Genomic DNA, 66813 nt, shown 5'->3' on the forward strand with positions numbered 1-66813 from the left:
AGATTTCTCCTCCCTCCCACCCAGTGCCCTTCCCCACAGCCCCACCACCACAACTAAACAATGCCCCACACAGACCCCCACTGCCCTGACACACACAGATCTCCCCCACTGCCCAGCACCCCCCAACAGGCCCCCACTGCCTAGCACCCCAAAACACACAAACCTCACCCAGTGCCCTCCACACCCTCACAGCCTAGCACCCCACCACAGACCTCCCAGACACTCACTCCATCATGCCCTGCCCCCTTCCCTGGCCTGCTGGGAGGTCTCTGGCTCCTAGGATCAGAGTGGCGAGGGAGGGGGGGTCTCCAGACTCTCCACATGCTGCGCCCACCACAAGCGCGAGCTCCGCGACTCCTATTGGCTGGGAAAAGCACCAATGGGAGCTGCCGGAGCTGCGGAGCAGGGCTTGCAGGCGTTGGCAGCGTGCAGAGACCCTAAGAGCCAGCAGGTCCGCCTGGCTCCTAGGGTCAGGTTGGGGGCGGGGGGGCGGTGACGGTGAGCGGTCCCCGATATCGGGAGAAAGGGCGTCCCGACCGAAGTGCAGTTGGGATGCGGACAAATGCGCACGCGGTGTTTCGCCATGTGCACGGGGTTTAGGATCTGTGTGCGCGCGCAAAAGCACACAGCTTAGAGGGAACGGGGGGGTGAGATAGATGTATGAGTGGTAAAAGGGCAGGGTGCCAGACTTGGACGGATGGGTGTATGTGTTGTGGGGGTTGGTGGCAGGCAGCATCATGCTGGGGAATGTGTGTGTGGTCGTGTCTAGGATGCCAGGTCATGGGCAGAGCAGAGTGCCAGGCCTAGGATGTGCATGTGTGGGGGAGAGGGCATCAGACTCAAGAGTGTGGGCAAGGTACCAAGCCCTGGGGTGTGTGTGGGGCAGAGAGCCAGGTCTGGTTGGGGAATGCTAAGCCTAGGGGGGAGTGTGTGTCTGGGGGGGAATAGGTGCAAGGCCTGGGGGGTGCACAAAACCTAGGAGGAGGGCCTGGGGGGGGAGTGCTAAACCTAGGGGAAAGTGTGGGGGGAGGTGTGTGTGTTTCTGTGGGAGGGAATAGGTGCAAGGCCTGGGGGGGTGCTAAACCTAGGGGGAAGGTGTGGGAGGGCAACTGTTAAACCTAGGGGGAGGTGTGTGTGTGTGGGAGGGTGTGTGCAAAGCCTAGGGGGAGGTGTTAGGGTTGCCACGCAAAACTGAACACCCTTGCCCCACCCCTCCTCTGAGGCCCCGCTTCTTACCCACTCTGCCCCCACTCACTCCATCTCCCCTCCCTCTGTTGCTTGCTCTCCCCACCCTCACTCACTTGCTTAGAGGGCTGGCTCAGGGGGTTGGGGTGCGGGATGGGATGAGGGCTCTGGCTGGGGTTGGGCCAGGGATGAGAGATTTGGGGTACAGGAGGGGGCTCCAGGCTTGGGGTGGAGCTGAGGGGTTTGAAGTATCGGAGAGGACTCCAGGCTGGGTCAGGGGGTTGGAGCACGCACGGGGGCAGGCACATCAGGGGTGCAGGCTCCGGGCGACGCTTACCTCAAGCATCTCCTGGAAGCAGCAGCATGTCCCCTCTCTGGCTCCTACGCGGAGGCGCAGCCAGGCCACTCTGCGCACTGCCCTGGCGGCAGGCGCTGCCCCCACAACTCCCATTGGCTGCAGTTTTCAGCCAATCAGAGCTGCAGAGCCGGCAGTTGGGGCGGGGGAGCGTGTGGCCCCCCTGGCTGCCCCTACACATGCCGCTGCTTCCGGGAGCTGTGTGGAGCCGTGGCAGGCACAGAGCCTGCCTTGGCCCCCCTGACCCGACCTTTAATGGCCTGGTCAGTGGTGCTGAGTGGAGCCGCCAGGGTCCTTCTTTGACAGGGCATACGGTACAAAACCGGACCCCTGGCAAGCCTAGCAGGTGTGTGGGGGGGGGGACACCCTAGGACGAGGGGTGTGTGGGGGGGTGGTAAAGTGCCAGGCGGGGGGATCCTAAACCCCGGAGAGGTGCCTCTGGGGGAGGCGCCTGTGGGGGAGGGAGCCTGCCTGGAGCACCGCGCCCCCCACACCTGACACGTGCTTGTCACATGTGAGCGGGAAGGTGGGAACCGGCTGCGCGCCGTATGACGTGGGCGCCGCTCATGACCAAGCGCACTGGCTGGCGGCAGGTCACATGATAAAGGTTCCGTCGCGGTCCGAGTCACCTGACCGCAGTGCTGGGCGCCCCGGAAGGGGGCGGTCGGTCGGTCACGTGACACGGGTGCCGCCGCGGGCGGGGCGGGGCGCAGCTCGGCCTCAGCCGGCCCCGCCCCCTCCTCCGCCCCGTGACCGGCCTGGCCCCGCCCCTCCCCGCGGAGCGGCTCCGGAAATGGTCGTGCTGGGCTGCGCTGCGGCTGCGTCGGGCCGCTCGGACTGAAGGAGACTGAAGGTAACGGGGGCCGGGGCGGGCTGGCCGGGCGGCGCCGCCTCCCTCGGCCATGCCGGGGCGGGAGCGGGGCCCGAGCAATCCGCCGCCATCCGCCCCCGGGGGAGCCTGGCCCCGCCGCCCCGGGCCCCGCGCCGCCGGCCCCGGCCCCGCGCCCGCCCGGCCACCACGTGGGGTGGGGGGTCGCGGCCCGGCCCGGCCGCATGGAGCCCCCGGCGCCCGCGCGCGGCTGGCGGGGGGGGGAGCGGCCCTGCGCGGGCCTCGGGCTCGGCCTAGGTGGGCAGAGACCGGGATCTCGCTCCTTCCGCCCCGGCCCCCCAGGGCCCGCTGTCTCCGGCTCTGCAGGGCCTGATCCGCCCTCCCGCCGCCCGGATGTCCTCCCCCCCCCCCCCGTACACCACATGGGGGGGCCTGACCTCTTCCCCCCGCCCTGTTTCCGTGGGGCCTGCGGGCCCCCGCCCCACCGTCCACACACACATTCCTCGGCCCTGGTTCGCCTGCCAAGCCCACATCTCCGCCGTCTGGGGGGGGGGGGCGAAATTCACCAGTGGGGGCCCCCCCAAGTTTCTGCACGGCCTGACTGATCTCCCGCTGTCTACAGCGCCTGATCCCTGCGGCCCTTTTCAAGGGCCCGTTGTCTATAGGGCCTGAACCGGTCCCCCCTCCCCCCATGGTGTGTCTAGGGTCTTAACGCACCTCGCCCGCGTTTCCCCCTCCCACCCCCGCTGCCTATAGGGCTTGAGTGCATCCATTTCCTTCCCGAATTCCTGCCGTCTATAGGCCCCGAGGGTAGCTCCTGCCTCCCTCTGGTACGTATATGCCCTTATGGTTTGCCACGTCTGTGCCCCCCCAATGCCTGGTGCGTATAATGGCCTGAGCCCCCAGCGCCCCCTCCCACACACACAATGCCCGGCGTCTCTATGCTATAGGGGCCTGAGCGCACCTCCGCCCCCCACCTGACCCCTCCCCTTAAATATCCGGCGTCTATAGGGGCCTGAATGGGCCTCTCTAGCCCCCTCCCCCATGCCTGGCCCCTCCCCCCAAGGCCTTTATCCAGTACCGAGCGGCAGCCCCCACGTGCTCTCGGCTCCCCCCGTCCGTAGGCCCAGCCCCGGCCTCTCCCAAGCCGGTGTCTAGGCCCGGCCCCCACGTGTCGCCGCTGCCGCCCGGCTTCCTTCCGTCGGGCCCGGGCACGGCCTGCGGCGCCGGCTCTGGCTGCCTCCCCCCGGCGGCCGTGGCGCGGAGGCGCCGGCTCCCGCTCGGGCCTCTCCCGGGAAGCCATGGCCGCCGCCGGGAGTGACACGTGTCCTTGGCAGAGGCCGCCGCCGGGCCCTTCCCTCGGCTCCGTGCGCCGCCGGCACCAGCCCCGGCCGGGAAAGGCGGGCCAGTGGGAGGGGGCGCCTGTTGGATGGTCCCCGGGGAGCGGGCTCTGGGGCCCCCCCGGGGAGCGGGCTCTGGGGCCCCCCCGGGGAGCGGGCTCTGGGGCCCCCCCGGGGAGCGGGCTCTGGGGCCCCCCCGGGGAGCGGGCTCTGGGGCCCCCCCGGGGAGCCTGTCCGGAGGGGGGGGGGTCCCCCACCTGCCTGTTACATATGGCGATGCAGGTTCTGGGGCCCCCCTGCCCTGGTGGTGGTGGGGGCTGGTGAGGTGCCCCACAGCTCATATCCCTGGGGCGTACGTGCTTGTGACGTCTCTTTGCGGGGTGCCGCATGTCGCGCCCACTGAGCGCTCGGGATCCATTTGCTGTGCGCTGCTCCCCGTAAGCCTCTGGACTGTGGCCAGGGGGAGTTCAAAGCCGGGCTACCCAGGGGGCTGTTTACCCTTCTCCTGTCTGTGTTTTGTTCCATAAACCCGGTTGTGTCTGAGACGTTTTCCTGGGCACGCGCGCTCTCCTGTATCAAAGCAGAGAGAAAAAAAACAGGGATTCTTGCTGCCTTGCTTTCCAAACCGTTGGTTCTGGCAGGGTGGGGTGGGGTGTGCATGTTTTCCAGGGAGGGGGCAGTGTCTGAAGTTGTGAGTGGGGGGTGTCCTCTGATCTGATCTCCGCAGCTATGTCTGTGGCAGCTATGTCTGTGGGTAGCGGGAGCTCATTTATTCTGTGACCTCTCGTGAGAGCAGTCTTGGGGCTGCTACAAACATCCTTGAAGGGGAGTTAATGTGAAACTGGCATTGAGGACTCCCTGTTTACCCTCTCCCTGACTCCAGGTCAAAAGGGCTCAGTTTACAAGTAAAGTCACTGCCCTGCAGCTTCTTCCTGGCATCTGAGAAGGGAACTAGATCCTTCAGACTGGGGCACAAGGTTGGCGTGTACCGCCTGCGGGCTGAGCTCTGCCCCCCATTAGCATCTGTGGAGCCCCATGCCACTTCTTGCATTTCAGTAACAGTTCTGGAATCCAATTCCCTCTCCTGCAGCTGGACTGGCCCTACAGGGCTTACAGGAGACAAAAGTACCAGAATAAAATTGGCCCCTAAAAGGGTCGTCTCTGACTCTGCTACACCCAGGGGATGGCGCTGTAGAGTAGGGAGGATCATTGTTCCATAGGCCTATTCCTGACTTGCTCTGCTTGGCTTGGGGCTGCAGGGAAGAACCAGGGTGAATGGTGCCTACACCCCTTCTCATCCAGAACACCTCCCCCCATCCCTGTTTAACCTCTTCTCTAAGATGGTGGCTGTGCCCTTCCTCCTCCGTTTCGCTCTGGTCCAATGGGCACAGCAATGCCAGGGATGTGCTACCTGCAGGAGCAGCCCAGGCACCATCCTCTGTGCCAGGAACAGAGAGAGGAGACGCACACTGCTTCCTCCTCCCTCCCCACCCCAGTACCAACAGCAGCTCCTGCTGCCTGGATCCTGCTTGTGGAGGAGCAGAGAGACACTGAGTTCATGCTAGTTTAGCTCTGCTGCTCTAGGAATTGGAGGGGCCCAGATGCTGCCATCCTCGCGCCCCCGCCCCCCCCCCGGAATAAGCACAGGAAGGATTATTCCCAAAAGCTCCGGGGGGGCTTGTGGTGGGTAATGTGTGATCAGCCTCTCCACAAAAGTACTGTGGGCCTCAGTTATTTCTGCTCAAAGTCAGCACCTCCAGCAGCCCCAGTGCCATGCTAATGTGCGGCCCTCCTCAGCCCCGGCTTTCCTTGGAGGTCTCCAGCCAGGCCTGACTCCGCTTGCTTTGGGATCTGATGCAACCCCAGCCCCTGTTGACTAGGTTAATACTCTGCCTCTCTTCCCTTATATTTCAGGCACTGGGGTCATATATTAGCCACTTCAAATAGCTGGGCTGTAAACTGGAGAGCAAGCTGTTTGCCTCCATACTAATTGCATATTGGGTGGTTGTTACAAAGGAGGTTAACGCCTTCCCTCTCATCCAAGCTGCAGCAGGGCTATTTTCAGGTGAACCTAGCAGGCAATTAAAATAGCTACCTAAGGAGCCGGATGTTTTTCTGCCTCCCATTAGGAAGCGAACGTCAAGCTAAGTGAGCTCCAGCTATTGATTCCACACAAGAGGTTGCTTTCTGAAATGTCTGGCTGACCTGGCTCAGGTTAGGGCAGGGGACTGGCTTAGTAAGAGCTGCTGGTGTGTTTGGCACTGTACGAAGCAGGGAATTCAGGCCTGGCCTCCAGGAGTTCCCAGGCTAAATGAGACCGAGTACGCCCTGTGGCCCTGATGTAGTGGGGAGCAGAGGGTGCTGCCATCTCAAGGTTGGAGCTAGCGGTGGGGTGGGTCTGAGCACCTGCTAGTGCTAGGCATTCCCTGGTCCAGGAGGAGGAATGCCTCGCTCCTCGCCCCTAGTGACTCCAGAGCAAGCAGGGGAATGCAGTGACACTTCGGTGTGGGGTGTCTGTGGATGAGATAGAAACCCTTTGTAATTCCTCATGACCCTGGCTCTCCTCTTGCCTCTCTGCAATCTGAGGCAGAGTCACTGGGGTGGTTTAAAGGTATTTTAGCACCTGGCTTAAATCTCAAACCTGAAAAAGGGCAGGAAGGTCCTGAGTAAGGGAGAACTTCTCCCGGCTCTGCCTGAGTGGGTGAGTCGGAACCCGGGAGCCCCCTAACCAGCAAAGATTTGGGAGGACTCTGAAGATGTGGACGCCCTGGGATCTAGCTAGTTTGTAAATATTTTGCTGTCTGTCCAATAGGGATGTAAAAGGTTAAGTGGTTAACCGGTAAGCGCTAGACTTGCTGTCAACCGACCTTAACCGTTAACCCTGGCGGCCACGTGCTGGCTGGGCCGCAACCCCAGCCCCCGCCGTGCCAGGCCAGCCGGAGCGACCTCGGTTAACCAGTTAAACAATATAATTTTACTTGGTTAACGGGTTAATTTTTAAAACTGATATTTACATCCCTACTGTCCAGTGCTCTGCCCAATGGGGCCCCGATCCTGCTGGAAACGTGAGGGGCACTAGAGTACAATGAACCCTAACGCTGCCACATCCCTGCTGCTTGGGCAAGTTCTGCCCAGGTCCAGCTGTTAATGAGCTGTTGCTGGGATGCTGATCAGGCAGGGTCAAAGGGAACATGTCCTTGGGGCTGTGTCAGCCTGAAGCTGGCGTGGCTCATTGTGCACGGCACTTCACAGGCAAAGAGGACGCTGTCCTTGCCCAGAGAAGCTTGCCTTGTAATAAAATCAAGGGCTGACAAACAGTCCCACACCCCAGGATGGAGGAGGAGAGCTCCACGGGTGGACACCAGCTCCCCAGGCTGCTGCTTACCCTGGGGCAGATTTTGAACCTCCATGTTGATGAGAGGGTGGTGTTTGTGCTCCTCAATGGAGGAGCCAGGGGGCCTGGCTGCTTGAGCTGACCAATGAGCCAGCCTATTCCCTATGCCACCTTGGTTCAGTCTCTGCAGTGCCCTTTATCTGCCCCTGTGGATGGGATTTTAACCTGCTAGACCCAGGGGTTCATGGCTCTGGGCCCTTGGCCCACCTTGGGGTAGGCGAGGACAAGCTGGCAGCGTTAGGGCTTGGGCTCCTGGCTCTTGTGGGCTGGTATCTGGACATAACCTTTGAGGTGTTTGTTTAACGTGGATGGCTGGTCTAATCACTGTTGGGCTGACAGAGACCTTGAGTGACTAAAGCTTTCGTGTGTGCATGAGCACCTGACGGGGAGGAGGGGGGAGCACCTCCCCCCCCCCCCCGAGTGATCAGGATGCCAGTCCCCTGAGCGCAATTCTGGTGTCTCCCTAGCATATGGCAGGGCCTGCTGCCTAGAGACCCCTACCCTGCTCCGTGAGCCTGCCTGCTATGGCCCGCAGCTTGGAGCTCTCACAGTTCTGCACCGGGTGGGGTCCCCAAGTGCAGAGCAGTGGGCATCCTCCTCCCAGTGCTCCAACTTGGCATTGGGAGTGGGCCCGCCAGGCTGGATTAGCAGGGCAGCAGCATTACACAATCTAGCATCACCAGCTGCCAGGAACAGCCACTTGGGGAAGGAGGGTGGCTGAGGATTGCAAGGTGGCTTCTGGCCTCAGGGACATGGTCCTCCACTGAATATGGGCTTTCAGGGTCCCAGGAGCCTCTCTGCTGCGGGGAAGGTGAGGTGACAGTGCTCCATGTTCCGTAAATACCCAAGCTGGGGTTTAGCAAGGCCAAGGAATTTGCACCCTGGTCTGTAGGGGAGGTGGGTGTGGTCTAGAGGCCTGTGTGTGGTCGCAGGGGGTGTCCAGGCTCTGTCTAGTCCTGTTTCCCCACCTGTGAAATGGGAGCAGGGCCAGAGGCATGTCAAGGCCTTTGCTACTGAAGGGTTAAGTGACCCTGCATCTGTGGGGAGGGGCCTGAGGTGGGGAGGGGGGGAATCTCCCTGGAACCATATGGAATGGGATGGTGCCCATCGGGAGGCCATGGCATACACAGCCCCTAAATTGCAGTGGGCTTTTTGCAACCGTGTCCCATGGCAAACTCCTCCCTGGTGTGCTGTGCCCTTCCCCCCACTCCGGCTCCCCAGCTGCCTGTCTCCCAGGTGGCGCTTTGGTGCAGTTTCCTGCCCCTCTGCACCATCCTCCCTCCTGGCTGCGGTTTGCAGCTCCCCCATTTAGTGCCACCTGTGCATTTCATTACCAGGCTGCCTTCCAGCTCCCAAGGGAGGAGGGTGATACTGCTGTGCTGCCCCCTGCTGCCCCTCCCTCTTCTCGGAGGGCAGAGGTGTGTGTGGGGGGGGGTCCTTGGTTTGCCAGAGCAGACTGCTGGGGCGGGGGGAGCCTGGGTGGAGCTCTGGTGGAATCGCACAGCGTCTGTCTGCCTCCAGCCTGCGTGAGTGCTATTGGCACAGGTGGGTGTCTGGTTGCTTTGCATGGCGAGGGGAGAGGCAGGGCAGGGAGCGCCTGGCGTGGGGCTCAGCTCCTCTCCTGCCTGCCGTGGAGCGTGTGCAGCACGAGTGACTCATGCATGGAGACGGGTTTCTCTGACTGGTTTGGGCAGTGCTGAGGCCGCATGGCTCTGCCTGTGGGTGGGGTTTCGGATGCTCCCTGGCTCATCAGGCTGGCTCTCCCTCTCGGTGTCTCTGCACTGCAGCAGACTCTGCGATCTGACCCTGGCAGGCATGTTCCCGTCCTCCCTGGGGTGGGGGCGGGGGGCTCTCCCCTGCCTTGCCCATGTTTGGCTCGCCTGGCCCTCCCCACCGCACGCGGGCAGGTTTGCAGGCTGATTTTCCTCTCTTGAAGTCAGTTGGATGAAAGATCTCTACAGACCCGCTCAGCTTGCCTAGCTTTTTCCCGGGGCAGGGGTGAGTATCCTTCTCTCTCCTGTCTGTGTGTGTCGGGGGGTGAGGCGGGTTCCCTACATGGCACTGTAATGATTGCTGTGTGTACGCCAGGCTGACCGGGTGTTCCGACTCTCCATGGGGAGTGCTCGGTGCTTGGTCTGGCTGCAGTGTGGATCAGAGCTGTGCTGGGGAGAGGCCTGCGAGACCTGGGCTCCCCCATTCCTGGGGGTGTCACTGCACAGTCAGGAACTTCTCAGCACTCCAAAGTCTCCCCCTCCCTCCCCCCCTTTTTTGAGTAACTTGCTGGTGTTATCCCAAAAGAATATTACAATTCCCCCAAGCTCGGTGTTCCCCCGGGAAGGGCTGAGAGCCTGGGTATGCACTCCAGGCACCCTGCCAGGCTGCAGGGGAGGGGCCTAGGGCAGAGAGCCACACCCTGGGCCCTTGGCTTCTGCCCTGGATAGGTGGAGGAGGGGAGTTAGTGAGTGCTGGTCGGTCCCATCCAGCACCCTCTTTCCTGAGGTCTTGGGTAGGATTGTTGCTGTGTCATGTTCTCCAGGGCTTTGTCCAGGCTGGGGTTGGCAGCTGCTGAGTTCTGGGCTCTGGGCACATCCACAGCTGCAGCCAAGCCACTCCTGGGCTGGGGTGGGCTGGTCAGCGCTGTGGGGTGCTGGGTCAGGGTGTATTCCAATGGCCGGGAGGCAGTCTCTGAAATGCCAGCCTTTGGTGGGGGCAGGGGTGCTGCCTGCACTGGGGGCGTTGGACCCAGCGCTGCATGCTATGGGGCTGAGAACGGCAGTGACCTCAGTGGGCACCTCTGCCCCTCGCAGATCCCCAACCCCAGGCCCCCCGGGGCGACCCCCAGCCCGCTCTGCAGACACACATCTCCAGCGGGTTCTGTCATGTGGGGTGCCCAGTGTTTACCATGCTGCACGGCAATGGGCATGCACGGTGCTTGGGCCTGCTCACCCGCCTGCTTCCGGCCATGCAGGCCCTGCTTTGCAGGGCTTTGGTGCGGACTCCTGGGGGAGGCTGGGCTCTTCCTAGCCCCTCTGCTCAGAGACAGGCAGCAAGGACCTGGTTGCTTTTAAAAGCCCCTGGACTGCAGCAGGTGAAAGGCTCCTGAAATGCGGTGGGACCCCAGGGGTCAGAGCTGAGGGCAGTGGGGAGGATGCAGGAAACGCAGGGCCCATGGACTGGGCCCGCAGCTCCTTTTCCCCCCTTATGTGACCCAGGCTGCTGTGGGATCCTGCCCCTGGCAGCTGGCGGTAACCTCTGGGGGGACTGGCCGTGATTCCCGGGGGTGCTAGGAGAGAGGGTCTGGCGGTGGTGAAGCTCCCCTGCACCGAGATGGCCGCCCCCTGATCTGCACTGGCTGTGCCTTCCCCATGCCTGGAATGCTGACTCTGAGCATCAGATTACAGCGGGAGCCGGGCTCTGTTTGTTTGGCTTGGATGGCTGGGGAGGGTTCCCTGGCAGGGCTGGCCTGGGCTGCCTCTGGCTGGCGCTTCCATACGGCGGTTCTGTGCTCCAGCGAGGTTCAGTGGGTTCAATGGTCTTCTCTCTACCCCCCGGGGAAGGCGGCTCGGCTTGGTCTCAGGCTCCCCATGCTCTGTCACTATGGCTTTTGCACTGTTACCAAGGGGGAGGGGAAGCAGCAGCAGCCAGGGAGTCTTCTCTGGGGCAAGGCCTGTCAGCATCGGAGATGGGTCTGGGCTCTCCCTGCTGCTCTCCGGATCCGGCACCCAGTGAGAACGGGGCAGGTAATCCCCCCCAGCAGTCCTCTCTCTGGCTGTGGGTGAGCACAGCCCTTGCTCGTGGTGCCAGTCCCAGCCTGGCACAGCAGGGAGCAGGGCAGGAACAGTGGCTGTGGGGCAGTTCCCAGCAGGAATCCCTGTGGGACTGTGAGGCTGCCGTGCCGTGGGGATCCAGTTCCCAGTGTGGCCTCCTTTCTCTAGAAACACGTTTGTCTGGCCTGTGGGAGCTGCAGGCCGATGGGACGGGTCATGAGCTAGTGAGGAGCTGAGCCGGGGTGCCTGGCCTGCCCCTATTGTGTAGATGGGCCCAGGCAGGTCCCTGTAGCAGGGTTCAAGCCTAGGTCAGTGGATTCTTCACTCTTGCTGAGCTGGGGAGGCCTGGGTCCATGGGGCTCCTGACTGTCTGTGGCTAGTGGTCTCTGGGAGGGAGGGGGTTGGCGGGCTGCATTCCCAAGAGAAGCTGCCACCCCCACGCCCTCTGCATGTCTGCGGGGAACCGACCCGGGCTTAGCTCTTGGGGTGTGATATGGAGGGGCCCCTGCAGTGTTTGGACTGCCCCCTGTAGTACCTGAGAACTAATAAGGGGGGGATTCACTGAGGTTCCAGGTCTGTGGGAGAGATGTCTCCCCCAGCTCCTAACGATCTTAAAGCTGGGAGAGTTCTCGGCTTCCCCTCCCTCTAACCAGTTATTGCGGCTGGGTCCATTCTTGGCTGTGGGGGGCACGGGCCGGTTTCCTGCTGCCTTGTGCCCTGTTTGGTCTCTTGACTTTATGGCACTTCCGACCTCCTGAAATGTTTGTCTGTTTGTATTGGGGAGGGGGTGGCAGGTGAGCCCGTACCTGGGGGTACAGGCTGCTTTGAGATAATCCCCCCATCCACTGTTGGTGTTACCTCAGTAGTGCACAGGGGTGAGGAGCTTTCCAGATATTGAGGGCACCCAGGACTTACTGTTGGTGGTGGGGTGTGGCCATGGGGAAGGGGAGACCGTAGAACATCAAGGAAACGAGGAATGGTTGAGGGAGAAGATACATGGGACCGGGGATGATCATTGGGGTGGGGCCCCTGGATTCTAGACCACCAGCGCCCCTGCTGAGTGGCATCCACTGAGCACTTCTGCGGGGATCAGTAGCAGGAGCTCGTGCAGTGTCTGCCCGTGCCTGGCTCTGGCTATTCGAGCTGCCCCTGGGACTGTGGTGGCCAATCTCTGCCTGAAACCCCGCTGCCGCGTTGGACTGTACTGGCTAGCTGCAGTCTGAGGCTCGTTTGTCCTGGCACGCAGACCCTCGGGCCCCAGGGGCCAGCCTGCTTGTGCTGCGGACTTGCGCGGACCCAGGCAGCAAAGTCATCAGCCAGCTCTTGCCGGAGCCGCCTGGGCTGAGGCCTCGTTTTAGCCTTTGGGGAACTCCCTGCCCTCGGCCCAGCTCCTCTCTCTGCCCTGCTCACCCCAGGCTCCTTGCCGCCTCCGCTGAGCGTGTCCTTTGTTTCTCTGTCCGCAGATAGCGAGGGGATCCTTATGCAGCACCACATGAAATGAACAAAGCTCCACAGCCCACAGGAGGAGCCCCGACAGCCCCACACCCTGCCCCTTCTCCTGGACTTCCACAGGTAGGGCCCCTCTGCACCCCCTCCCAGCCCTTGTCTGAGGCTGATGGAGCATCTCCCCTCAGAGCCCTGCGTGTGCCTGATCCGAGCCATACTGTCCTCCGCTGAGATACGAGGTGAGACTCCTGGTCTAGCACTCGGCTCCCTGCTGACCAGTCCTGGGGTCAGGATTGGGCTCGCCAGGTGAGGGAGGCGTGCTCAGAGCCTGGAGCCCAAGGGGTGCTGGGCGCTGCCCAGCAGGGGGCGCTGTGTACAGGGTTCCAGGGATGTGGCTTTGGGGAGCCCTGGTAGCTGCCGTGCCAACCTGCTCCTTCCTTGTCTCCCTGCAGTCGGCGTTTCCACCTGGTCAGACGGCACCCGTGGTTTTTAACCCGTCGCAAGCTACACAAATGAATACGCCTTCCCAGCCTCGACAGGTATGGGGGCACTGGGGCGGGGCTGCTGCTGGCTTCCTGGGGGCCACTGGGACTCCTGCTGCCTTATGGCCGTCAGGTTCTCTGACGGCCAGGGGTGGTTGCTGCCTCCCAGTTGTGTGGTTCTCTGGGTGGCTGCGCCTGGGGGCCTTTGATCCGCTGGCGAGCAGGTTTTGTGGTGCTGAGCTGGCCCCAGCTCTAAGTCAGGCTGGAGGGCTCCAGCGTGCCAGGCAGAGGGAGGGCAGAGCTACCCGGACTCTCCCCTGAGCGGGGCTCTGGCCCTGTGGTGCGCGCAGCCGTGTGTGTGGAGGAGGTGGGCCTGAATGAACATGTGCTCTTCACTCGGGAGGGGGAGAGGGGGTGACTGCAGGGGTGCTGTGAGGGGATGGATGTCGGTCGGTCTGTCTGTCTGCCCGCCCTCCCTCCCGGCCTGCGTCCCCTTCCTGCGTCCACAGCGCAGAGCTGCTGGTGTTTGCCCCCACCCCGTCCCAGGCCTCACAGTCTTGTCTGAACCTGACGTGACCTTGCTTCTTCTTTCCTCTCCCCTCGCTCTTTCCTGTCTTAGTTTCCAGCAGGGCCTCGTACTTTACACCAGCAGGTACTAACCAGCCCCTGCTCCCCGCATGCCGTACGGACCCCCGGGGGTGCAGCCACATGGTGTTTGTCTGGATGCTGCAAGGAAACGGCAGGGCTAGAGGAGTGGGAGGGTGTGGGCTGCTGCACTGGGCACCAGGGATGACTAGTCTGGGTTAACGCAAGGAGCAGGAAGGCTTGGCAAAGTCTCACGTGGTTCCTTGTGGCCCAGGACCCCTGCCACATTCTCAGGCCAGTGGTGGTCCCACCGTGGGGAGAGCGGGTGACTGGATGCGCAAAGACAGTGGGTCCCGAGCGCTGGTTGAATTGCACCAAACTCCGAGTGCACGTGAGCCAGGAGCCAGACTCTGGGGCTCTGCAGGGCCGGACAGACAACTGGAATGGGGAGCCGGGGGGTTTGACTGGCCCAGTGGGCTGCTGACACAAACAGCTCAGTGCGCTGGGATCTCTGCTGGCCGTGTGGGTGTCTCGGGGTGGGGGGGAAGGGGGAGAGAGGTGTCCGTGGGTAGGAGGCCATAGGAGTTTCACTGCAGCGTCTGTACCTTGACGTGATTCCTGCATGAAGCTTGGAGCATGTGGCTGCTTCTCTGCTACCAGCCCCACAACCCACTCTGCCCCACAAAGCTGCTTCTGCCTCTGCCTGACCCATGAGTGGTCTCGCCCTTGCTCCTCAGATGGACTAGTCCCCTGGCAGCGCCCAGGGCAGCACCCCAAGATGGCAGTCAGCCTGTCCCTTACTAAAATGGCTCCAATCTCACGCAGTGGCTGCAGGGTGAGGTGGGCCTCGTCCCTACTCTGCTGCCAAAGCAGAGGGGGCAGCTGGGATGGGCAGCTTGTTGGTAACTATGGTCCCTCCCCTGACTTTTTACCTCCCTCTGCACCCCCCAGCTGTGAAGTTGGCTCCACACCTTGTCTGGCACAGTGGGGTCACATGGCGGTTCACGGGCTGGGAAACACCCTGCAGTGGGGCCGAGCGTTTCTGTGGAGGGGAGGAGCTGCGGTGGCTGGTGGGGGACATGCGTCCGATTCACCTCTGGACGGTTGGTTGGAGTTGGTTGCTGGAAGAGGTGCACTGGCTCCCGAGGCCGGGCTGCGCATTGGCATTTCCTTCACACCAGCAGTGCCCTGGAGGTGGCAGCTCTGGGCTGTCTGTACTGATCAGACGCAGGCCGGAGAGGGGATTCCAGCACTGTAGCCGCTGCTTTGTCTTAGGTCAGGTCGAGGTCTGTTGTTAAGACCCGGCTTGGGCTCTGGCTGGCCTAGCAGGGCAGAGAGGCCCATTCACCACCTGCATAGTCCTGCCTCTTGGTGCGTGAGTGGAGTTTGCCAGAGGGGCACTCCGCAATCTGCAGATCGTCTCTGCTTGTCCTGCCCTTTGGGGCCTCGCTGCCCGGAGTCTGGCTGAAGACCAGGGTGGCTCGTGGAGATGGAGAAAGACATAGGGTCTGATGGGAGGAGGAGAGGGGAGTTGTCGCTCATGGTGGTGGGCCCTGGTGCTGCTGGGGTCCTGAAGCTGAGGCCCATCCCAGATCAGCTGGTGTCAGCAGCCCCCCTTTGTACTCAGGATGTGGGCCCTGAAAATGGGCAGTCCAGGCTGTGAAATGAGTCGCTCACCCTCACGCGCAGTGTCTGGAGGCACGTTCTGGGACTGAAGGGCAGAAAGTGCCCTGGCTCACGGCATCCTGGGGGAGGGAAGTTGAGGGGCTGCTGTGGTCTTTTTGCCCAGCTCTTGCATGTGGGGAGGGGTTAGGTCCCTGAGCCTCCTGCCAGCCCAGCGGGCCGTGGCCCTGAAGGTATCGCCTGGTGCCAGGGCTGCCTTCTCGTGCATTAGGGGTGCAGCATCTGTGCCCATGAGACACGCTTGCTTTACTGCTCTCCCGCCTGGCCCTCCCCTCTGACCTTCCCTTACAGCCGGGCGGCTCTTGTACCAAAAGCCCGCTTGAGCTCCGGCTCCCCCGACAGCAGTGTTCGCCTCTGGCCTAGCAGCGCTCGCCTGTCCTGGGGCCTGGGACCTTGTGAGGCTGTGGGGTAACTCCTGTCTCTCTTCTCTTCCTTCTCCCCTTGTGTGTGTGCTCGCTAACAGGGAGGATTCAGGTCTCTTCAGGTAACGCTTTTTCATTACCCCTGCTCAGGTGGTGCTCTCGGCTGGGGAGTGGGAGACAGGGCACGTGGTGCGTGTGTATGTGTGTGTGAACACGGTGCTACTATCTGCCATGCTTCACTCTGCTGGGGCTGTTGGTGGACTGCTGCTCTGGGGCTCAGGATTGGGATGCAATAATTTCCCTCCCAAGCCCAGGGGGCCTCTGATGTTACACTGGGGTCTGGAAAGGCTCAGGGCTGCTCCCACTTAAAAGGAGACCCCCTAGGAGAAAGATGCAGGGCTGGACTTGCCTGGTGCACCCCAGCACCCCCCACAGCAGCTGGTTAATGAGATGGTCCCTCCTTGTGCTCCCTATGTATGCAGAGCGATTCCACCCAGCTCCAGCTGATTGCTCAGCTCCATCTGTAGGGCAGCCCATGGAGATGACATGTCCCAGAATTCAGTGCTCTTGCAGTCCCAGCTGCCTGGCTGGCTCGGGCCTGTAGTCTCCACAGGCCACAGCATCTGTATTGAGGGTGCTGCGAGTGGCTGTGATCAGCTCTGTTAGGCTTGCAGCCTTTGGCTGGATGGAGCTTGAGCATTGTGCGTAAGGGGAATAGGGGGAGATAGATTGTCCCACTTCCTGTGGTTCCCTACAGGTGCCTTCCGTGAGTTGTAGTTTTCCATGGCTGTTCGAGGAATGATGGGAATTTTTGCTAGGGGAAGAGAGTAGGGCCCAGTCCATCCCCACTAGTGTCAATGGAGCTGAGCCAACCTGGGGCACTGCACACCTTGGGTCCTGCAGTGAGACACCCATGGCCCCAGGGGCGGGAGGAGCCAGCTGGGGATTGCAGCCATCTTGTGATGGGAACAGATGACAGCTATGAAATGGTCCTGCCACCCCATGAAGCTGGTCATGTGTGCTGCCAGGTGACCATCTCTTAGCGTCTGGGCACCATGTGTCAGAAGGGTCCCAGAGTTACCCCGCAAGCTGTGTGGGCATGCCATGCCATGCCTTGCTGTTGGTTCCTCACACCTCCTGCCCTAGGCTGACTTTCCTATCCCAGCTGGGGGGCGGAACATTAGCTGTCTGCTTGTGGTCCCAGCTCCGGGGGTAGTGATAGCTGCTGTCCAGCCCTCCGGATAAGGGATGCAGAGATGGGAAGCAGCTGCATTTGTGGGGCGTGGAGCTGGGCGGTCCTGGCACCCTGCTGGGACTAACTGAATGCCACCGTCCTTCTCTCCCAAAGCATTTCTACCAGAGCAGGGCCCAGCCTCCGACAAGTGCTTCCCGGGTGCAGAGTAACACGTCGGCCCGGCCCGGCCCACCTGCTCATGTCTATCCAGCTGCTTCCCAGGTGATGATGATCCCCTCCCAGATTTCCTACCCTGCATCGCAAGGAGCCTATTACATCCCAGGACAGGTGAGGGCTGCATCCGGACACTGGGTTCCTTGGGTTTCTGCTCCCTGCAGCATGAGGCTCAAACTGGCTTTGAAATGGGGGTGTGGTATCATCAGGACAGAATTGGCCACCAGATCATCTTATTCGGAGTGGGAGGGAAGGCTCTGGGGCTCCCCCATGTGAAGTCCTCTGGACCCTGACCCTCTTTCTCTGCTGCCCCATGCACGGGGCCCAGCCCCATGCCCTCTGGAAGCCCGTCGTGCTGCTGTTGGGATGGAAAGGCTGGTGCTGAGTGACACCATGTGTCACCTCTGCCCCAGGAAGCCTCGAGGGCCAAGTGTGGTATCGGGCCCTGCTCGCTGCTGGACTGGCAGGGACTGACTGCCTGCTCCGCTGAGCCATGTCCCGTGGGGCTGGCAGCCTGGTGCCAGAGCCCTCCTGCTCTGCAGCCTCGCCCATTCCCTAGGTCCTGCCCTCTGTGACCGTTGCTGGGAGAGTCTCCTCCGATCTCTGGCGTGAAGATGTGTGCTCCAGGGCCTGGCAGGCAGTAATCAGTGTGTTCTCTGCCCACCCAGGGTCGCTCCACGTATGTTGTTCCAACTCAGCAGTACCCAGTCCAGCCGGGCGCCCCCAGCTTTTACCCTGGAGCCAACCCCCCAGAATTCGGCACCTACGGTAAGGGCCCCCGGAGTCGCTCTTCCTCTTCCATTCAGTCTGGTGTGGGAGTTTGGGGCGCCTGAAACCACGGGGCTGATGCCACTGGTGACAACCAGACAGCGTGCGATTACTCCCATCGAGGCTCCGCTGTGCCCTGTGCAGCTCTGCTGATGCTCCTCAATCCTGACCTGCAGCCCCCTTTGCTGCTTGCTACTCCAGCCCTGGGCCCCACTGTGCCCCACACAGCTCTGCCGATGCCCTGGGCTTCCCACACTTTCAGCTCTCCTGATGCCCCTGAATCCCGGCTAGCCCTGCTGCCCCAGCTCTGGCCTCCATGCAGCCCCTTGCTATTCCCTATATAAAGGCTGTGGATCCTGCCATGTTCGTTTTGTGGGATGCGTGTCCCATCGGAAGGGGGTGTGAATTTCACCCCCTGCACTCCTCCCTTAGCGCCCCGGAGTTGGGGGGTGAGAGTTTTCCCTAGGAACGTCCCTTTCCTCGTTCCCGAACTGGTCCCTGCCAAAGGAGAGGGGTGGGGAGTGTTGTTCTGTGGGAGGAGGGCACTGCCAGAGGGTAAGAGAGATGTGAGCGTGGGGCTGAAATGAGCGGGCAGAACACTGAGGCTGGCCCACCCCATTAGGGCCCCCTGCCCGCCTACCCCCAGTGAGGGCAGCTTAATGTTTAACTGTCCTGGCAGAGAGGCCGGGCAGACTTTAGCCCCAGCCTGCCCTTTGGTCGCTGTGGAAGGAAACAGGCAGTAGCCCCAGAGTCAGCTGTTCCCTAAATAAACACGGGGCCAAGCCAAGGGCTCAAGGGGGAGTATGGAAGGGGGCTCCCATGTGCCCCCCCCACTTGCCATGGCTTCTCAGTCCCCCCCCTTCCCCAGGTTGCCCTTCCTTGGAGTGGAGCGGTGTGTTTGTGCAGCCAGCCGCCCCGCCCCTCCCCCACGCTGCGCTCACATGGCCAGCAGGGCTGTGACTATATTTAGTCTGGATCCATCCCGGGCGGGCGTCTCTGCAGACACAGCAATGTGAGCTGCCGGGGCCTGCGTCCCATCCCCATCAGCGGCCGCCTCTGGACACGGTACCAAAATGGGCTGGCCCTGAGACAGGTAGGTGCAGCCCCTGCTCCCCAGCTGGGATTCAGCATCTTGGAGAGAGCCGGACGCTGAGGCTTACTGGGCTGGGCTCCTCTAACCTCCAGGTTAGGCCTGTCTGTATCTCATCCTCAGCTTGGGGGTGGGGTAGCTGATAGGCCCCAGCATCTCTTGACCACATGCTCTTGTGTAACAGCAGCTAGTCAGCAGTGGTATCTGCAGCCTTGTGTGTGAGTCATGGCAGGCTGGCTGGGCTGCTGCGGCTGGCCAGAGCCCCTCGAAGGAGATACAGGGCAGGTGACTCATCCGTGCCTCATCTCCCTAAAGCAGCAGGCCAGTGGGAGTGGCAGCTTCCTGCTGGAGGCCCGGGAATGACGTGCAAAAGGATGTATGGGTCAGGGTTGAGGGGTGTGAGCAGGGCTGTGGAGGGAAGGGGTCTGGGCTGTGGGCGTTGGGCTGCAGGTATTGGCAGACTTGTGTGGTAGGGAGCTGCATCGCTCTGCCCCATGGCTGCTTCTCACCAGTGCACAAGGCATCCAAAGTCACTAGTAAATGTCCGTCCTGGGATGCTGCTGGCTGCATGGGTCAGAGGAGGGACCTGACACTCCGGCTTCCCAGCCCCTTGCTGCTTCTAGCTCCCTGTCAAAGCATCGTCATTCGGCGCTCTCGGCAGGTATTCCTCTTGGTGGTCACCGGCCATCAGAAGGGTCTTCTAAGGACCTGGCTTCTAGGAGCCTGTCCACAAATGCTGTGGGAGGCTGAGCTGAGGGAGGGTGGCTGGCTAAACTCTGTGTGGAAACTACACTTCCCAGCATCCTCTCTAGTTGGCAATTGTACCTCTTCCTCCATCTTGTTCTGAGCCTCCTGGTGTTGCATACCTGGGCTCCACCAGCAGCCAACCCTGGCAAAGATAAGGGTAGTCAGGTGTGGTTCCTGGGCAGTCTGGCTCCCAGACAGTGAGGCTGGGGGAAAGCTCCAAGGGGCCTGTAAGAAACAGGGCTGGCTTGAACCTGCAGCTTTGAGCTGGCGTCGGGTGCTTCAGATGGGAGGGGCTCTTGTTCCTTTGAGCCCCTGCAATCACTTGCTGAGGGCTCTGTCTGTACCTGGGGAAGGGCATCCTGGTGGCTCATCACAGGACCAGGAGTCAGGAGATCTGGGCTCTGTTCCCAGCACTGCCACTGACTCACCGGGTGACCTTGGGCAAGTCACTTCCCCTCTGTCAGTTTTCACCTTTGTACACAGGCCCTCGAGCCCTCGGGGACCACGTGTTCTTATGGATGGAGTAACTTTTCTGGGTTATTCCTCACCTCACCATCCCTCACCATCTCCACCCCCCGCCAGCTAGCAGGACCATTGCTGGCCAGCCTGTCTGAACTCCCCCACGCTTGGTTTGCCTCGTGGCTGCTTCCTGGCCTGAGCAGCGAGTGCGCTGCTGGGGTGTGTAGGTGGCCAGTGGGGTGGGACAGGCCCAAGCCCTTGGTGTGGAGATCTGGAGCCTCCATTAGTCCCCACTAATGCTGCTGCTGATGGTTTAAGGGTGTTAGGGGCCCAGGAAAGTGCTGGATTTGGGAAGAGGCCAGGCTCCCACCTGTTACTGTCTCTCCCTCCCCGTGCTGGCATCCATCTCGCGGTCGGCTGCCCTGCTGAGGGAGCGTGGGGGGCATCTGTCTGGCCCGTCGTTCAGGGAAGGCTGGCTGCTGTAAAGCTCAGGCCAGGGGCTGACACTCTTCTTCCTTGGACGCCCTCCTGTGCCCGGGTCATGCTCTTGTGTTCCCCGGACACCTTACCTATGGGCCTGGCTCTCCATTGGTGATCTGGGCAGAGTCAGGGTCTCTGCAGAGAGCTGATTCCCAGTCCTGGTTCTGAGACAGACCAGCTCTGACTTGCGCTGTCTGACTGCTTGTGTCCATCTATCAGTCACCCTGGATCTGAGCAGCCAGCCCGTGCTGCTGCTCCTTGCCCCGCATCACTGTTCCTGGGGCTCTTGGTTGCCCTGTTCTGTCCTGGTTTGGCTGAGACTGATCAGCATCTTCAGCTGGGGGTCATGGGACCTTGCAGCAGCCATGGAGTTGGGGGAGCCCAGGCATGTTGCCCTTGTTGTGACCCTGGCTCATGCTGGGGGGGGTCAGGCTACTACCTGGTGCTGTAGTCCAACTGTGTGGGGATGAAACATGGGTCTGGTGAAGGTCCTGAGCCCCAGCCATCGGGGTGAAGGGCTCTAGGGTGTGAGCAGAGTGAACTGACTGCTCTGTTTCTTACTCACTTCTCCTCGGAGCTGGGGCGGATGCAGCCTGGTGTGAGGGAGATAAGGCCGGGGAGCTGCTGCTGCAGCTGCGGGAGCAGACACCTGAACCCCAGTGCTTGCCTGGGACTTCCTGTCTCTCGGGATGGGACATGGACTCCACACACACACACACACACACACACACACACACACAGGCTTCCTTCTCTGCCCAGCTGATAGGTTTGGAAGGGGGCTGGGTGGGAGCTTGAGCTGTCCTGTAGCATTCTGGGAAGTGTAGCTGGGCCTGGAGTAGGGATTTCTTTCCAGCTGCCTTCTGCCAGCTGAGGCAACCTTGGTGGCAAGTTTAACTCCTGCCTGCCAGTGGGATGGCTTCCCTGTGCCTTGCCACTGGGTAGGGCTGGGCTTGGGGCTGGCTAGCCCTCCGCAGCAGGCAGCTGGACGTGGGGGCAGCTCGGGTACGCTCTGCATCATGGGGAAGGAATGCTCGGAAGTGCTGGTTGGTCCTGTTGTTCAGGTTTGGGACATTCCTGAGACTGCCGGGAGAGGATCCCGCCCCACTGAGCAGCCCATGGGCCTCCCGTGTTTATGGGCGCAGCAGCTCATTGGGTAGTGCTCTGGTGCTCTAGAGAGCTCTGGCCCCCAGCAACCCCGAGTGGCTCTGGGCAGGGAAGGCCAAGCAAGAGCTGCCTGGGCTGTGAGGGAGGAGCTGCTCTGCTGGGCCTGCCTGGCAAAACTCCCGGCCCGCGAGCAGTGGGGGTTCCTTGGGGGGAACTGCACTTGCTCAAGGGCCCACAGGTATTTGCCTCTGGCATGGTGTCTGGTGGCTCAAGGCTGTTAGTCCCGGCTGCTGCCCGGTGCCCTGACTCTCTCTCTCTCTCTCTCTCCTGTCCCAGCTGGTGCCTATTACCCTGCTCAGGGGGTGCAGCAGTTCCCAGCCGGGGTCCCCGCTGCCCAGGTCATGATGAACCAGCAGCCGCCCATCCCGACAAAGCGAGAGCGCAAGACGGTAAGGGGGGGTGGGGGGGGTTTCTCTGCTGCCTCCCATGGGAGCCCTGTGCTGGTGACTCCCCGCCAAAGGGTGGAGCTTCTTGTGGGGTGCCTGAGAATGGCTCACGGCTTGTTGGCCGCCGCTGCCCCCCCCCCAAGCTGAAAGTGCTGCCCCTGTGGGGAGTGAGGGGCCAGAGCCCAGCTCCGTGGGAGGCCGCCTGGCCAGGCCCCTCTCACCCATCTTGACGTGCACTAAGCAGGGAGCGGGCGGGACTGCGTCGTCCCCTCTGTGGGCGGGGGCGAGGGGGGCCGTGTGTGGCTGTGTGCAGGGGATGGGGGCAGCGGTGGTTAGGAGAGGGAGCCCGTGGCTGGGTCTCGATTGTGTCTGCACAGTCAGGCCCGACCTTCCCTGTCCTCCCTGGTGGGGAGAAAGTGCTGAGTCACGGCTGCTGCGACTGGGGGTGGGTGCTGCAGTTGCCAGCCGGTGCCTGCCGGAGCTGCAGTAATGCTGTTGCTCAGAGGCTTGGCACAGGATCTGTTTATAGCATTAAGCCGCCCTCGGTGAGTGCTGCAGCTTGGGTCTGCTAGGACCCCTTCCCCGGGGGGGGGGGGCGCAGATCCCCCCGGGCTCCACCCTGGCTCATGTAGGGACATGTTTCTCCGTGGCTTGTAATTCAAACCCTCTGCCACCTCGTTTCCCCTGGCCCTTGCTGCCTGGGCAGCTGAGCACCTGCACTGCTGTTGAGTCGGAGATATGCGGGGACCCTGCTTTCCTGGGAGCCCATCTGCCCAGGCTATGCATCTTGATGCTGTGGCAGCAGCAGGCCACCTCGGCAACCTGGCAGGGAAGAGGCACCTGCACCTCTTGGAGCTGTCTCTGAGTCAGCCCACGTTGGACGGGGAAGAGCTGTCTGTGCCCGGGGCAGCCTGTTGCCTCCTCCATGCCAAGCTGGGCAGCAGACAGCTTGGGCCCCTCCGTCTGCTCTGCCTGTTATCGGAGGCAGAATTCCCACTGCAGTACTGGGGGTTGGGGTGCAGGCCAGGGGCTCTGTGGTATGCGGGTGTCCGGTCTGTTGTGGGGCCTGGGCCATTCCCAGGGACCATGGTGCAGTGTTGGGGTCTCCATGCAGCTGGGGCAGAGGTGACCCACATTCTGCCCTGCCCCGAGGGGCACAGCAGAGACAATGGATCCCAGCCTACTGTGCCCCACTTGTTCACCTACATTCTCCACACAGGCACCCCTCTGCAGCGAGGCTGAGCCTGATAGGCAGGGGGCGGCTTAGAGTGTGGTGCAGGCTGCACTGGTGGGGGGGATGGGGGAGGCTATTGCAGGATCAGGAGGAGGAGACTAGCACTATCCTCAGGAAGGGTTGAGGGGCCCTTGCGGTAGGTAGCTGCCATGTGGCTTGGAGTGTGACTGCCCTGGCAGCAGTGGGGATGTCTGCTATGCTGGGGGTGGGGTGTTCTCAGGGGGTCGCTGCACCATGTGCAGGCAGGGTGGAGACTCCTAGAACCCGGCTTGTCTTGCCCGCTGTCACGGAGTCCCTGGGCGAAGGTCCACCTTCCTGGGTCTGACCTCAGAGCATTCAGCATCCTCTGCCCCTCCGTGCGCTTCCCATAGCGAGTCCGCCCAGGCGGGGTCTTGGGGAAGCCAGAGGGTCCTGCCCCCCAACTCCGCAGTCAGACGTGACTCTCAGCCAGCCAGTAAAACAGAAGGTTTATTAGACGACAGGAACATGGTCTAAAACAGAGTTTGCAGGTGCAGAGAACAGGACCCCTCAGCTGGGTCCATTTTGGGGGCCAGTGAGCCAGACAAACATGTCTGCACTGCACTCCATGTCCCAGCCAGCCCCAAACTGAAACTCCCTCCCACCCCTCCTCCTCTGGGCTTTCCCCTTTCCCATGCCAGGAGGTCACCGGATTCCTTTGTTCTCCAACCCTTTAGCTCTCACCTTGCAGGGGGGACGGGCCCAGGCCATCAGTTGCCAGGAAACAGGGTGTTAGCCATTCTGTGTGTCCAGGCCCCTGCACACACCTGCCTTCTAGGGCTCTGCAATGATCATACGCCCTTACCCCACCACCTAGATACTTAAGAACTGTATAGGGGAAACTGAGGCACCCCCACACTATTCAGAGGAACCATTAAGAACAGTCCCACTTTGTCACACCCGCCCCCCTGCCAGTTCCAGGGCAGGGTTGTTCCTTACAGGCTGGGGGCCTGGGGTCCCACTGCTGCCCGAGGGGGTCTCACCCTGGGTTACAGCCTGTCCAGGGCAGGGGCATGAGACGCCAGGACAGATGCAGTGGAGTGTTCAGCCAATGGGGACGCTCAATTCCCTGAGCATTGTGACACCCCCTTTTCTCATACAATCAAAATGACAGGACTGTCCCACTGCCCAGTTTGGGGAGGGGAATATGGGACTCTCTCAGTGCCCTGCTGGGGTAGGGTGTGGAGGGGAGAGATGCTTGGACTGTCCCACTGCCCAAGTGGGGGGAGATACCAGGCTGTATTGGGTAGGTGGTTGCTGTCTTGGCTGGGGCTGCTGGTCTCTCCTTCCCCGGGGGTGTGGGGTGGCTTCTGCCTGGCCCAACTGGTGCTGATGTACCCAGCACAGCAAGAGGGCTGCTCTGCCATTGGCTGCCAGACAGAGCCTCTGTGACCTCACAGGCTGCTGCTAAGTGCCTTCCTCCCCCTGCCCTTGGCCTGGCTACTCCCCCTCCAGCAGCCAAAGTCCCATCCTGGCTGCTCTGGGGCAGGAGGAGCCGTTTCCTCCTGGCCTGGCCTCTGTGGGAGGGGGGAGCTGGGGAATGTGCCGAGCAAGCGGGAGTGAAATGGCAGCTGGCTGCGGCGTCGCTGGCCCCCTGCCATGGGCTGTGTGAGGTCCCAGCCGAGCGCGTGTTGGAGCGGGGTGAGTGCTGCGCTCCACGTGGCTACAGCAGCCCACCGGAAGCTAAACAAACCTCCCCTTCCTGCCTGGCCTGACCCGCTCCCCGCCCGGCTGCTCGGGGATCAGGTACGGGGCTGTCCCGGCCCTGGGGTGTGCGGGGGGCTTGCTGCCTGGGAGGCAGTTCTGTCCTGGAGCAGATCCACAAGAGGCCTCTGCCTGGCTGCACTGTACATGCAGGGGGTGTTGGGGTTGATTTCAGCCCTGGGGTGGCATGAGCTGGTTAGCTGTGCTCTGCTGCCAGCTTGTCTCTAGCTTTGGGACGTGTGTGCCCCTCCCTTCACCCTGCCAACGCGGTGGGGGGGGGAGAAGGGGGAGTGTGGGCCCCCTCCGCTAACGGATGCTCTGCCTCTCTCTTATATGGGCAGATCCGGATACGAGATCCAAACCAGGGCGGCAAAGACATCACCGAAGAAATCATGTCTGGAGCAAGGACCTCTTCCACCCCCACCCCTCCTCAGGTAAGGGGCCCCTCCCTAGCTGCCCCACTGACTGGGTGCCCCCCCCCCCCAACACACACACAAGTGATGAGCCCTGCATGTTCCTTCTCTAGGGAGGGGTGGTATGTGGCTGTGAGTTTAAGGGCTTGTCTACACTTACAGGACTGCATGGTTGTAGCCGCGCTGCTGTAGCACTTAATGAAGACGCTACCTAGGCCGACAGGAGAGCGTCTCCCTTCGGTGTGGGCGCTCCCACCTCCACGATAGGTGGTAGTTGTCCTGCTCAGGGGCGTGGAAAATCCACACCAGTGCGTGAGGTCGTTATACTTAAGTTCTTAGTGTGGGGGAAGGGCACTCATTAACCCTTCATGTGCTTCTGTTCCACAGGCTGGAAGCGGTTTGGAGCCACAGGCCAATGGCGAGACGCCCCACGTAGCGGTTATTGTCCGGCCAGGTGGGTGTCTGGGGTGGGGTAGGGGCATCCCCCATGGAGTAGTTATAGAGAATCAGCTGCCTGCGGCCAGTGTGGGACCTGGGGTAGGAGCAGGAGAGCAGCCAAGCGGCTGAAGGGCTGGGGTGACTGTCCCCGGCTTGCGGCCTGTTGCTCTCTCCTGCTGTGACCCCCTGCAGATGGAGCTGTTGGGGTGAGGGTGGGAGAAGCTCCTTAAGTCCTTGGAGGCTGGTGGGGGGTTTCCTCTCGTGGAATCTGGGGGCCCCCATCCCGAGCTCGTGGCAGGATTGGTCCCTGCAGCATTGCACTCGGGCTAGTTCAGTGTCCCAAGCAATGTGGCTCCCGCCCCTTCTCTGGGCAGTCGATGCTCCAGCCCTACGTGACTTACCTGGGAGGCTGTTCTCCCTAAGACTCAGCCTAGAATCCCCCCTTTCTTAGTGTTACTCCATTTGCCCAGAGCCCCCCTCCTTGGGGTTTCTACCTGTTGGGTGGTTAGATTCATCCAAGCTCAGCACACCCAGCGCTCTCCATCTCTGCTCCAGGCTCAGCCTCTCCAGCTCGGTAGCTCTTCTCCGAACTCCTTCCCTAGGGCAGGGTATCCCTCGAGTGATGTGGAGAGGACCAGGCCCTCCCAGCTCCGGGACAGTGGGCTCAATGTAAGCAGTTCAAACTGGCATCAACCTGTCTTCTTTGTGCCCATGTCCCATGGCAAACTGGTCTGGTTGGAAACCAGGTGTGTCTCAGCTTCTCCTTCACCCTCGCCGCGGGTCTGGATTTCAGGTTATTCCCCCTAAGAGATCAGCTGTGGCTTTCTGTCACTTTCTGCCTGTTTCTGATCACTCTGGACCCTTTGTGATCACGGCAGGGCCTCCTAGTTCAGGGTCACCGTGACCAATGTCTTGGGGCAGTCCCATCCCCAAGGCAATGTGCAAGCCAAGCAACTCTAATTCTGCAAGTCGTACTGGCTGAGATGGTGTTGAATGCTCCCCTAAAGCCCAGGTATTCCTCTGCTGGGTTCCCAGCTCGCAGCCTGCTTTGTCGGTCTACAGCCAGCACTTGTCTGGCTGGGCCTGCCTAGGTCTGTACGAACCCTGTGGCTGCTTGTAGCTCCTGCTGCCATTAGTCTGACATTCATACCTAGATGCTAGAACCATTCCATGCTCAGGGTGCCTCTTCCAGTACTGAGAAGCCAATAAGCCTTGATTTCACTGCGTGATCCAAATCCACCCCAGACAATTCTCCCTCGTTTCCACTCCCCCATCCTGCTGTTGGGCCCCTTGTCCTGGCCCACCTCCAGGAATACTTAGTGATTTGTCTGTCAGGGTTTCTCAGCCTGGGGGTTGGGACCCAAAATTGGGTCACCAGAGTGTTTCAAAGGGTTGTGTGGCAGCTCTTGTGGCCCCTGTCCCATCGGGCTGACTGGGCTCGCCTCCCTGCTCCAGGCACTGGAATCTCTCAGGTTCCAGTGACACGCGGGTTTAGCCCAGCCGTCATGATGACGGGAGCCTAGGTAGGCCAAATTTGAGTGAGTGGCACTGCAACTGCATGAGCCAGGTCACAACTCCACTCACACACATTTGGTCCAGTCAGGGGGCAGGGCCAAACCCAAGAGTTGCTGCAAACCCGGAGGTTGCAATGCCCGAAGTGGAGAGCCAAGCCCAGCCAGCCTCACGGCACAGGAGCTGCAGGAGCCGCCCCGTGGTGTGAGTGCTGGGCAGGACCCAACTCCACCCAGGTGCAGGATCTGACCAAAACCACCCCAGGGCGGGGCTGTAACCAGGGTTGAGCAAGCAGGTCAGCTACCCCTGGCTGACGCCAGGTGGCTTGGGCCAGCCCTGCGCGGCAGAGCTCGGGGGGGGACCTCCGCCCATGACTCGCCTCAGCGGGTCACCCAGTCTGTCTCAGTTGGGGTGGCGCAACCAAAAAACGGGGCATTGCCTCTGGTAGGGGGCACAAATATGCTTGCTGGCCCTGGGTGCTAAAATGCCTAGTTACGGCTCTGCCCAGAGCCTCCACCCCCAGACTGTTTACTGGGTTGTGACAAGCCGTAGGCATTTACAAGTGGGTCCTGAGCCAAGAAGGGTTGTGAACCACTGGTCTAAGTGACTGTTGTGGTGTTTCACTAGAGGTCTGACTTGTGGGGTGTCATTGCCGATGTGCTCAAAGAAATCTAATAGGCAAGGCATGGCTTTTCCCTGCAGAGTCTGGTTTCTACCAATTTGTCCAGTGCTGAAGTTAGGCTCACCGCTCTGTAACGGCTGGGTTCTCCTCTGGAGCCTGGTTTTAAAAATCTGCGCTATATTAGCTAACTTCATCATCTGATACAGAGGCTGATTTCAGTGATAGGTTACATGTTACAGACAGTAGTTCTGCAGTTTCATCTTTGAGTTCCTTCAGATCTCTTGGGTGAATCCCATCTGGTCCTGGTGACTCATTGGTAAACTAAACAGTAATCTGTTCTTAAACCTCTCCTACTGGCACATCAATTTGGGACAGTGCTTTAGATTTGTTGCACCAAAAGGATAGCTCTGTTGTGGGGATCTTCCGCCAGATCCTCTGTAGTGAAGACTGATGCAAAGAATTCAGTTAGCGTCTCTGCAATGACCTTGTCTTCCTTGAGTGCTGCTTTAACATATCTGGTGCCTGACTGGTTGGCAGGCTCCCTGCTTCTCACGCACTTGTTTTTGCATCTTTAGTAAGTTGCTTCTCAAATTCTTTCCTGGCCAGACTTCTTATACTTTTACATTTTACTTTCCAGAGTTTGTGCTGCTTCCTGTTTTTCTCATTGGGATTTGATTTTTTTTATTTGGGGTATACATTTAATAGTCTGAGCCTCTATTAAGGTGTTTTGAAAGTAGTCTCCATGCTGCTTGCAGGCGTTTTACCCTTGTTCTCTTTTTAATTTCCCTCTAACTACCATCCTCATTCCTGTGTTGTTCCCCTTTTTAAAGTTAAATGTTACTATTGGAGATACAGTAGTGGGGTGAAAAGATAAAAGAAGGATAAGACACTTATAGGATCCTGTGATGATGTGGACAATCAGCCCAGAGTCTGCAGGGACAAGCTGTGCCTTGCTCATCTATTAGAATTGTTTGAGGGAGTCACCAAGCATGTGGATAAGGGTGATCCAATTGACAGTGTATATGGATTTTCAGAAACCCTTTAACAAGGTCACACACCAAGGCTCTTAAGGAAACTAAGTAGCTGTGGGATAAGAGGGCTGATCCTCTCATGGGTCAGTAACTGGTTGAAAGATAGGAAACAAAGGGTAGAAATAAACGGTCGGTTTTCACAGTGAAAAGTGGTGAACAGCAGGGTCCCCCAGAGATCTGCACTGGGATCAGTGCTGTTCATAATTTTCATAAACAATCTGGAAGAAGAAGAAAACAGTGAAGAGGCAAAGTTTGCAGATGATACAGAATCATTTGAGTCCAAAGCTGCCTGCAAGGAGTTAGAGGCTCTCACAAAACTGGGTGACCGGGCAACAAAATGGCAGATGAAATTCAATATTGATAAGTGCGAAGTAATGCATATTGAAAAAAATAATCCCAGCTAAACATACACCCACTATAGTAACATTTCACTTTAAGAAGGGGAACTACACTGTTCTTTTCTTGTTACCACTCAAATTGATCTTGGAGTCACCGTAGATAGTTCTTTGAAAACTACTCCACAATGCACAGCAGTGGTCAGAAAGGTGAACAGTTAGGAACTATTAGGAAAGGCATAGAAAATAAGACAGAAAATATCAAAATGCCTCTATGTAAATCCATGGAGTGTTCAACCCTTGAATACTGTGTCCAGAGGATATAGTGGAGGGGAAGCAAACAGTGATTAGAGGTATGGACCAACTTCCGTATGAGGAGGGACTAAAAGGATTAGGCAGCATAGAAAAAAGATGATCAAGGGGGGATAAGACAGAAGGCTCTAAAATCATGAATGGAGCGGAGAAAGTGACTAGGGAAGTGTTATTTACCATTTCATACCCTACAAAAACGAGGGGTCACTCGATGCAATTGATAGGCAGTGGGTTTAATACAAACAAGAGGGGGGACTCCTTCACACTATGTGCAGTTAACCCGTGGAACTCATTGCCACTGAATATTATGGCCAAAAGTATAACTGGGTTAAAAAAAGAACTGGAGGAAAGGTCTATCAGTGGCTATTAGCCAAGATAGTCAGAGATGCAGCCCCATGCTCTGGGTGACCCGAAACCTCGGAGTATCAGAAGCAGGAGAGGAAGATGAGCGGATCACTTTGTAATTGCTCTGTTCTACACGCTCCCCTGAAGCTGTGGTGCAGGCGACTGTCAGAGACACAGTGTAAATGCCCACGGTCTGACCCAGTGTGGCAGCTCTTGTGTTCCGACGTGGCACTGAAGCCTTGTTTGTGATTCCCAACTTCGCTCCGGTGCCTCTTCCGAGCCCGGTCTCGTGCGTGCTGTGCTCCAGCACAGTAGCCGACAGCAGCTCAGCCCCTTGATGCCTGATCTCCCCTGTCTGCTGCAAACTCCTTGCTCCTGTGGGGCAGGACCCTCCTTCGCTCCATAGACATTTGCCCTCTGTTCTTGCAACCCCTCCTCCTGGCTGCCGTTTACTTCTGTCTCTTCCTGCTCCTCTCACTGGCTCCTTTGTTCTTCGGCCTTTGTCGGGTGCTTCACCCAACCCTGCTTCCTTGGCTTCCCCCTTGACCCTGAGCCTGTCCTTCCTCTGTGGCAGCCAGCTGGCACCCAAAAGCCCACCTGTGCCCCCAGCTCCGCAAATTGGCCCGGGGAGGCAGGCTTTCCCTGGGCACCGCTAACTCCCTGTCTCCCTTCTTTGCAGATGACCGCCCAAAGCCTGTCCCGGTTGTAAGTAAACCCGTCTCCCTAGAGCCAAGTAAATCAGCGTCCCCGTCTCCCCCGCCTCCCCTGATCGCTGAGGTGGAGCCCGTGCCGCTGGCCGCGGTGACGCTGGTGCCGATGGAGAGCCCAGTGGACGTGGACACTAAAGCGGAGCTGGCTGAGGCTCCTGCAGAGACACACGAACCTCTTAAAGCCACCACTACAGTGCCAGGGGGCATGGAGCAGCCCGAGGAAGCCTCTGCCTTGGACACAGAGCCCCAGGAGGAGGCAGCTGCCACCCCTGTCCTGGAACCCCCAGCCCTGGAACCCCCAGCCCAACCAGTGCTGGTAGAAACACAAGAGGAGGTGGTGCCCCCGGAGGTGCTGCCCCCGGAGGTGCCACCCCTGGAGGAGGAGCTGCCAGCTAAGCCTGCCACTCCCCCCAGCCCCTCGCCCCCTGAGGAAGAGGCCTCCAGCGAAGCTGTTGTTGAATCCAACGGAGTCTTGGAGGAAACGCCTGAGCCAGTGGCCGAGCCGCCTGTGTGCCAGCCAGAGCCGGTTGTGGAGTCTCCCGTTGCCCAGCCAGAGGAGCTGGTGCTGCCCAATGGGCTGGGGGTACCTGGCAAGCAGGAGGCCGACGAGCCAGAGGAGCAGCCGGAGTCAGATGTCAGCCCCATCTCGGAACCCGAGGAGGTTAAGGGAGAGGAGCCGGCCATCCCAGCCTCCCCCCCTGCAGAGGAGGAGGAGGAGGAACAGGAGGAAGAAGAGGAGTGCGAGGAGCCCCTGGAAGCACAAGAGCAGAATTCGCCGTTGGAAGCGCCTCTTTCCCAGAGCTCCGAGGAGATCACGCAAGGTGTGGGAGCTGGGAGGGGGGCACCCCTGTGCTAAGGATGGGGGCTCCTGGAGCAGGAAGCAAGGTCTTGTGTAGGGTTGTCTTGCAGCCTTCTGATCAGGTGCTGGTGGTCAAGCTGTGCCTTGGCATTGCCTGGGGCCCCTCGCTGGGGCTGCTGGGCCACATGCTGCCCTGTTGCGCCTCGGGGAGCCAGCCAGCGTGGGGTGGGCACTGCACGGGGAAAGGGCTGCGGAGTAGCAGGGGAATCTCTCCCTGCACTGCAGGGGGAGGGGCTCAAGATTTTTTTTTTTTTCCATTGGAGGGGTGGCCGCAGCATGTCTCTCTCTCCCCCTTTTGGGGCCGGGGTCTCACTTTCCTACCTCTCTCCTCCAGTCGCCGTGTCGGTGCCAAAGAAAAAGCGGAAAATGAAGGAGCTCAACAAGAAGGAAGCAGTGGGCGACCTGCTGGATGCCTTTAAAGAGGTGGGTGTGTGGACTTGTGAGCCAGCATGGGTGCCACATTCCCACCCCCTCACCTCCCAGAGCTGCTGCCTCTCGTGATGAGCTCCTGTTAGTGCCATCGTGTCTGGGCCACTGATGCACCGTGATGGAACTGAGGATCTGAGTTGCAGCAGGAAGTCGGGGTTCCCCCCAGCAGGGCCAGGGCTTGAGGGCATGGGGTAGTTGTGTGCCTAGCACTCCCTCTAACTGGGAGCTCTCTGCACTGGGGGCTGCTATGGGTCCGGGTATCCTGGGGCCCTGAGTGCGTTTCCAGGGTTTTGGGAGGGCCTGGCTGGGTTCCTCACTCATTTCTTGTCTCGCTGGCTCCTTTCATTGGAAGTCTCAGATCAGCGATGGTGCCTCTGAGGCAGAGAACAAGCCCCCAGCCTCTGTCCCAGCCCCGGAGCCCAAGGAGGCCGCCCCAGCCTGCCCTCAGGAAGAGACTGAGGAGACCTGGGAAGAGAAAGAGGACAAGCTGGATCCGGAGAAGGTCAAGGCCGCAGATCAGAAGTACCAGTACAAGGAAGGTGAGCCTTCCTTCAGCCAAAGTAGGTGTCCTGCTCATTGCTTCCTTCTTGCGCTCGGACTGGCCCGGCCTCCTGTGATGACATCCGCTATGAGCCATCGTGTCTGGGCCACTGACGCTCTGTGATGGAACTGAGGATCTGAGCAGGCGGGGGTTGCACTGGTGGGGTGCTGGGAGCACGCGCCGGTCGTCCCGCTGAGTTTCACCACTCCTGGCTTTCACTTCCCCTTGGTCACTGTCCTGGCTTGCCGGCTTCTGCAGAGACTCGACCCCAGCAGGGCCCACTAGCACCTAGCGCAAACTGGAACTGGGAGGGGGGCGGGGGCAGATCTATTCACAACCTGCTTGTCCAGTGGGCACTGCAGGACAGCAGTTCTTTGGGCAGGGCAGTAGCTTCAGGCTTAGGCTGCAGGTTGGGTCCTGCAGATGCCGGAACCCGAGGGGTGATGCCAATGCACGTCGGGGAGCTGTTTGAGCAGCTTGCCAGGAATCGGAAGAGCTGCAGGTCCCAGCATGCCCCGTGGCCTGCAGGCTTTGCCCGCTGGCTGTCCCTCTGCTGTATGTGAGGCTGCCCTGTTGTGGAGCCTCCTGATAGGCCGTCATGGCCCAAGGTTCTGCATCTGCCCTGTTGGGTTGATGTGGGCTTGATCCCCCCCACATCCCCTTACATCAGGGTGGTGGGCAGAGACTGGCAGTGTCATCACTGAGCCAGGCATGACCTTCCTCCCACTGCAGGGGGGTTCCAGGGGCTGGGCTTGGGCTGGTACCGCTCAGTGCCCGCTGTGTGGGGTGCTCCTCTCTCCCTGCCCCGCTATACCACTTGGCCCTGCCTGCAGTTTCTCTGCCCCTTCTTCCTGCCTTGCGACGTCCCCCGGGTGTGGGCTGTGGCTGGGAGGGATGTGGTTTTTCAGGGTGGTCGCCTTTCGTCTGCCACAGAACAATGGAAGCCCCTGAACCCAGAGGAGAAGAAGAGATACGATCGGGAGTTCCTGCTGGGCTTCCAGTTCATCTTCGCCAGCATGCAGAAACCTGAGGGGCTGCCCCAGATCAGCGATGTGGTGCTGGACAAGGTCAGTGCCACCACCAGACTGGTGAGGACCCTGGATCTACCAGCGCAAGCTTGTTATCAGATGGGGGAAACGCTGCTAACCACTCTTTTAGTTCCGTGCTTGGTCTCTCTATGGACTCTGCTGTGGCCAGAACAGGAGACCCAAGTAGTTCAGGGGCAGGGGGGACGGGGTTTGGGCATTGCCATGGCACAGATCAGATCCCAGTGGAAATATAGAGGTGATACCCACCAAGCCAGCATTGGCCAAGTAACTGTTCAGAAGTTGTCTGGTGCACTTCTTGCACTTGGGCACATGGTGCTGGGCAGCTGAGAAAAGTGCCTAGTCTGGAATGGGCAGAGCCTCCCTTGCTGCTTCTGACCTTGCCTGGGGCACTGTACAAACCACAGCAGCTCCTTGGCTGAGCCATGCCCGAGGTGCCTTCCCTAGGAGTTGTCCCATCCGTGTCCTCTCCCTTTGCTGTGGGAGAAGAGGATGTTGGTCAATGCAATGTAATGTAGATTGGAAAACATAGTCCCAACTGTATGTACAAAATGATGGGGGTTTAAATTAGCTCAAGATCTCTCAAGAGAGAGATCTTGGAGTCATTGTGGGATAGTTCTCTGAAAACATCCCCTCAGTGTGCAGTGGCCGTCAAAAAAGCGAACAGAATGTTGGGAATCATTAAGAAAGGGATAGATAATAAGACAGACAGTATCATATTGCCCGTGTATCTGTGGTATGCCCACATCTTGAATACTGCATGCAGATGTGGTCGCCCCATCTCCAAAAAGATATATTGGAATTGGAAAAGGTTCAGAAAAGGGCAACAAAAATGATTAGGGGCACGGAACGGCTTCCGTATGAGGAGAGATTAACAAGGCTGGGACTCTTCAGCTTGGAAAAGAGAGGACTAAGGGGATATGATAGAGGTCTATAAAATCATGACTGGTGTGGAGACAATGAATAGAGAAGTGTTATTTACTCCTCATAACACAAGAACTAGGGATCACCAAATAGAATTAATAGGCAGTAGGTTTAAACAAACAAAAGGAAGTATTTCTTCACACAGTGCACAGTCAACCTATGGAACTCTTTGCCAAAGGATGTTGAAGGCCAAGACACTAACGGGGTTCAAAAAACTAGATAAATTCATTGTGGCTAGGTCCATCAATGGCTATTAGTCAGGATGGGCAGGCATGGTGTCCCTAGCCTCTGTTTGCCAGAAGCTGGGATTGGGCAATGGGGGATGGATCACTTGATGATTACCTGTTCCGTTCGTTCCCTCTGGGGCACCTGGCACTGACCACTGTCAGAAGGTGGGCTACTGTGCTAGATGGACCTTTGGTCTGACCCAGCCTGGCCGTTCCTATGAGTGTCATCCAGCCATTTCCCTTGTTGGGCTCCCCCTGAGCCCTGGTAGAGCTGTCTGGCCTGTGCCTTCTGGGTGCCCTGCTCCCTTCCTGGCATTGCCTGCTCTGCTGCAGTGACCCTTCTCCACTGGGCATTCCGAGGATGTAGCTTGCCAGTGGAGTCTGGCTGTGCATTCAGCCCAGCAGGTTGGGAATCCTCAGTGGTTTTCATGCCTCCTCCCTCCCCCCCTTCTCATTTGCAGGTGAATAAAACGCCGATGCGACCGCTGGACCCCATTCGCCTGAGCGGGATGAACTGCGGCCCTGACTTCACCCCTTCCTTTGCCAACCTGGGCCGTCCATCCATGGGCAACCGGGGACCGGTAAGTGCTTCAAAGGGTCACCAGCCTCAGCCTCCTGCTCGCCTGCATGATGATCTCCTGTTTGTGCCATCGTGTCTGGGCCACTGATGCTCCGTGATGGAACCGAGGATCTGAGCAGGCCCAGGAGCCTGTGCTGGTGCCATTGGCCCATCTGGCTTGTATCTTACAGTGGGGGCTCCCCAGCATGGGGGCTGGATACAGACCCATTGCATGGGGTGCAAGGCCTCAGGTCCGCCTGACAGTGGCGTGTGGGGAGATGAGAAGGGAAGTGCTGATGTCTCCTCTTCCTCAGCCTGCAGGGTTGGGCCCGCGCCGCTCGCAGCAGAGCCAGAGGAAAGAGCCCCGGAAAATCATTGCCACGGTCTCCCTGAACGAGGACATCAAGCTCAACAAGGCTGAGAAGGCCTGGAAGCCCAGCAGCAAGCGGGCTGCCGAGGAGGAGGATCCTGACAACATCAAGACGCAGGTAGGTAGGGAGGAGCTATGAGGAGCAAGGGGGCTTGGGGGGATATGCCGGCTCTCACTGACGGTGTCTGGGGTGTCCCTGCAGGACCTGTTCCGGCGTGTGCGCAGCATCCTGAACAAGCTGACGCCGCAGATGTTCCAGCAGCTGATGAAGCAGGTCACGGAGCTGTCCATCGACACTGAGGAGCGGCTCAAGGGCGTCATTGACCTCATCTTTGAGAAGGCCATCTCCGAGCCAAACTTCTCTGTTGCCTATGCCAACATGTGCCGTTGCCTTATGGGGGTGAGTGCCCTGAGGGCTCAGCTCCTCCGAGCTCTGTGTGCCCTGGCACCTTCCTGCCACAGAAATCAGAGCCTCCTAGAGACTTTGTGGAGCCAGGACCCCCATCTTACAGGTGGGGAAACTGAGGCACCGTGGGGGCAACAGAGGGATTTATATGAGGTGGCAGAGCTGGAGATGGATGGAAGCCATGAGTCCTGGCTCCCAGCTCTAATGGCTCAGACACTGCACCTTGCGTGGGGTGGAGCTGGCAGCTTGGGCTGTGGGGGGTGAGGGTACAGGGCTGGTTGTCCAGCCTGGCGGGTATTACCCCACCTCACCTCTGGTTCCGTCCCTCCCTGCAGTTGAAAGTCCCCACGACTGACAAGCCGGCGGTGACTGTGAACTTCCGCAAGTTGCTGCTGAACCGCTGCCAGAAAGAGTTTGAGAAGGACAAGGACGACGACGAGATCTTTGAGAAGAAGCAGAAGGAAATGGATGATGCTGCTGCCGTGAGTGGGGCTGTTCCCAGAGGGCAGGGGGGGCGAGGCGTGGGCACTGCCCCATTGTGAGGTGTGATCAGGAGCAGTGGGCTGCGGTTCTCCTGGGTAAACCCCACTCCCCTCCCCTCCCCACAGCCGGAGGAGAAGGCTCGCCTGAAGGAGGAGCTGGACGATGCTCGGGACAAGGCCAGGAGGCGCTCTCTGGGGAACATCAAGTTCATCGGGGAGCTCTTCAAGCTGAAGATGCTGACGGAGGCCATCATGCACGACTGTGTGGTCAAGCTGCTCAAGAACCACGACGAGGAGTCGCTCGAGTGCCTGTGCCGTCTGCTCACCACCATTGGCAAGGACCTGGACTTTGAGAAAGCCAAGGTAGCTGCTGCCCTCTCCCCTCAGCTTCCCTGCTCCGGGCCTGTAAGTCAGGGCACCCTGGAGAACCAGGGAGCCCCTGAAAGCAGGGGCAGCAGCTGTCCCTACAGGGCTGCTCCATCTTGCTCGTGGCCTAGGACTGTAGGGCACCAGGAGTTGCCCTTCAGTGTCATGCTGGCCTCAGCACCCCATTGCAGGGAGGGGTGCTGATGCTGCCTATGGGGGGGTCTGGAGAGTGTGGGGGGGGGGCTGGGGGGCGGAGCAGTGGGGCCTACCCAGCCTGAATGGCTCCCTACTTCCCATCCGCTTTTCACTCCCTCCATTCCTGCTCCCCAGGAGGGGTCAGTGACTCCCCCAGGCGATTGGCGCCCTGGGATGCTGCGCTCGCAGCCCTCGCGCAGGGAGACATGGGCCCCTGGCACACTGCAATGCCAGGTGTGGGGAGGGCATGGTGGTGACTGGGGTAACACTGTCTCCCCTCGTGCAGCCCAGAATGGATCAGTATTTCAACCAGATGGATAAGATCATTAAGGAGAAGAAAACGTCCTCTCGAATTCGCTTCATGCTCCAGGATGTGATTGACCTCAGGCGGGTAAGGTGGCAGCCTTGCCCCTGGGTAGGTGGGCGTGACCCTCCTGGGTAAGGGATGTGTACGCACAGGTAGATGGGTGCCAGCCCCACCCCCGCGTCCTCAGGATAGATGGGGCATTATCCTGCTGGGTTGGGTAAAGTACACGTCCCTCCTTCAGCCTCGGGACAGATGGGTGTCAACCCCACACCCATCCCGTATGCCTGGATCCATGGGGCCAGCCTTGCCTCTTGGATAGACAGACATGACAGTGGCGGGTAAGGTGCGTGATCCACCCGCTTCCTGGCAGGAGGGCTTCAGCTCAAAGATTTTGGGATCCACGCCCGTACTGTGACCTCTGCTCCCAGCTAGTGACCACTGTTACTGAGGTCCCACGTGGCAAACGTAGGCAGCTGGGTCGAATCCCACCAGCAGCTGTTTGATGCAGGGAGACTCCAAAGTCTGAACCTCTCTGCATCAAAGGTTGCTGCAAACCCCGAGAGCCAGGCAGAGGAGGGTGCAGCGGGGTCTGACATAGAGCGGCGCTGTGGCGATCAAGCCCACAGATTTTCCCCCCCTTCCCGCCCCCCGGGTCGGCAGTGGCTGGCCTCCCTGAGGCCAGACCATCTGGCCCCCACCCCTCAGGAGATGTGCGGGTGACACGCCCCATGGTACTGGGCTGGAAAAACAGCAGGAGGCTACCTGGGCCGGTGAGTGGAGCTGGAGAGAGTCAATGAAGGCTGCCCCCCTGCAAGAGGGGGCCGGGAAATCAGTGCTTGTCTGCGATGGCAATGGGCTCTGGATTCGAAGGCAGGTAGCTGAGGAAGCGTGTGGGTGGACCATGTCTGTGTGGAGTGAGCTCCTGGCGGGGCACAGGATGCTGGAGAATCCCAAGTCAGCATGTCCCATCGGGCCATTCCAATCCTGCACAGATGGGTGAGGCAGTGCGTAGACAGCCCGGTGGATCCTTTCCTCCTCCCGCAGCTGCTGTAACCCCCGCTCCCCCCACCCCCTTTGCAGAATAGCTGGGTGCCACGGCGAGGAGACCAGGGCCCTAAAACCATTGACCAGATCCACAAGGAGGCGGAGATGGAGGAGCATCGGGAGCACATCAAAGTGCAGCAGCTCATGTCGAAGCAGGACAAGAGGAGAGGGCCTCCTGGCTCCTCATCTGGAGGTGAGAGGCCTGTGAGCTTCGTGGAGCACCTTGCTGAGTCCCCACAGCCCTGGCCAGGGGGACAGGCAAACCATGCTGAGTGCTGGGATTTGGGGGTTCTCGACCCTGCTGCTCCCAGGATTTCAGGCCTGTGACATTTACAGACCAGTTGGAATGGTTCCTCCTCTCCACATGCCCACCTGGGACTCTTGGGAATGCCTGATAGCCCTTGCCCCAGCAGATCCAGAACACCCGCTGGGCAGGGTCCCATGTTCCTGTGGGCAGAAGAACTGTGAAGCTGGGCCTGGGGCTGCCTGCTCCTCGGGCCCTGGCTCTGCCCTTTGAGCGTGATGTTGGGGGGGTCTGTATCTCTCTGTGGTGCTGGGGGTGGCTGGTGACCTTGGCCTGGTCTGTCCCTGTGCCGTGCAGGTGGGCGAGGGAGCCAGGTTGCAGATGATGGCTGGAACACCGTCCCCATCAGCAAGGGCAACCGGCCTATTGATACCAGCCGGATAACCAAGATCACAAAGGTGAGCCAGGGCGGGAGGGCATTGGTGGTGTCTGCGGGAAGGGAGCTCTCTGCAGCCACAGAACTGGGCTACAGTCTCAGTTTTCCTTTACATGGTCCTAGTCCTTATGGTTGTAAAGCTTTGAAAACGTGCATACATGTAACCAATGCAGATGTCTGCAGATAGCCTGAATGAACAGCCCTATTCAGCCCAATTGGGTGTTGACTCTGAAACCTAAAGATGGCACAGTGCATGCCAACATTAATGGTTTTGCTGGGGATCATCTCAACAGAAAAGTCCAGTTCCTACTTACCCTTCGGTCCAGGCTGCTTCCCCACGTAGTGCCACTGATAACAAATATTGAACAGCTGCTGCATTGGCTGGGCTATTCCACCTCCTAGCAACCTCACTAAGTGAAGCTGCTCTGGAATGACCAGAGCAGTGCCAGATCCAGAGGCTTTGCTGCAGGATCTAGGGCAAGCCTGATTCGTGGCAGCGGGGGCTCCTGGGCAAGCAGCATGGTCCCGAAGAGCCTGGGAGCCCAGCTCTGGGTGGATGCTGTGTGTCTGTCATGGCCTTTCCCTGCTGGGCTTTGAGCCCTGGATGCTGACACGTGCCACCCCCAGCGTCCGCCAGCTCCTTTTGACGGGGGGGGGGGGCGGAGCGCAGTTCTAGACAAGGAACGACTCGAGCCAGCTCCGTGTTGGTTTCTCTCTATGCAGCCTGGATCGATCGACTCCAATAATCAGCTGTTTGCACCTGGTGGGCGTCTGAGCTGGGGGAAGGGCAGCAGCGGGGGATCTGGTGCCAAGCCTGCTGACTCAGGTACATGAGCAGTGCTCGCCGGCTCTGTGGCGGGGGGAGCCTGGTGCCTGGGTGGTCTATCTCAGATGGGCAGTTGGGGGGTGGTGCTGTGCTCGCACCCGGTTCTGACTCCTCTGTTCTCTGTTCCCAGCTTCTGATGCCAACCGGCCAGCCACTAGCACCTTGAATCGCTTCTCAGCCCTGCAGCAGTCGACCCCCGCGGAGAGCCTGGATTCCCGGCGCGTGGTACAGAGGTGAGTCGCATCAGCCCGTTTGGCTGTTGGCCGTGCTGCTGCCAGGGCCTGGTGAGTGCGTTCTGGGTGATTATTCCCAGGCACAGGGCTGCACACGGACCGGGGACAGAGTCCCTAGCACGCAGCAAGGGGAAGGAGCTTTCCTGAGTGCCTGGCAGTCCCAGGCATATGTGGAGACGCTGCTGGAGCCAAGCTTTGGAGGGGTCTAGAGCCAGTGGGGCGCTGCTGGCTGGCACGTCCCCTGACCCTTCTGCACCTCTGGGACACAGGAGCTCCTCTCAGCCCCCTGCAGCTGCTGCTCATTCAGCCATGGGTGGGGCAGGTGGGAGAGCCCCCCAGGCCCGTGTGGGATACCAAGTCCCAGCTAGGCAGTGCCACAAAAATCAGACTGCAAAGCCTGGGGCACTTCCGGCTGAGACCCCATAGGAGCTAGAGATGCAGGAGCTGCTGAGGAGGAGGCTCTCTCACCTGCAGAGAAGGGGATGGGGACAGGGAGAAATGCAACAGGGAGCCAGGCAAGGCTTTAAAACCCCGGGGGGGGGGCCGGAGTCGTCTCGCCCTGGGTTCAAGAGGGTGGGGAAGCAGCATGTGCAGTTAGGAGAGCGGAATGTTGCTTGGGGGGGGGGGGGTTTGCTATGTCCTGGGGTGCTTCACCTACTCTTCCCCGCCCCCCAGGAGCAGCTCCAGCCGGGATCGGTCAGAGAAGGCTGGAGAGCGAGGGGAGCGGTTTGAGCGCGAGCGATTGGAGAGGGGTGACCGCTTGGAGCGCCCCGACAGGGGGGAGCGGGCAGACAGGAACCGGCCCCCCATCACCAAGCGGAGCTACAGCAAGGAGATGGAGGACAGGAGCCGGGAACGCGAGAGGCAGGGAGCCCAGGAGGCTGTCCGGAAGGTTTCCAGCATGACAGAGGAGCGGGACAGGAGCAGGGAGCCAGGTGAAGAGTGGGGCTGGCACGGTGCTGGGAGGGGGACACGGTGCCATGTTAACCCGCCCTGCGCCCAAGTCCTGTCAAGGGCCTGGCTGCCTGCGCTGGGCTGGGGCATCCACCCGACAGCCCAGCTGTGCTGATGGGATCTCTCCCTCTCCACAGTTAAGCGAGAGCCGGCGCCCCCTGCGGCCCCCCCTAAGCCAGCGCTGTCGGAGGAGGAGCTGGAGAAGAAATCCAAGGCCATCATTGAAGAGTACCTGCATATCAACGACATGAAGGTGAGAACTGGAAGGCAGGGGCAGCCCCTCGGGAGGAGCATTGCATGCTGGGATCTGCGCTCAGGGCCCTGAGACGCCTGCAGCCCTGGAACTGGCAGCAGAATTACAAGCGATAATGATCTTTCCTTTAACAATAGGGGTGGATGGGGCAGGGCAGGGGTCTGGGCTGGCCGGTGGCAGCTGTGGGGCAGGGCTGGGAGCTGCCAGCCCTTGGCTGGGGACCAGGAGCAAGCACAGGGCCATTCTGAGCCGTGCCAGTCTACCCCGCAGCAGGTGCTGCAGTGTGTGTGATGGTGGGACCAGGGCGGTGCTGAGCCCTCTCTCCCCCTGCAGGGGGCGCTGCAGTGGGGGTTAGATGTGGGCCATGCTGAGTCGTCTTTCCCCCTGTAGGAGGCACTGCAGTGCGTGCAGGAGCTGGCCTGTCCCTCACAGCTCTATGTCTTTGTGCGGAATGGCATTGAGTCCACGCTGGAGAGGAGCATGATCGCCCGCGAGCACATGGGGCTGCTGCTGTACCAGCTAGTGAAAGCTGGAAACCTCACCAAGGAGCAGTACTATAAAGGGTAAGAGAACCCCCATGCCCTGTGACCTTGCTAGGGAAGGGTCTAGTCAAGGGCTTGGAGCACCATCCCTCCTAGGGCTGCTGAATAAGGGCTGGGGGCCTGGCCGGTCCCATGGGCAGGGGTGGGATTCGCTCCCCTGCTCCAACCTGTGCTCTGCCCCTCTGGCTCACTCTGCAGATGCCCCTGGGCTGGCAGGGAAACACGGCACCCATGCTGCTGGCCCTGAACTGTGGGCTCCTGGAAGCTGCCCCTCCCCGCTGACCCACCCGGCCCTCCTCTGCTTCCCTCGCAGGGTGCACGACATCCTGGAGATCGCCGAGGACATGGAGATCGACATCCCGCACATCTGGCTCTACCTGGCCGAGCTGATCACCCCCATCCTGCGGGAGGGGGGCATCCCCATGGAGGAGCTCTTCAGGTGAGCAGCTCCCCGCGTGGCTGCCCTTCCAGGCCCTGCTCCTGGGGCTGGGGGGAGTGTAACCAGGCGCATGGCTGGCTGCGTAACGAGGAGCTGACCTGTGTCTTTATGCCCTGCAGAGAGATTGCCAAGCCCCTGGTGCCCATTGGCAAGGCCAGCACCCTTCTGCTGGAGATCCTGGGTTTGCTGTGCAAGGGGATGGTAAGTGATGCCCCCGTGCCCATCTGCTCGCCTCAGCCTGCTAGTGGGGAGTGAGAGCCACATCCGTGGCAGGGAGGGCTGGTGTCTGCATGTAACACCTGAGCTGTGGTCCGGGCCCTCAGACCCCGCCTCTCCTGTCTGTTTCTGGGGCATGGCCCTCACCCACTCCACCCCCTGCAGTCCTCATTCCTCCTGTCTGGCTCTGGGGCATGGCCCTGACCCCCTGCAGTCCTCATCCCTCCCATCTGGCTCGGCCCTGCTCCCTGTGACCCCGCTGCCAAAGGGATGTTTGAGTTGGAGGAAGCACCGCTAGATGAAAGGAAGCTGCAGAAAGGGATCTGGGGTCATAGTGGATCACAAGCTAAATATGAGTCAGCAGTGTAACGCTTTTGCAAAAACGTCAAACATCATTCTGGGATGTATTAGCAGGAGTGTTGTAAGCAAGACACAAGAAGTCATTTTTCCACTCTACTCCGCACTGATTAGGCCTCAACTGGAGTGTTGTGTCCAGTTCTGGAAAGGAAAAAGTCTAGAGAAGAGCAACAAAAATGATTAAAGGTCCAGAAAACGTGGCCTGTGAGGGAAGATTGAAAACATTGGGTTTGTTTAGTCTGGAGAAAAGAAGACTGAGAGGATGTGATAAGTTTTCAAGGACATAAAAGGTTGTTACAAGGAGGAGGGAGAAAAATTCTTCTTAAGCTCTGAGGACAGGACAAGAAGCAATGGGCTTAAATTGCAGCAAGGGCGATTTTGGTTGGAGGTTAGGAAAAACTTCCTAACCGTCAGGGTGGTTAAGCACTGGAATAAATTGTGTAGGGCGGGTTGTGGAATCTGCATTATTGGAGATTTTTAAGAGCAGGTGAGACAAACACCTGTCAGGGATGGTCTAGATAATACTCAGTCCTGCCTTTAGTGCAGGGGATTGGACTAGATGACCTCTCGAGGTCCCTTCCAGTTCTATGAATGAACGCAGGCTCCAAGCTTTGCCCTGTAGCTCTGACCCCGCCCTGGAGCCCTGATCTGGGCCACCTGGAGACACTTCCTGCTGCAGTTGCAGAAGGAGCTGAGTGTCTGCCCCCACCCCAGCCAGCCCCTTCCTCCAGCTGGGCACAGCTCACTCTGCCTTCCCGGGCCTCGGAAAGGGGTCGTTTAAACCTGCCTGGGAAGCCTGACGACAGGAGAGCTCTCCCCACCCTGTCCCCCTTTGCAGAGCCACAAGAAGGCAGGGACGCTGTGGAGAGAGGGTGGCCTGAGCTGGAAGGAGTTCCTGCCCGAGGACCAGGATGTGAACAAGTTTGTCACGGAGCAGGTGAGCGGGGTTGGACCCTCTCCAGGCCTGGGGGAGGGGAGCTGCTGGCAGGAGAGGCCCTGGCTGGCTTTGGAGCTTTGGGTGCTGGAGGATCCAGCAGGGAGCAGCTTGACGATGAGCAGTCCGGTGCCCAGCGCTGCAGGCAGGATCCCCCAGTGCCATCTCTTGGGGCGCGTCTCCCTCCTGTCGCAGCGCCGTGGCTTCCCCTCACTGGCTTCTCCTGTCCCCAGAAAGTGGAGTATACCATGGGGGACAGCTCGGACACGCCCAGCCGCAAGGAGCTGACTGCCGAGGAGCTGTGCAAGCAGATGGAGAAGCTGCTGAAAGAGAACTCTAACAACCAAAGAATATACGACTGGATCGAGGTGAGTGCACTGCCCCTAGGGCCTCCCCAGCAAGGGGCGCTGGCTATGGGGGAAGCCCCCAGGTACTCCAGGGGGGAGCGGGGCAGCAGTGCTGACTGGGCAGGGGGGAGCCCCCAGGTACTCCAGGAGGGAGCGGGGCACCAGTGCTGACTGGGGGTGCACCTGGCTACTCCAGTCCCAGTCTCTCCCAGCAGCGGGCACTCGGGGGAGCAGGGTAGGGGCGTTTGCTGTCTCTCAGGGTCACTGCTGCTGCTCTGCAGTTTCCCTGGGGAGGCCAGGCCTGGGGTGGGGGTGGGTCTCCCTCCTCCAGTGCTGTGCCTGGCTGCCCCTCTGAAGTGTTCTCCCCCCGACCAGGCCAACCTGAGCGAGCAGCAGGTCTCGTCCAGCATCTTCGTCAGGGCCCTGATGACGTCCGTGTGCCATTCGGCCATTGTCTGTAAGTAGGGAGGAGGCTGCCCTGCCTCTGTGGGCTCAGCTGGGGCCCAGACCTGCCCACGAGGGTGGCCTGAACTAGCCAGAGCCCTGGCAGCTGGGATGGGAGGGGGAAGCTGGCTGGTGCCAAGTGCAGTGCGGACCCCGTTCCTCCACCCTTCCCGGTGCTGCGTTTTCCATCTGCTGGGAGTGGGGCAGGAGTTCCGGCCCTTGGGGCAGGGTGGGAGGAGCTGGTCCGGGGCTGCTCCCTGCCTCTCTCACTTGCTCCCCTCCCCCTGCAGTCGAGAACCCTTACCGGGTGGACACAGTGGTGATCAAAAGCCGGGCCAAGCTGCTGCAGAAGTACGTGAGCGAGGAGCAGAAGGAGCTGCAGGCGCTCTATGCCTTACAGGCCCTCGTGGTGAAGCTGGATCAGCCTCCGAGTGAGTGTCTCCAGCCGGCTGGGGGATGGCTGCTGGTTCTGGGAGGGCCAGGGGATGGCGGGCTGGGGAGTCCAGGGAGATGAAAGGAGGTGTTGGGAGGGCTGCAGTCACTCAATCCCAGCCCACACCTGTTGGTGGACATGGCTTCTGTGTCGGCTGCTTGGGGTGGGGTGGGGATATTCAGCAGGGGCTATTCCCGTGTCCCCCTGACACACACACCCCCTCGCCCTCCCCACAGACCTGCTCCGAATGTTCTTCGATGCCTTGTACGACGAGGACGTCATCAAGGAGGAAGCCTTCTACAAGTGGGAGTCGAGCAAGGACCCGGCCGAGCAGCAGGGCAAGGGGGTGGCCCTCAAGTCAGTGACGGCCTTCTTCACCTGGCTGCGGGAAGCTGAGGACGAATCGGACAACAACTGAGGAGCGGGGCCAGGGCCCTACCGGCCTGCCCCGAGGCCCGGACTCTTCTTGCGCAGAGGCCGCGGGGAGCCGCCCTGCCCCCTGAACTCCCTCCTTTCCTTTTGTTTTGTTTTCGAGGCCTGTATTGGTTTGTGTCTGATGATAATAAATTCATGCTGAAGGAGGCAGGCACGCTGTGGGGCTCTGCTCAGCCCCAGCGCAGAAACCCGGATGGATCGCAGTGAGCGGGGCCAAACTCTGCAGGGTGCAAAGCACCAGAAACTCGTGTCTGTTGGGGGCCGTCTCCTCCCCCCATTTATTGCTGAAATATAGAGAGATTATATATATATAAACTTATTAAATTTGGTTTGGGGACAGGACTTTGCTCTCCCGCTCCCCCGTTCCCGGATCACAGTCTGCACCACAAACCCGCCGGATGGTTTTTTATTTTCAAAAAAATCATTTCAGCCCCCTTCCCCCAATCTCCCACCTCTGAGATCGGCTTGGGAGCTGCTGGGGCCGTTCCGGGCGGGAGTGGGACTTCCAGCCCCCTCTGCGCTGGGTGAGCCTCCCACAGGGCCAGCTCGGCAACTCCTGTCTCCTTCTCCCCCACCCCACCCCTCCAACACGTTTAAGGCCACAATTGTGCGAGCTAGCAAGCGGTGGCTTCATCTGCATCCCCTGTATTTATAGAGCGCCGGATGTTAACGAGCCGCACGCGTAATTATTAAAACAAGGATTCAATTACCGGTCACATGAATTTGTAAATATTTTTTTTTTTTTTTTTGCTTTTCTTTATGGAGTATTTAATTGAAGATTTAAAGGCATCTTTTCACCTTAAACTGGAAATAAAAGAACATTGCTAAATCCCGCCGCGTGTGCCGCTGTCGGATCCGGGCCTGTGTCTGCGAGGGCTCACCTGCCGCCCCCGCAGCGCAGAGAGCGGCTCCAGACTCAGGGACTCGGGGCCAGCTAGCAAATGGGTGCTAAGCAGTTACAGCCCGTCTGGAGCTGGTGCTGGCGGGATGCCCTGGATGGGGTGAAGGCTCCTATGTGGCACTGTAGCCATCACTCTTCCAGCCTAAGGATCGCCAACGCGGGAGTCCGAAGAGAAGCGCTCGCAGGTCTGGTCTGGAGGGAGATCCGGGAACCTGAACGCAGCCCAGAAGTCCAGCGAAGACCAGGAGCTGTGGGGCAGGTGCCAACTGGGGGCAGCCTGGGTCCCCTAAGGACTGTGCCCATTCTTACTGTGGGCAAGGGGAGGTGGCAGGAACGAAGAGGCGTGAGTACAGTCCAGAAGGCCAGGGTGTTTTGGAGCATTGCCTGTACCAGCCCTGGGAAGGGGGCTACACCCTCTGAGCTCCTGCCCCAGGCTGCAGAGCCAACACAGGGGTGGTGGTGGTGGATGGATTGATGATAGATGATTCATAGTGTACAGCCTGAAGGGATCATTAGCGCATCTAGTCTGACCTGGTGTAACACAGACCATTAAATGTCACCCTGTAACCTCTGTATTGACTTGGCTGGCTAACCTGCCCCCCAGGCCGCCCAGGGTGACAGCAACAGATGGAGAATCCCCTGCTGCTCGAGGTGCCTGGTTCCGGCTGTTCACCACCCTCGCTGTCAGCCTTATTCCTCATCTGAATGGGGCTGGCTTCCAGCCGCTGGTCTGGTTCTGTCTCTGCGGCTGGCTTTGCAGCCCTGGGCGTGAGACTGGGCCTGTGGGCCCTGGGTGCGGGAGGGCAGAGGCTGCTGTGGTGTATTGTATGGGGGGGGCTGAGCCTGGAGGCTGAACCAGGGGACAGCTGAGCAAAGGCCCCTCCTCTGGCTTTTGTGGCAGCCCCAGGGAGCCATGCAGAGTTGCCCTGGGCAGCTTCTTCCAGCCTCTCCTGCTGTTACCCTCGCTAGGCGAATTGCCCTGGGGTGGGGGTTAGGGAGTGAGACATGGGGCCTTGCCCCAGTGGGGCTTGCCGGGTGTGTGTGGGGGAACATCCAGGCTGGGGGATGTTCCCCTGTAGGGGGTACCAGTGCTCATGTGGGCCCAGGCAGGAGCCCTGGCTGGCTCAGGGAGCAGGGAATATGAGCTGGGGCCTCCCCCCTGGTCAGGGGGGGCTGGGACCGAGCTCCACGCCAGGCCCAGGCTGGGAAGATTGACTGGTTGGAAGCACGAGCTGGCTCTGCTGGGGAGAGAACAAGTCATTTGGTTTTGTTGGCTGGAGGCTGGTCCCTGGCTGGCGGGTGTTTGATGGCACGTCTGCCCATTGTGTTGGCTGTGGAGACTCAACTGCCCACTCTGGGGTAGGGGAGAGACATGGAGGCAGGGGGCACTTACGGAGCCTGCCCTGCTGCTTCCAGGGGAACCATGTGGGGCAGGGGCCAGAGCCTTGCCCCATCTCCCCGACCCTGTGGGGGGCAGCATTTTCAGATGCTGCTGTTGAATTGGGATTGATTTGTATCAACCCTTGAAGAGCTGGTTCATTCTGCTGGCGAGTGCCTGAGGGCTGTATTGGAGCGGGTCGGAGCAGGCCCAGGGGGCTGCTCGCTGTACTAGGACAGTGCTCCTGGGCTGTGATGGGCTTGGTCTGCAGAGGGGTGGGGATTTTGAGCGGTAAGAGGGGCACCTGGGTGTAATGGTCTGGCACCTTCAGGGAAATGCGATCAGAGATGCTCTCCCCAGGCCCACTTCCCAGCAAGGGTAGGCAGCAGTGCCAGGTCTAGAGAGCAGGGCTGGGCAGACAGTTGAGGCCTCCAGCCCCCTGGGGACGGGGCCAGACCTAGTGCAGTGGGGTGCATCCAGGCTAGTGCATTGGGGTGGTGCTGGTGTTATGTTCCCCTGGCTGTACCCCCGCCTGCTCGTCCAGTGGGGACGTAGCCCCCTGACACCCGTCTGAACTCAGCTGGTGGGCACAGCAGTCTGGGGCTTGGAGCAGCTCTCTCTGTCCCTATGACCTTCACCCAGCGCCTGCCCTGGGCGGGCCTCACTGTTATCAGGCTGCAGGGTGGAGGGAATGAGGACGGGCAGGGGCTGGTCTGAAGGGAAGTGGGGGGACTGAGACGGGCAGGGGCTGGTCCTGAGGGAAGTCCCGCTGTGTGCGCAGTGCCTATCAGGGGTAGGGAACTCTCCCTGGTTAACTGTGGCCTGGAACATCCATGTTACATGGGCATGTATGGGGCAAGTGTGGGGTGACTTGCTGCTTGTCACAGCCCTGCCCACCCACCGTCACTCGGCTCAGTGAGAGTTTGCTGCTCTATGTGCTGGGCCTCCAGCGTGATGGCCCGGAGTGCACGTGGGGGGGGAGCAGGCCTCTCACACGCCAGCTGCCTGCTCTGAACCCCTCTTGGACACCACACAACCCTCCAGCCGGCCTTTAGCCTGGTGAGTTGGGCCCAGCGGGGGCTCAGGGATCTGCCTGTCCTAGATTCAAGGCTTTTGTCTCTAGTCTGGCAGGGCTGTGGGATACCTGGCTGTGAGCCCCATGCTGGGTTGTGGGGAGAGAAGGAAGCATTCCCTTTTGTGGGGGTAAAGCAGGGCAGCTGTGTAGGGCTGGCGGGTGGGACAAGCTTGGGGCAGGGTGAATGCGGGCAGTGTCTGGTAAGCAGTCTGGCCTGCCAGCACGGGGCATCTGGCTGCAAGTGGGCCCTGGTGGGGAGGAGAAGCAATGACTCCTTGTCCACATCAGCCTCCGCTTTGATGAGCCCCAGTCGGGCAGGAAGCCTGCCCCAGAGCCAATGCCAGGCAGCCAGGGCACAGACTTTCGGTGGCCGGAGCGGGATCTAAGCGTGGGCTCAGGAGCCTTGGGCCTTGCTCAGGCTAGCTGCAGTAGAGTGGCTTCCTTGGCCCTGCTCCCCCGTGCTCTCGGGGTCTGCTCTCCCCTAGTCCTGGTTTGTGAGACCCGCCCTCAACATCTCTGCAGCACGGCAAGCCCAGTCCTTGACCTGTCTCTGTCCCCCTCCAGCCTTGGAACCAGCCAGACCCCACTTGCCTCCATCCTGGCTCTTGGTCTTAATCCCGAACCAGTGAGCATCTGCAAGAACCGGGTGCTGCCACTGTGGTGTAAGGGGAACAAGTCACCCCTGGCAGCAGCATCTCTGCTCCCGCTTCCTCCTCCGTCCGTGACTCATGGAGCGCCCACGCCGGTGCCCTGCCTTGGAAAGGGGTGTGAGGCGTTGTGGAAGGACTCTCCCTGGAAAGCCAGGGCTGGAGCGTGCAATCTGGGGCTGTCGCCTTCGATTGTCTAAACGGCTGGCCCAGCCCCCTGGAACCCCGCATGCCTCCCGCTGTAGATCCCACTATGGGGGTGTGAAATCAGGGTGTTAACGAGCCATGGCTGCTGGGCTGTCACGTGACCTGAGCCCCCTTGGCTCCTGGGCGAGGGTATAGCGGACATGGTGTCTGCAAACCTCCTTCAGTCTCTTTTAGAGGTGGGGGCTGTGAGCCAGCCCCCCACCCCCCTGTGTTTCATAGAAAGGGGGAACAGCTCTGTCATCTTTTCAAACGGGGTGGTTTTGTCCCTCTCCCTCCCCCAAAAAATTAAGGATGGAACTTTCTCTGCAGCCCCCCGTACCTCTCCCTTGCAAGGGTACTTCATGCCAACTGCCCCAGTTCCTGGTAGGCTCCAGGCTCGAGTTCAAACCCTGCCCATCCTCTGCCAGCTTCCCTCCCCCAATGGACAGCCAGAGCAGCTGTCTGCTGAGCTGGGCTGGGAGCTGCATCCTGTGTGCCTGGTGTTCCTATGCCCCCCTTGTGCATTCAGGGTTTCTCCGCACATGTGGCTCACCGTTAACCCAAAGGAGCTCCTGAGCACGAGCCCCAGGCCGAAGCAATCACCATGGCCCGGCCCGGCCCAGCCTTCCCCGTTCTGGGCGTCAGCGCAAAGGTGGCCCAGGAACCAGCACAATGTCACTGGTGCTGATAACAGGCTGGCAGCTGCTGCCTGCTTCGGTGCGGACCACGGAGCTCCGCGCTGGCTGGCGGCCAGGCGTCCCCACCCTCAAGGAAGGGCAGGACGTCGTTGGGTTGGGCCGGTCGGGGTTTGGGCCGTGCTGACCTGAAAATGGGGTTAGTGGCTAAGAAGCCAAGAGCCGTCAGGCCGGCTGATGAGTGTGGAGACAGTAGGTCCAATTCTCAGTAAATGTCCAAGGAAGAATGGCCCATGTCTGGGACCTAGAAGGGGGGTTCATGGGGGTGCTCCCCAGAAATGGGAGGAGCAGGGCCCCCAAGCCAAACTCCCCAAGAGCTACCTGTGGGCTCTGAGGTATTTTACTTGTTCATTTACCCCCCCACTCTCCCCACAGTGCTTTGCCAGAGCATGCTAACACTGGCAGGCCAGATGGAGGAGGGGGCAGGATGCTGCCCCACCTGTGCAGCAGATTAATGGGGTGACTACAACCCCAGAGGGGGTGACCACGAGGCATTTTTCCCCCTAGAAGTGGTTGGGAAAAGGGTCTGGGGCTGTGGGGAAGAGCAGGCTCTATCTCCTGCCCCGGCCCCTGAGTTCCAAATGGGGCCACCGGCCGGATCTCTCCTTCGAGGCTGGTTCCTCATTGAGAGGGCTTGCAGAGCAGGGATGCAGGGAGATAGTGGGGCCGGGGCCGGGACTCCTTTGCGGGGATGAGGCTCCCACAGGGGCGAGTGAGACTTGGGATAGCAGGAGGAGCCACTGGGGAGGCCCCAGAAGTACCCCGTTCAGCTGTTTTGAACCGCTTTGGAGCCAATTACAAATCACTGCAAAACGTGTGATTCTGGCCAGAGGATGGGGAACGCCTGAGATCAGGGTACCGCAGCCATGCTTCCCTGCCTATACTATAATAGAGGGACCGTCTCAGAGGTGGCCGTGGCTCGTCGGTAACCCAGAGAGGAGCGAACGACATCCTGTGGGTGATGGCCTATGCTACGCCGAGGTGGTAGGTAGCTCCATCCTCCACAGAGGCAGACACGGCAGCTGCTGCCCTTTTGCCAATTTTGAGCACGGGGGCCGACCCTACCAAGGTCCTTGTCGGCCAGCGAGCCATATTTCTGTCCGCCCTTCCCCAGGGCTGGTGGGAGAAAGGTGGGATCGGCTGTTTCTGGGCCGCTGCGTGTCACTCATCAACCAGTGGCACGGGGGAGAGGGTTAAAGGGACACTGAAAAGGATTCTGAAAACCCTGGCAGAGCAATGCCCAGCTACTGGGCTAAGTGTGGACCTTCCCTGCTCTTTGGCCGGAGGGGAGTTCCCCAAGAAGCCCCAGGGTTTGCCCATTTCAACCTGATCCATGGAGGAAAGTGCGGGGACCCTGGGGTCTAATGGGGGCTGAGTGGGCAGGGTAAGGCCTCAGTGGCGGTGGAGTTCATGGGCTTGCCCAGGAGAGAAGGCAAGTCTGGCATAGCCACGCTGAGTGGTGCCCGGTGCTATAGAGTAGGGGACAAAGTTACGGTGCTCATTCCTGAGTGGCGGAATAGGCTCCAAGCTGCCAGGGAGGGGCCCTTTAAACCCATCAAGTCGTTCGCCGAGGAGAACTCAGGTGTGGAGCTCTCTACGTTCCCCCGCTGGGGTGACTAACGTACCGGAGCGAGACGGAGACGTCGGTCCTAGTGGTATGTGGGAGAGGGGGAGGGGAGCCCCTTTGCTGGTGCCCATACCCCTCTCTGAGCGCTTGGCCCCCGCACAGCCAGCATGGAGGGGCTGCAGGGTTACAAACCTCTCCAGCAGCCTGGATGCCCCTCACTTGCTGTCCACTGGGTGGAGAGGGGGTCCAGTTAGTGGCTCCCCTCCTCCAGAGCGTGGAGAAGGAAACCGCTGGTGGTGGGGTAACTTGGCCTCCGCGGAACCTGTGGGGCATTGTCCGGGTGCTGACACCCAAGAAGGGAGGGACCATGGGATTGTATGTCATTATAGACAGCTCAATGCCCTCCGTGTCTGACAGGTAGCCGATGGCCAGGCCTGCTGAGAGCTGAGATGAGCTGGGAAGTGCATGTTACTTTACCACATCTATGTTTATCCCTGAGTGGGCCTGGAAGGGGATTCCAGCTATGTCGGTCGCTGGCTGGGGTGAGGGGAGAGATTTGTTTCCTAGCTCAGGCCTGGGAGGGGCATGTTCCCCATGATGGGGGGCAGCTCAAACTTCATTGCACCATGACCCCCTTCGGACAACAAGGTTACAACATGACTTTGGGTGGAGGGAAGAGCCTGAGCCCCGCCGCCCCAGGGGTGGGGGAAGGGGGCATGGGTGGCGGGTGAACCCCCACTTTGGGGAGGCTAGCCCACTGGCCCTGCCCCTTCCACCTGAGGCCCCACCCTCCCACAGCCGATGAAGCGCCAGCTTGCTTGTGCTGGGCAGCCCCCCCCAAACCGGGCTGGTCCCAGCACTGGGCTGGTCCCAGCGCCACTTTGGGCTGCTGGGCCGCCCCAACCCTCCCTGGGCTGGCCCCAGCGCTGCCCCTGGCAGCCTGGAGCTGGGTCCCCTCCGGCTTCAGGGAACAACAGGGGGGAGGCAGAGCAGGGCCTCAGTCCAGAACATGGGCAGGGCCAGGGCTGGGTCAGAGGAGGCTTAGCTCCTGAGAGGGGCCGCAGCCAAGTCCTGCTGCTCCAGGTGGGGGTGGCAGCTCGGACTTCAGCCCTGGGTCCCAGCAAGTCTAATGCTGGCTCTGGCGACCCACAGTTTGAGAACTGCTGCTCCGGCACATTCAGGCTGCAGGACTGATGGACAAGATGGAGAAGCGTAAAGGGGGCACGGCCTATCTGGGCCATGGAATGGGGCGTGGCTGCTTTAAACAGGAGCCTGCAAAGGTGGAGGGTCCTAAGAATTAGCCCGCTCCCCCGAGCAGGAAACAGGCTCGGTCCTTTCCAGGGATGGCCAGAAGCTACAGGAGCTTCGTCCCTCGCGGCAGCTCCATCCCTGAGCTGTGTCCAAAGAGAGAGCCAGAAGAAGGAGATTGCACTGAACAGGCAACAGGCCTCCTGTGAACCGAAATGGGCCTTCAGCAGAGATCTGTCCAGCAAGCCCAGACCACCCACTGGGTTCTCACAGACACAGCTGTGAGCTGTACGGCTGCAGACCGGTGACAACGGGGAGGCAGCTCGTGGTGTATTGGAGCAAGATATTTCTCCCCTGAAAAATAAACGATGCAAGTGATGATCAGGAGTGTCCGGCCATTGTGTGGGCACGGAGACCATCCAGCCATGTTGCTGTGGGTACCGTTGGTCCTGGTGCGCCCTGACCATTCGCTCCCACCTGGCTGCGTCAGATGAAAGGGTCCAATGCTGAGATGGAGTCTGGTGCGGTGAGATCAGGAGATGGAGGTGATGCATGGTAAGGGGAGTGAAAACACAATGGCAGATTGGCGGGTGGGCCAGGGGCTACTGGGGGCCTGTGACAGGAGACTGCATCAAACGGAAGGAGCGTCCCTGCTCTTGCCTGGCTGCTCTAGCGGGCACTGGGGCCAGTTGTGCGTTTGCTGACACATTACTGGGAAGTAGCCAGCAAGCTGGCCAATAATTATCTGGGGAGCTGTTCCCTGGCTTAAAGGCTGAGCCGGCCAAGCCAGCCCACTGAGAGATTAACAATTGGAAACATTAGGCTGCAAAAAGCTCCTCACAGGATTAAAGCAAACTTTCTCCATGGAGTGGCAGGGCACAGTGGCCTGGAAAGCCGTGCTTCCTGTCCCACAGAGCACCCCTTTAAATGTGACATGGCAGTGACGCGGGGGGAGGCCTGGGGGGTTCCAGCTAGACCATCATGCAGTAAGTCTGGGCAGTGCCCTGCAGCACAGACCTGAATCAAACTGCCGCCCTGCTCTGGCTGTTCCCTTTGCCCTTCCATTGAGGGAGTCACCGTGCCCTGGCGCTCAGCCACCGGCCAGCAGTCGCCAGGGCTGTCACCATCTCACTGGGGCTCTGGGGGCTGCTTTTGGGCAGGCCTGGCCTGGCAGCTTTCGGAGCTGGGCTATGCCTGGGGGTGGCAGCCGCGGAGCCAAGAGCAGCAGCCCCAGCTCCTACGCTACCGAGGACTGACGTGCCAGGACTCCCAGCTGGGGGACAGCGTGGGCAGGGAGGCAGGGAGAGGTTTGCCTCGGATGCCGCAACGTGGCCTTCGTCCACTAGATGGCGACGGAGGCTCACGGCTCCTGGCAGGTGGCTGTGGGGCGGTGGGGGGCACTGGCCTTTGGACACTAACTTTCTCCTCTCCATGCTGTTTCCTCTCCCCCTGGCTGGGGCTGGGGCTGGGCACACGCCAAGGGCGGATCTCGCACCTCCGGCATTTCCTGGGCGGCGAGGCTGCTGTCTCCCTCGGGGCCTCGCTCCCTCTTTCTCCCGCAGTGGAGGATCATCGCTGCCCCACAGCTGTGCTGTGGCCGGGCACGGACCCGCCCTACCCAGACAGCAGCTGGGCCTGCCCTTCACACGGGGGCCTAACAGCTGAGTCCTAGCGCTGCTAGGAGCATCCTGGTTGGAAAGCAGGCCAGTGTGTCTCTTCCAGCAGCGCCCAGTGGCCCCAGCCAGGATCAGGGCCCCGCTGTGCTGCATGGGGCACAGACAGAGCCAGGGGCAGCCCCCTTCCAAGGACCGTGCAATCTACAGAAGCAAAGGCCATGCAGGGAGTGGGGGAGAGAAAGGCCATGGAGTCCAGCCTGTAGCTGTTTGCTTTAGGCTCCGGGGCCCGGCTGCCTGGCTGATTGCCCCGAGGTGTCTAGCAGAGAAGGTTCTGGAGTGGGGATCTGAAGGAGCAAAGGGTGGCACCAGCGGCTTTGCAGGGTGGGGAAGGTAGCAGAGATGCTTGTGGGAGGAGGCTGGCGTGGTTGGCAGAGCGGGGAGCAGGGGGCACGATAGGGAAAAGCAGAGCTATGCCGTGCCTTGGAGGACAGGGCGCTTCAGTGTGATTGGGCGAAGCAGGGGGAGCCAGGGGAGGGGTGCCGTAGTCAGAGGGGTCTGAGCAGCTGCATTTTGAGTGGCCAGGAGCGGGGCAGCAGGCATGTCGGGGTCTGGAGTGCTCGGGGGTCCAGAATCGAGCTAGGAGATGAGCATGTGGGCAGTGTTCCCTCTAATTTTCCCCACACGTGTGCAGAATGAATTTTGTGATGTGCACTAATGTGGAAGGGATATGTGACACATCCCCTCCGTATGGGTGCACATCACAAAATTCGTGTGGCGGGGGTGGGGCTGAAGAGTTCGGGGTGCGGGAGGGGGCTCAGAGGGTTGGGCTGGGGATGAGGAATTTGGGGTGCAGGCTGCCCTGGGGCTACGGCAGGGAGAGAGGATCCCCCCCAGCTCGCTCTCGCCCTGCTGCAGCCCTGTGCACCTGTGCGGCCCATGTGTCTCAGCGTGACGCAAAGCTTGTCTGTGCTAGAAACGTTCCCCTTTGCTGAACCTGGGAGATCAGAACCGGGGCTGAATACGCTTTGATTGCAAGTGGAGACAGGACGAGCCCACATTCGGTGCCAGCTCAGGTCCAGTCTACATGGGCCGTTACACCGTGTTCAGCTTCCTCTATTGCGTGCAGTGGAGAATGTCGTTGGTGTAGACACGCTCGTCATGTTGGCCATGATCTGCCCGTGATCTCTCTGGGCCGGATTCTGCTACCTCATGCACTAGTCCATGAGCAGCCCTGTTGGTTTCAGGGTGGCTTTGAATGGAGTACGGCCCTGTGGGCATAACCATGTTCTGGCCCCGCGCTGATCTCCCTTGGTGCTCACAGCAGAGCAGCAGTGTGAGGACGCATCCTGGTCCCTGGTCTCTCGCTGGGCTTTTCTTGCCCTCATTGGTCTCTGAAGAGGAACCTTTCCTGCTGTTTTCCTGCTGGAGTTTCTCATTTTCAGTGGAACATTTTGGGGTGGGGAGCGCAGGGGGGCCACTTTGCTTCTCAAGTGACAATGGAAACTCTGGCTGTTTCTGTCAGCAGGGGGGAGGGGGCAGGGGGAGGTCCTGCTGTGCAGAACTTGGCTTACACACAAGTTCACAGCCAAATTCCCCCTCCCCACCTGGCGCTCCCCTGCCTCAAGGGACTATACACCCTGTCCATGCCCCTTGTAAGGCACCGCTGGTCTGGCTGGCAGGGTGAGTCAGCAAAGCGGCACTGCGTGTCCATAGAACCAGATGCCCTATCACCGTTTGTTTGACAAGGGGAAGTGTCATTTTCCCAGGAGGGGTTTCCTTTTCTAAAAGGAGGTGCTTCAACAATGGGGCTTTTCAACAGAAAGTTGAGTCAAGATCATTCCAACCCTCTTCGAAATTCCTTTCTTTGCATCATGCTGTCTGTAGCACAACGCCCTTCTCCTCCCCCCGCCCCCCATAGCAAACCACAACCATGGGCAGAGACGAACTTTGCAGAGAGGCTCCCCCTTCACCCCTGTGCCACAGAATTACATCCATAGGACCAGATGTGGGGCCTCTTTTGCCGTCTGCTCCTCTTTCAGGGCATGAATCGTCCTCTGGGGTTGTCCCCTCTTCAGCGGCTTCAGATGCTGCCTCATGGGTCACCTGCTCCAACATCTCCTCCATCTTCAACAGCCAAGCTCTGCTCCTCACCTCTTGCCCATAGTGCTCCAGAGTGCCTGGCCAACCCGCCCCATTAACCCTGTGCTCAGCACTGGCTCCAATGTACACTAGCCTGCTCTTGAACACCAGGCCTGTGCTGCTGGGCCCTGGGTGACACATACAGCCACTTTCGCTAGACCCATTGTAACAAGATGCAGAAGAATGGATAGATCTCCCCTCAAATCACATGGGCAATGTCTGCCCTCAAAAGCACCCAGTCAAGGTCCTAAGAGCAGAGTTCCGTCAGCTGAGAGTGATGGGATCTCCTGGATGGCTCTGTGCATTTATTGGCCACAAAAGGGGCTGGAGAAATAGCTAAGGTAGGGGGCCAACCGCACACCCAAGCCAAGCTATTCAGATTCAGCAGATCGAGCGTCGTGGTCCAGAAATAACAGACTGTCGTGAAATGACTCCGCAAGCTGGAGTTGGTGATTGTGGTGGCAGATGAGATGGTGGGTGGGGTGGGGTGGGGAAGGCACAAACAGTCCTTTGCTCATGGAACTCGCCCAATGGTGTCGTTGGAGGAGACGCCCTCGGGCTCACTGACATCAATGCCTGGGAGGGATCTAGCAGAGAAGATACCAAGCTACGAAGCGTGGCAGCAGGTCTCAGGGTCACAAGTGGCTTCGGGTTTTGATGGAGCTGTGCCATGAGCGGGTGCCCGGTGGTGGTGGTGATCAGTTTGTGTGGGACAGCCATTGTGCACACTGTGGTCTAAATGTGGTGAACAGAGAATCTAGTGGGGATCCTGCAGGTTTTAATTTGTTCTATTGCACAAACAACATTCATCAGCCAAAAAGTGACCCGGCTGGGGCACGACAACAAACGCCTCTGTTGACCAAGTCGGTGCCGACCCTCAGCAGGTGGATCGACATGCTGCTGCTGCTGTGTCCCACCAGCTGTGTCTATACATTGTGGATGCTCTGGGAGCCAGAGACGGTTGGGACATCCCAGGAGATGTAACTGTTCTCCGACACCTGTTACGGGATACAGTTTTATCATCTCACTTGGTGTTCTCCAAGTGGCTTTGGGTGAGACCCAGAGCGTCAGTGGTGGCCTGCCATGTGCCACCCCGGACTCGCTCCTGCCTGTGAACTACATGGCAATGGTTAAATGGAGTTTCCAAGACTGGCACCAAAACGGGATCAACATGGTAGTTCCAGTGGCTGAGGAAGGTGCCCTGTCTCTTGCTGTCATCACAGATCTTGCGGGGAGGTCCTGGCCAAATTGAGACCCCTTTGAGGCCTATCTCAAGAGGTGACTATCTGATGATAGTCCAGAGGGGCTTTGGAGAGAGACACACCTGGCTGGGGTGCCTGCCGGGGCATCTCTGGCATCCAGGCTACTCTAGAAAGTCAGTGCGGCTTCAAAATGCCCTGTCCACCCAGTGCCTCGGGTTGGTGAGATGCTGGACAGATGAGGTAAAGCCAGACTCATTCAGACTCTAGGACCCGCCTGTGACGAAGTGGGACTGTTGTTAATGTTTCCTCTGAATACTGTAGGGGTGCCTCAGTTTCCCCTATGCATTTCTTAAGTCACTAGGTGGTGGGATAAGGGGGTGTAACTGTTGCAGAGCAAAGGGCCAGGGTACATAAATGGCCGACACTCTGTCTCCTGGCAAGGGATGGCCTGGGCTCTTCCCCACTGCAAGGTGAGAGCTGAAGGGTTGGAGAACAAAGGAATCAGGTGACCTCCTGGCCTGGGAAAGGGACAAAGCCCAGAGGAGGAGGGGGTGGAGGGTGAATCAGTTTGGGGCAGGCGGGCTGGCTGGGGACGTGGAGTGAAGTGCAGACGTGGTTGTCTGGCTCACTGCCACCCCAAATGGACCCAGCTGAGGGGTCCTGGTCTCTGTACCTACAAGCTCTGTTTTAGACCCTGTTCCTGTCATCGAATAAACCTCTGTTTTACTGGCTGGCTGAGAGTCACGTCTGACTGCGGAGTTGGGGGGCAGGACCCTCTGGCTTCCCCAGGACCTCGCCTGGGCAGACTCGCTGTGGGAAGTGCACGGAGGGGCAGAGGAGGCTGAATGCTCCGAGGTCAGACCCAGGAAGGTGGAAGCTGGGTGAGCTTCTTGCCCTGCAGACAGGCTGCTCCCAGAGAGGAGACTTCCCCAGAGTCCTGCCTGGCTTCGTAGGGAGCAGTTCCAGAGCAGCGCCCAGGGACGCCGGGACAGCCCACAATCCACATCATCTTTGAGTCCAAAAAAAAGTCCTTTGCCCTTCTCTTTGGTCTGGACTCCGCCTTTGGTCTCTTTATTGCCCCAGCCACATTCCAGCTTGGGTGTTTCCTACCACCCCAGCAGTAGGGTAGAGCTTCTTCATGCAGTCATTAGTCCAGTACCATTATAAAGCCTGTGTTGGACTCAGCATCTCAGGATAGCCATGACAGGACTCCAGCTTTTCAGGAGGTGGGTTTAGCCGGGAACCCAGCTGAGGAGGGCATTGACCCTGCCTGGCTTTTCTGTCCCAATAGCTCCCTGGACAAACCTCACAAAAGACAAAGCTCCTGGGAAGATATTCGGGACACCAGCATAACAGATGCCCCTGGGGACTCGAGGGCATCCTGGGTGCTAAACTGGCATTGCACAGTCCTGGTGTCTCCAAGCAATCAATCTTGCAGGCAGGTGCCCCTGAGCTGGGGCCTAGAGGGCAGCAGGGTCAAACGCCCCATGTGCTCTTCGAATATGATCCTATTTCCTTCGCAGAAAAATTGTTCCATGCTAGAAGGGGAGTGTCCAACTGTGAACATAAGAACGGCCACACTGGGTCAGACCAAAGGTCCATCTAGCCCAGTATCCTGACTTCTGACAGTGGCCAATGCCAGGTGCCCCAGAGGGAATGAACAGAACAGGTGATCAGGTGATACGTCCCCTGTGAAAAGGGCAACACTAGCATCCCTCACATTAGATAGCGCCCAGTTCAGTGTCTTTCATAACCATGCAACCAATGTGTATTACACCTCTGATATAACCCTACTTCTTCGCATACCACCCCCACAGCCCTACCTCAGCCTCCCGACCTGCCCTGTCCTTTGGCTGGCAATCGCTCTCTGGCTTTGTCTGCAGCGGGAACATAGAACACATTTCTCTGCCCCAGTTCTGCTCTTCCAGTGCTAGCAGGAGCTCCAGCTGAGCTGGGCCACCCAACAGAGGCCGAGTGTGATTAGGAAACGCTGGAGCCAGCTGGTCCCTGACATTTTCAGAGCCTCGCTGTAGCAATGACAGTAATTCCCGACTTACAACACGGAGCCAGTTTCCCTTTGGAACACTCCGTCCAGCAAACAAAGCTGACATGTGGCTAGCAAGAGCAGGGGCAGGCCAGCATTTACAATGTCCCTTGAGCCAGAGAGATTAGCCAGCCCTTTATGCTGTGGTGATAAGATTGCCCCATTAGAACAAGGTGACAGTCCAAATTTTAAATGACCCCAGAGATTTTTGCCTGTGCCGTAAAGAACCCTGTAATGGCTTCTCTCCAGCTGATGGAGTAAGAGTGGGAGGCTTCTCGCGGCGGTCTCTGTCGCTGTTTCCCCCTTTGAGTCTGTCGGCTGGAGAGCCGCGCTGTCTCTCACACTGTCGGCCTGGACAAGGGGCAGCGGCTAACAGCCTTGATGTGCTGCACTGGGCACGTGTGGTACATTCCTTCTGGATGCCCGATGTGATCACCTTTCGCCCCCATGCATACGTGCACCGACTGCAGCCCTAGCCTGGGCAGCTCTTGCCTGTCTCTTGCTCACACTTTGGCAATGCTTGCCTAGCCAGCCGAAGTGCCATTGAACTGAAATCGATCCCTCGCTGATCTGACCTTCCCAAGATGGCCAGGGGATCTGGCCTTCCCACCATTGCTCGTGCTTGCTCTAAGGTGCATTGGCCACATGTTTACCGACTAGCCTGCTCTGTCTAGAAAGGGGCAGTATCCTGCTGCCGGATCAGCTGTATTTTCCCAAACTGAATCTCATGGTGTTGGCCTGCTTGTGCCTCCAACCTTCTCTAGCCCCCCTTGGTTTAAATTCTCCCTCCTGTGCAATGAAATGAACGATGGGCCATTCCATTGCCATTGCTGGCAGGAGCGTGGGGATAAGACAACCAGGAAATAGACAGATAACAAGGCCATATTCCGCTGTATCTAATCCATAGCCCACTGGCCAGCGCAGGAATCTTCTGTACCGGGTGTTGGGCCAGCAGGGAGGGTTCCACTGGAACTAAGAGTCACCCCTAGGGAATAATCCGTTCAGTGACCACCACTTTCTCCTGGTTGGGAATCATTCCCCAGCTGTGTGTGATTTCCTGGGTTTTTATTTTAATTACTCAGAATTATTTGCCTGTGGATCATCCATTGGCTACAGCTCAATTGTGAATAGCTGATGGAGGAGCTGTTTGATTGGGCGCCTAGGTCACCTGACTATGTTTCTGTGACCTAACTGGGTGAGAGCCAGGTTTCCGATGCAAATGTTCACGACGGGGCATTGGAATTGTGGGAATCTGCGTCCCTGTTTGCTTGAATGTTTCTGCCACCAAGGTCACTGCCTGGATAGTCCCAGACACGGACTGCAAGAGGGGCCCAGACGCTGCTGCGTCTCATGCACTTTAGAATTTGTGGGAAGAGTTTGGAGAGACTCGCCCCATCATAGGTTCCACCCTGTCTAACCTGGGAGGTTGACTTGTGCAACACCTCAGCAGATGGTGGCAGCCGTTCCAGTCACACGACCGACGGGGCTCTGTGTGCGCGTGTGCAGGCAGGTGCGATCACATCCCCAAAGACTCCACTGCAAGAATGTTAATGGTGCGCAGTCAACAGTGAGGAAATGCCGGTATTAAAGTTGCCTGGGCAACCTTAATTTGGCCCCATCGTGGGTATGCATTATGATACGCGCATGTAATTCAAGACGGTGTAATAATTTTTTCCCCCAAGACACCCACTTTGCCAGTGGGTTTCACAGCTATTTGCTTGACAGCAAGGAAGTGTTGAGACCTGGGACTATTCCAGGCTCTCTACAGGTGTGTATCCTTCTGTGCCAATCCATCCAGCCTCTCCCTCGCCCTTGCTCCTATCCTTCCCTCCTCAGCTCCAGCACCCGTCCCCTCCTGCTAGCCTCCTGGCTCCTGCCCCTGCCCTTATCTTCCTCCCTCTGCCCCGTCCATCCCCCTATCTCTCCTCCTGCCCCACTCTGCAACTCCTGCCTATGGTTCTCCATCCCCCACTCCCTCTGCACCTGTCCTCCTCCCCTCTTGCTCCTCTCCCTCTCCCAGTCTGCTGTCCTCCTCTGCCCCTGCCCCCCACCCTGCATCTCTTTCCCTCCCCCCATCAGTTCTTCACCCCACCAGTCAGGGAGCTTCCTCCACCTTCTGTTGGCTTTCTGGGGCCCAGCAGGGGAAGCACAGAAAGTACAGGAGATACAATCACCCTGCTCTCCGCTCCGGTGCCTGGCAGATGAAGGAAGCCGCACTTGCAGGGAAAATCCTGCTCAGCCTCTGCGTCTCCGGGCTGGAGCATGCTCAGTTGCTTTGTGAGAATGGCCCATGCACAGTCCAGCCAGCGCCTAGGAGGTGTGAGGGGGTGGAGCATGCTCAGTTCAGATGGAGTCTTTGGGGGAATTTAGCTGCCGATTTCAACCAGTCTCTACTGAGCATGTGCAGACAGATTCTTCAGAGGTTTATAGCTTGGGCAGCAAAGGGCTCATCTCTGCCACCAGGGCAACCCCCCTGGCCAATGTCAAGTCCCCGCTCCGAAGCATGGAGGCACGAGAGCTTCCCAACAAATCAGCTGTGCCATTGTTTTAACGTGGTCGAAAACAGCACCGTTTTCCCTCATCTCGTCCTGAGGAATACGCTGGGCAAAGTTATAAGCAACTGGAAAAGTGGTTTTAGAACAGGAAGTGTCAGGCCACCTGTACTAGAGAAAGGTCTAGGGAGACGCTGTAGTGACACCAGCGGGAAGAACTCTAAGGGGTCCTTAAAAATCGGCTGCTTCTACTCTGGGAACACCAGCTACTAGTATGCGTGTAACCGTGAAGTTACTGCATGGTGCCACTAATGGGATCCCTCTGACTGGTTCTAAAGGGATGAACTTGGTGGTGCTTCAAAGCTCCAGTGAAAGGCTTCCAGAGCAAGGTGCAAAGGTAACATTGCTTAGTATGGGCTGGGACGTTGCTGCAAGGCCCCCAGGCTGAGCTGGGGCCCAACAGGGAATGTGTGCCTCACTGCACCCCTGCCTGCCAGTTATTAGCACAAAGACGTTTTAAAAAATAAAACCATCTTATGCTGCCCAGACCAGCTCCCAGGGCACGTGTGCTATGATTCGGAATGGAACGCAGCTGTTGTTTTTGTGGGCGCTCTGGCTGGGTAGGGATTTTACCAGTGCTTCCCTGCTGTCTAGTTCAGAATTAGATCTGGGGAAGGGGGCACTTCCCAAACTGGTTAAAACCACCCCCGAAATCCCCCTAGCATTTTCATCCGAGGATGGCTCCTTCCTGCCTTTTTCCAGGCTTCAGGGGGTGACACACCATGCCCCCTTCTCCTTCCCATGGGGCAACGTGTGGTACCATCGCCCCCGCTGCCTGACGCTGGCCTGTTCCCTCCCACCTGGCACTAATCCACCCCAAGGTGCTCCTAGGCAGTTGCAGCAGGACTAAGACAAGGGACCCCAAAAGGGTTAATTTGTCAAATCCAGCTCTGAGAAGTTGCCAGGGCAGTGATGATCCCCTCCCCCCCGCCCCCCATTATTACTGATCCACCCAGAATAGAGCATTCCCACGATTTATTCCGTAGGCACTGACCATGTGCTTGGTGTACCCGTCACCCTGCCCTGAGGAGTTTGCAGAGCAGGAGTCATGAGAGGGGTGCCTGGGTTAGACTTAATGTTTGTAATGGGATGGGATTGGAGAAGGGTCTGTTGGTTGTCACGGGCAGGTTTATGGGCTGCTGGAAGGTGTGAATCTTTAGCAGTGATTTGAATGAGGAGAAAGTGGAGGAGCCTTCCCTATTGGGCTTTTGGGGGTGGGGGGTGCAGTATTACACCAAGTATAGGGGGCAGCTTGGAAGGGGGGAGGGAGTGGAAGGTGAATTTGGTTGAGATTTTCAAAGTGGCTTAGGGAATCTCTGTCCCATTGCCTGTTAATAGACACAGATGTTGGGCCCTTGGTGACTGAGTGACATGATGGGTTCCCATGGAGCTAGGCGCCTGGGATTTAGCTCGCTCATTCACAATGGGCCCGACTGATCCAGAGAAGGCCCTGATCTGATCTTTCTCTTGTAGGTCACCATTGGCTCTGAAAATCCCCAAGTTTGGAGGGTTTGTCGTCTGAGGTCAGCAGATTGTTGACGGCGAGTGAGAGTCCTGCAGACAGTGATAGCCGTGCCCACGCAAGGGCTGGATAACTGTCAACTACCACCCCTGTAGCCTCCCTAAAAGACACTGTGAAGCCCTGTCTGAACTGGGCTCTCTGCCTTCGAACATTTCTCCTGCAACTGCATTAATCTTTACCTGTGCTTCCACCGTAACACTATTTGCCTGAGGAGCTCTGTGCCGAGATGTGGCCATACACACCTGTATTAAGTGCCTGTTTCACTCTTTATCCCCAAATGTGATTTACAGGCTTGACTTCTGGGATCGGTCAGTTTCCACACCCTCCCCGGCTCTGTTTCTCAGGGTCATGTAATAGCTTCCACGGAAGGGTCGTTAAGAGACAATGCCAGAGCAGGTAGATTTAATGGCTCTAATCCAGTCTTTTTGCAGAGCATGAACCCAGGTGGAACAGTGTGTGTCAGACTGAAAAACCAGGTGGATTAAGAGTCCCACACAGATGCCCAGGAGCATCTGAACTGGCTGGGAGAATGTCAACCCGTTCTGTTCTGTTCCTGTAATTGAAGAGGAAAATTGATCTCACTTAGTCTATAAAACTAGTGGAGATTGTCTACGCGCGGAGGCTGCTTAGGGTTTACAGTCCGTTTTCTCTAATGCTGTCATCCCCCAGCTAACTAAAAACAGGTTTCAGAGGAACAGCCGTGTTAGTCTGTATTCGCAAAAAGAAAAGGAGTACTTGTGGCACCTTAGAGACTAACCAATTTATTTGAGCATGAGCTTTCGTGAGCTCACGAAAGCTCATGCTCAAATAAATTGGTTAGTCTCTAAGGTGCCACAAGTACTCCTTTTCTTTTAACTAAAAACAGTTTGTTTCCAAGAGGCTGGTGGTCAACATAACACCGGCCACGTGCCCCAACGAGGGGAACACAGGTGCCCAAGCCCAGCCAGGCCTGCAGGGGAGAAGCAGTCGGCATCTGGGGTCGTGTAGCTGGGTCCTGGGCTAAGAGTGGCAGAATCAGGGGATTCCACCGTGACACAGGGAAGGGCCAGAGACTATGAACCTCAGGGGCGCTCTCCGAGAGACCCAAGACATGACGAGGCACAGCTAGCCCTGTAGCCATGAGACTGTAAGAAGGTGGGTAAGTATTAGGCTTCCCATTTTACAGGGCATTAACCGAGATGGAGAGTGAATGTGATTTGCCCAAGGTCCCACAGGGGGTCTGTGAGAGAAGTGGAAACAGATCTCAGGGCTCCCAAAGCCCAGTCCCTGCTCTAATCCAGCGGCACTTGCTCCTGGTCTAATGCACCCTCAGGGTTCCAGCTCTGTAGCTGTTCCTCTGAGCACACCCGCGTGGGGAAGACGAGGGGCTGGTGGCATCTCCTCTGGCTGCGGGGAACGTCACTGCTGGTTCCTTTAATAGGGAACGTCAAGGGTCAGCTGCCAGGACCTGGGTGCAGGATTCTGTGTTGCTGCTGCGGTAGCGGAATGATCCCCCCCACCCCCTCCCCCCCAGGTCCTGGCAGCTAAGTCTAGGAGATGCTAATCCTGTTTGGCTGTGAGGTTGTTTACGGCGAGTGAGAGTCCTGCAGACAGTGATAGCCGTGCCCACGCAAGGGCTGGATAACTGTCAACTACCACCCCCGTAGCCTCCCTAAAAGGCACTGTGAAGCCCTGTCTGAACTGGGCTCTCTGCCTTCGAACTTTTCTCCTGCTCCTGCAGCTGCATTAATCTCTACCTGTGCCTGATCAGTGAGGTGGGGCTCTGATGTTCAGAGGTGTGCAGTTAGCATCTGGCTCAGCTTCGCATTCCCGGGTCAAAGACCCCCAGACGCTGGCCTAATGACACTTTCTCTCTGTCATCTAGGTTTATCTAAGGCACCCATCTTCATGGTCCCTGAGCACCCATCTCCTTCTCTGCCTTCTCCCTGGATAATGAACACTCATGACAGTATCTCTCCCCAAAGAGATGAACCACTTGGAGCCAACAATAGGGATATGGGAGCACTCCTGAGCTCTGGCTAGCTCATGTTCTCTCTCCCTCTTGTTGCTTGGCAGGACCCTGAGGGGGTCTGGATAAATGAGCAGACCTCTGAGAGCCTCTCTGCATGTCTCCCTAGGGGTTGTGTCTCCTGAGTGATTCACTTACCCACTCAGCTGTATTATCTGGCTGCAGATCCAAGGGCTGCCCTCCAGCCAGGCAGGGAGAGAGGCAAATGTTTGAAGGTGATCCTCTTTCAAAGGAATCCATCACTGGGCCAGTTACTTTGGGGGCGGGAGGGAGTTCTGGGCATTCTCTTCCCAGGGCATGCTTCCAAAGTAGGCAAAGCTAAGGCCTACAGGAAGAGTTTTCATCACTGTCTGGGCTGAGCCCTTGTTTGCCTGGAGGCCAGTGTGTTTGAGGGGGTAGTTGTTTGCTGCGGATGCTCGCAGTGCACAATAGCCTGCCTTTTATGTGTTCTTCCCAAGCGCATGAGGGAGTGCACACTGAGTGAACTAATAGCAGGAAGAAGTGGCTGTTGGCTCAGAAATCTCTCTCCTCCCCCCCATCCCGCCTTGCTTCTCCTGTCAAGGCTCTGCCACTGGACTTAG

At 59.1% G+C, this 66813-nt stretch overlaps 1 protein-coding gene and 3 non-coding genes across 13 annotated transcripts; all 4 read left to right on the top strand.

Moving 5' to 3' along the window:
• Nucleotides 1–2287: 2287 nt before the first annotated feature.
• Nucleotides 2288–46924, top strand: EIF4G1 (eukaryotic translation initiation factor 4 gamma 1). Of its 10 annotated transcripts, none has more exons than XM_048863380.2 (34): nucleotides 2288–2393; nucleotides 12334–12442; nucleotides 12769–12855; nucleotides 13418–13450; nucleotides 15530–15550; nucleotides 16777–16950; nucleotides 17505–17604; nucleotides 21821–21933; nucleotides 25228–25320; nucleotides 25687–25753; nucleotides 30574–31425; nucleotides 31798–31886; nucleotides 32245–32452; nucleotides 33367–33521; nucleotides 35092–35211; nucleotides 35504–35677; nucleotides 35762–35959; nucleotides 36301–36447; nucleotides 36574–36810; nucleotides 37295–37399; nucleotides 38396–38552; nucleotides 38961–39061; nucleotides 39763–39865; nucleotides 39996–40098; nucleotides 40774–41033; nucleotides 41190–41305; nucleotides 41696–41868; nucleotides 42161–42286; nucleotides 42406–42487; nucleotides 43698–43796; nucleotides 44027–44161; nucleotides 44516–44597; nucleotides 44875–45015; nucleotides 45254–46924. In XM_048863380.2, exons 2-34 carry the CDS (start codon nucleotides 12368–12370, stop codon nucleotides 45433–45435), a joined length of 4908 nt encoding a protein of 1635 aa, XP_048719337.2. In that variant the 5' UTR covers nucleotides 2288–2393; nucleotides 12334–12367; the 3' UTR covers nucleotides 45436–46924. The 10 variants fall into 10 exon arrangements, with proteins under 10 accessions (XP_048719337.2, XP_048719342.2, XP_048719341.2 ...); XM_048863385.2 differs by having other exon boundaries at nucleotides 33367–33500; XM_048863384.2 differs by having other exon boundaries at nucleotides 32245–32431.
• Nucleotides 31956–32032, top strand: LOC125643255 (small nucleolar RNA SNORD66). The gene has a single exon (XR_007358653.1). It is a non-coding gene; the product is annotated as a small nucleolar RNA SNORD66 (small nucleolar RNA).
• LOC125643254 (small nucleolar RNA SNORD66) lies at nucleotides 32501–32577 on the top strand. The gene has a single exon (XR_007358652.1). It is a non-coding gene; the product is annotated as a small nucleolar RNA SNORD66 (small nucleolar RNA).
• LOC125643253 (small nucleolar RNA SNORD66) lies at nucleotides 35254–35329 on the top strand. The gene has a single exon (XR_007358651.2). It is a non-coding gene; the product is annotated as a small nucleolar RNA SNORD66 (small nucleolar RNA).
• Nucleotides 46925–66813: the final 19889 nt, after the last annotated feature.

The sequence above is a fragment of the Caretta caretta genome, chromosome 9 (assembly GCF_965140235.1).
Source record: "Caretta caretta isolate rCarCar2 chromosome 9, rCarCar1.hap1, whole genome shotgun sequence".
In the NCBI taxonomy this organism is placed as follows: Eukaryota; Metazoa; Chordata; order Testudines; family Cheloniidae; genus Caretta; species Caretta caretta.

Excerpts from the sequence above, each read along its gene's own strand:
- EIF4G1 (XM_048863380.2), top strand. The coding sequence starts at position 12,368 with ATGAACAAAGCTCCACAGCCCACAGGAGGAGCCCCGACAGCCCCACAC. Across the intron at positions 40,099-40,773 it reads TCCCGGCGCGTGGTACAGAG|GAGCAGCTCCAGCCGGGATC; the intron begins GTGAGTCGCATC and ends CCCGCCCCCCAG. Across the intron at positions 43,797-44,026 it reads ACAAGTTTGTCACGGAGCAG|AAAGTGGAGTATACCATGGG; the intron begins GTGAGCGGGGTT and ends TCCTGTCCCCAG.